General features: G+C 39.1%; 2 protein-coding genes and 1 long non-coding RNA gene across 3 annotated transcripts; all 3 read right to left on the reverse strand.

Moving 5' to 3' along the window:
- Nucleotides 1-1,547: 1,547 nt before the first annotated feature.
- Nucleotides 1,548-2,273, reverse strand: LOC117049595. Its single transcript, XR_004427009.1, has 2 exons — nucleotides 2,152-2,273; nucleotides 1,548-2,019 (listed from the first exon to the last, which is right to left on the reverse strand). It is a non-coding gene; the product is annotated as an uncharacterized LOC117049595 (long non-coding RNA).
- A 17,430-nt stretch (nucleotides 2,274-19,703) lies between these two features.
- On the reverse strand, nucleotides 19,704-26,425 carry ROPN1L (rhophilin associated tail protein 1 like). The gene is made up of 6 exons (XM_033154390.1): nucleotides 26,302-26,425; nucleotides 23,967-24,133; nucleotides 23,400-23,523; nucleotides 23,039-23,200; nucleotides 21,476-21,651; nucleotides 19,704-19,835 (listed from the first exon to the last, which is right to left on the reverse strand). The coding sequence occupies exons 2-6, from the start codon at nucleotides 24,095-24,097 to the stop codon at nucleotides 19,790-19,792; spliced, it is 639 nt and encodes a 212-aa protein (XP_033010281.1). The 5' UTR covers nucleotides 24,098-24,133; nucleotides 26,302-26,425; the 3' UTR covers nucleotides 19,704-19,789.
- Nucleotides 26,426-28,083: 1,658 nt separating this feature from the next.
- MARCHF6 (membrane associated ring-CH-type finger 6) lies at nucleotides 28,084-60,218 on the reverse strand. The gene is made up of 25 exons (XM_033154392.1): nucleotides 60,094-60,218; nucleotides 58,966-59,039; nucleotides 58,209-58,352; nucleotides 56,644-56,716; nucleotides 55,232-55,400; nucleotides 53,424-53,616; nucleotides 52,962-53,023; nucleotides 51,672-51,704; nucleotides 51,184-51,235; nucleotides 50,428-50,486; nucleotides 49,461-49,541; nucleotides 48,590-48,658; nucleotides 48,423-48,497; nucleotides 47,366-47,500; nucleotides 46,387-46,506; nucleotides 44,418-44,518; nucleotides 43,135-43,272; nucleotides 40,085-40,286; nucleotides 38,913-38,982; nucleotides 36,878-37,059; nucleotides 36,002-36,136; nucleotides 35,374-35,463; nucleotides 32,851-32,983; nucleotides 30,943-31,078; nucleotides 28,084-30,391 (listed from the first exon to the last, which is right to left on the reverse strand). Exons 3-25 carry the CDS (start codon nucleotides 58,336-58,338, stop codon nucleotides 30,301-30,303), a joined length of 2,529 nt encoding a protein of 842 aa, XP_033010283.1. The 5' UTR covers nucleotides 58,339-58,352; nucleotides 58,966-59,039; nucleotides 60,094-60,218; the 3' UTR covers nucleotides 28,084-30,300.
- Nucleotides 60,219-61,053: the final 835 nt, after the last annotated feature.

Genomic DNA, 61,053 nt, shown 5'->3' on the forward strand with positions numbered 1-61,053 from the left:
ACAGATCAGCATCCTAATTCAAGATCAAGCCCTTGTTGGCCAAGGTCCATTTATTGACCAGGCATTCAACAGCAGGCTAGGAGGGAAGTCACCATAGGTTGAGAGAAGAATTGGAAAGGGAAATTCTCTTACATTCTTAACTTTTGCTCCCCTGGAATAGCCTAACCTTTTACTGCCATCTCCTTCAGACCACTACACTCATAATTGCGAGGCCTAGTCCCTCTTACCCACTAAGCATATCCTCCCTCTACCATCTAAAAATAGTATAAAATATCCAGAAAATGCAAAACAGGCAGGAACAAATAATACAGAAAAAAGGCTTTAAGGCTATAAACCATATTTCAAAGTGGAGCAGTGAGTAGATGAACCAGAATCACAGGTGGCAACTGAGAAAGCCCCTCTCTTCCAATGTACCGTAATCTAAAATCTAAGGTGCTGGGCAGTGTTAATAATGCAACCCTTTCATATAGATTGGTTCTGGTGTTTTTGCCATTTCTTTTGAGATCCTTCCAACTCTACAATTTATGATTATTATTATTATTATTATTATTATTATTATTATTATTATTATTCCGCCCATCTGGCTGGGTTTACCCGGCCACTCTGGGCAGCTCCCAACAGAATATTAATAATAAAAAACGACATCAAATATTAAAAACTTCCCTAAACAGGGCTGCCTTCAGATGTCTTCTAAAAGTGAGATAGTTGTTGATTTCCTTGACATCTGATGGGAGGGCATTCCACAGGGCAGACACCACTACCAAGAAGGCCCTCTGCCTAGTTCTCTGTAGCTTCACTTCTCACAGTGAGGGAACCTCCAGAAGGTCCTCAGAGCTGGACCTCAGTGTCTGGGCTGTATGATGGGGGTTGAGACGCTCCCTCAGGTATAGACTCAATATAGATCCTATATTGTAATCAGCATCCCAAGAACCTTTATTGGTATGGTATGGTATGGTATGGTATGGTATGGTATGGTATGGTATATGTCCTCCAAGTACTCCAAGCCCACAACAATGGGTATCTGAAGAAGTGTGCATGCACACGAAAGCTCATACCAAGAACAAACTCAGTTGGTCTCTAAGGTGCTACTGGAAAGAATTTTTGATTTTGTTCCCACAACAATGGAAAGAGCAGAAGCAGGACCAGCAGTAAGAACATAAGAAAGTGGAGCATTTATTGAAGGAAATATTCTCCTTTCTCCCTTAGCCACCTAGGACCCAGACCTAGAATGGAGACAGCGTGAATTATTGAGAATCTCTGCCTCTGGGATGTTGCACCAGTTATGCTCTTGCCCAATTTTATAATGAGACAGAATTTTACTGATAATATATCCAATGCAGATGGAGCTGTCTGAGTTCATTATTTCTGCAGGCAGGAGAGTGTTTTAAAAATAAACCCTAGAGCATAAGAAAACCTTTGTCTCATTCCAAGACAATATGGTGAGACTGTGCCCTAGAGATGCAGTCTTGGATGCACTCCACCACAGAACTTCAAGGGGTGTCGGATAACACCAAAAGACTCAGTAGTAAGACAAAGTTTAACATTAATTAAAATAATTACTGCAAAATATGTTTATTTCATGAATATCCAGCTGCTTCTACAAACTGTTTTTGCTTTGAAAAATTGGCCTGAATAGTTAATGGCCGGACAAGGGGATACTGTCAACAACAGGTGTAGCAAAGGCAATTTTCAAAAACCCAACCTTATTTCCATCAAAGTTAGAATGCAAACTACTGGGCATCAATACTGATTTGATAACTGCACACTTACATGGCTTTGTCTTTAAAATGTTATTTTAAAAATATGATTGGAGAGGTAAAATGTGCTTTGCAAATATTGAATTAATTAAATTAGGGTACAGTACCCCACACATTGTTATATCCATGATACAGGCAGCCAACCCAGGCAAACCTCAACCATACCTGAACAGAATCCCTGAAGTTCCAGAGGTTGTGAAACCCATTTTGTTCCTGGAACAGATTTTGTTGTTGTACTGCCAATTCACAGTCACAAAAACCCCTAAACCAGAAATATTTTGTTTGTTTGTTTTAGAGTATACAAAATATGTATACTTTGTATAGTTTTCATATTTTCTAGACAGGACAAGTAAAATATCTGAACAATAACATAAAAGCCAAATCACATAGTTACCTGGAAGTAAGATACACTGATCTTGAAGTGAGCCTTTGATTTTTGCAGCTGATGGGTCTCAAACCCTCAGTGTGTTAGGGACTTCCCCTGCATACAAAGACAGGCTCCGGTGGATTGAGCAAATGAGACCAATAGTGAATGAATCCAACGGTCAAGAAGATGGTTTCTGCATGGGCTGTAGAGGGAAGTGAGGCGCAGATGGGACTCACCCACCTGGGAAGGTAGCCCATCTAGGAGAAGGAAAACTTATCCTAAACCTCTACTATCTTGTGGCATATCTTCAGGAGAAAAAAAGGCTAAGGAATAAACCCTACTCAAATCCAGAGTGGAGTTCCTATGCTGGTTGGATAGTGCCTTGTACGCCTCCTTCTGGTAACTCCTGCAGCCAAGCTGGCACCAAACGTATTCCGGGAAGAGGGTCTTATTGTCTGGGCAGCCCATGACCTCCATACAAACTGCTCAGGTTTGCCGCGGAGCTGCTCTCGGACGCGCGTTTTGCCTGCTCTGCAAACGCGCACTCACTAACGGGGTGAAGCGGGGTCTGTAGGGCTTCACGGACCCCAAGAAGGTACAGGAGGGTGTTCTGGACCTGTAAGGAGTCGCCGCGGCGCAGAAGGGAGTCTCCGAAACCGAGTCAAGGACTGGGAAAGAGGAGCTCCCGGGCGCCATTAAACGGCGATCCCTCCCCCAGGTGAGAAAGCCCGATTCCGAGACGCTAAAGCGGCTAAATCTCCGTTGTTTCGATGGGACGTGGCAAGACTGTAAGCCCAGACTAAGCTCAGAAAGAAAGGAAAAGAAAAGTTACTGAAAGGGCTTTCGAAAAAAGCTTATAACTTTAAGCATTCTCTAAAAACATTCTGGTCTTGGCCAAGGTCCGGTGTGAAGATACGCTGGAGAGGGGGTCTCTCCTGACAAGCCTTGAAATTTAACAGCTAAGACGAAAACAGGGTCTGGAGAATCTCTTATATTATTTCTGGACTGGTTCGCGCACGAACAAAATACTTAAAAACTTAAGGACTTCAAAACTAATTGCCTTGCCAGGGTGAGACTATAAGCTGCCTTTCAGGCTCTCCTTGCGTTTTTTCTATCTTCAGCGAAAGGAGGATTTAAGCCTGGGAAAAGAAGGTCTACGCTACCCAATTTGGAACAATTTGAGAGAAAAGGGTAACTTTTAAAGGCTTAAAGGCTTAAAAGAGTAAACTGTGGGTTCTTCGTGTATTCTTCGTCGTCAGTACTTTCCTCTTCCCCCATTGTTATTATTATTATTATTTTTTATTACTATATAAAACGGGGAGAATGATGGTAAGGGGGTAAAAAAAAAAAGACATTCTGTTTCACCGCTCCCAAGCCATGGAAACAATTTGTTTAAGACGTTGGTACTGAGCCTTCTTTCAAACTGTGTGAAGATACTGGAGTAAAAAGGGAAGATTCACTGGGTTGTTAACATTGTTAATATCTGTATCAGTAGTTGTAACATTTGTATTCCTGGTGACAAACTGGTTCAAAGCAGCAAGGGTATTTTAGGACTGAAGAACATTGCTCTCACTTTAAGGAAAGTTGCTGACTCATCTAATTAAGCGCTGGGGGATAAAGGAAGTGAATCAGCTGCATCAAGAAGAGACAGGAAGATCACGATAACAACATAGGGACACCCAGTGGACTCCCTTGGAACTGCAACCAACTGGGAATTTGTATTGTCATTCCTTGTATTGTCATTCCTTCCTCACTGTAACGTTTAACAGCTATTCAAGTTTAGGAAAAGATTATATCTCAAGATAAGACTATATCTCAAGATAATTTGATTTTTGTGTTTACTTTCGACGGTGTTTACTTTCCAAGAACTGGTGTTAAAAAATTGATCTTAACAAGGGACCTGAGCGGGTCAATTAATGGGAGGATGTACAGAGTGATTTGTTAGTATAATATTTGGATATGCTGTGGTAAATAATTGTAATTGGAAAAAGAAGGGGTTAGCAGAAAAATTTGATTTTGTGTATCAGCTCCCATTCAACAATTTAATTCAAAATTTAATCAATATTGTTATTTTGATACATATTCCTTTTCTTTAATCTTTACTCCCCGCCTCCCCTTTCTTTTCTTTTCTTTTTCTTTTTTTCTTTCTTTTTTTTTCTCTTTCTTTTTCTCTTCTTTTTTCTCTTTGTAAATTATCTAATTAATTTATTATCCCCTCCTCTTTCTTTTCTCTTTCTCTTTTTCCTTCTTTCTTTTTCTCCCCCCCCCTTTTTTTTTTTTTTTTTTTTTTTTGCTTATCTGTGGGCTTGTTTGTTTCTCTTTCCCTCCCCCTCCTTGACTTGAGTTTGGTTAAACTAAAGGAAACTAAAGGAAGTCCCAAGTGTGAATTTAAGGGGGCAATAGAATGTCAAGTGTGAACAAAAAATCTGCTAATACAACTGGAACGACAAACCCAACTCAGAGTAGAAGAAACTCAGTACTGGAAAGTGAAGTAAATATGGAAATGAAAGAGTTAATCTTGGGACTAAAAAAGGATATATCTGATATGAAAAAAGAAATGAATGATATTGCGAAAGCCAATGATCAAAAGTTAGACAGGATGGGAACAAAAATAGATGATAATGTAAAGAGTGTGATGGAATTGACAGGAAAGGTGAACGAAATAATGGTCAAAAATATGGAACTGACAAAGACTGTGCAAGATTTAAAGGGTAAATCAATAAATTTAGAAGAAGCATTGAGGAAATCTCAAATAGATAATAGAGAACAAAAAAAGGAAACGGAAAAGATGAAAAAAGAGATCGCAGATATGAAGGCTACGCATGAAGCGGTGCTTGATGCTATAGCCATGATCGAAATGCACAGGAGAGAGAAGAGCTTGAGATTCAGAGCTATACCCGAAGAGGCAGGGGAGCGAGTGGATGAGAAAATAAAACTTGCTTTGGCAAAATGGCTGCAGATTGACGAGCAAGAAATGGCACAGAGTATAGAGGGAGCCTTTAGGGTAAGATCAAGAATAGCAAGACAAAACAAATGGCCAGGAGATTGCCTTGTAACATTTACATCAATGGAGATAAGAGATAGAATACTGCAAGCTAGTAGTAAAAGCAAGCTTAAAATAGATGACAGTGACATCATCATCCATAAAATAATCCCAACTAGGTTACTTAGAAAAAGAGACAGTTATAAACCATTGGTGGAAGCTTTGAAAGAGAAATCAATCTCACATCGATGGGAATTTCCTGAAGGCATCTCATTCTTTTTCAAAGGAAAGAGAAGGAGGTTTATAACGTGGCCAGATGCGGACAGGTTCCGGAGGACCTATAGGAAGGAATTAGGAGGCTCGAAATATTTGGGTGAAGGAGCGGATGAGACAGAAGCTCCACAGGAGACTGAAGAGACATAATAGTTAAATCGAGATATTATATGCAAATAACTTCTTTGTTAAGTACTTGTCTGTGATAAGGCATTGTTTCTGCTAGAATTTTGTTTGAATTGACATTGGATTTATTTTAAGTGAATTTATTTAAATCGGTAAGCTGAGTGTTTAATTAATAAAGTTTACGATGAATCTAAAAATCTTAACATGGAATGTGAATGGGCTTAACGACAAGGTAAAAAGAAATAGAGTGGAACACATTCTAACAAAACAGAAGCTGGATCTAATATGCTTGCAGGAAATGCATGTTACGCAAAACCACGCAAGGATTCTGGTAAATAAGAAACTGGGGGTGGAATTCATATCTTCAGATAAAGTTAAAAAAAGAGGAATTGTAGTATATGCAAGATCGAATTTGGAACCAAAGTTGATTGATAAAGATTCGGAAGGAAGAATAGTGATAATAGAAATATGCGTGCAGGGAGAAAAAATTAAGGTGGTGGGAATTTATGCCCCAAATACGAATAGGAGGAAATTCTACGATTCATTAGAAAAGAAATTAATTGACTTAGTGGGAGAGAAGATCATAATGCTGGGAGATTTTAATGGGGTGACCACCCCGGAACTCGATAGAACCAAAAAGAGCATAGGAAATAAGCAATCTAAGTTGCCATCACCTTTTTTCAGAATTTGCGATATTCATAACCTAAACGATGCATGGAGAGTTAGACACCCTCTGGAGAGAGAATATACTCATTTCTCAGATCCTAATTGCTCCGCAGGGAGAATAGATGGGATTTGGATACCCAAAGATCTCACATTAAAAACAAATAAGGTTGAAATCCAACCCAAAACAATATCAGATCACAACGCAGTCTTTCTTTGGCTACAAGAAAAAGGCAAGGGAAACAGAAGGTGGAAATTAAATGAGACCTTACTATATGATGAAAATATATTAAATAGAGCTAAAAAAACATTGGAGGAATTTTGGGAGTTAAACCTAAACAAAGGTACTGATATTAAAATGGTCTGGGACGCAGGCAAGGCGGTCCTTAGGGGTTTTTTTTATAAAAGAGAATATAATACGAAATAAACAAAAGGAAAAAAGAAAACAAGAAATTTTAAATGAGATTCTTAAAAACGAAAAGGAACTTTATAAAAAACCAGAGGACCAGGACATTAAGAGAAATATTAAACTCTTACAATCGCAGTTTGCAATGATAATGAACGGAGAGATTGAATGGAAAATTAAATTGCTAAAGCAGAAGAATTTTGAATTTGCGAATAAACCAGGAAGACTGTTGGCGTGGAAATTAAAAAAACAACAGAGTGACAGAATAATAAACAGAATTAAAATAGAGGATAAGATAATAACGGATCCGAAAGAAATCGGAAAGAGTTTTGTTAACTTTTTTAGAAATCTTTACAGAGAGGGAGATGAAACTCCAGAGGATATAAAGGAATACTTGGATCAAAACAACCTTTCAGAAATCACACCAGATCAAAATAAGATGTTAAACGAGCCAATTACAATATTTGAGATACAGCAGGCAATTAAGAACGCTAAGGTAGGGAAAACGCCGGGACCAGATGGGTTCCCAGCAAGTTATTATAAAAAACTGGAGGACACCCTGTCGGAACCTTTGAAAAGAGTTATGAACAATACTATGCAGACAGGTAATTTGCCCGAATCCTGGAAAGAAAGTTTCATTACACTGATTCCGAAACCTGGAGCGGACATGTTGGCAATAACTAATTTTAGACCCATTTCGTTACTTAATAATGATTACAAACTCTACGCTTATATATTGGCAAAAAGAATGGAAAAAGCTCTACAAAAAATTATACATAAAGACCAAGCGGGGTTTCTTCCCGGCCGCCTTATGCAGAACAATATTAGGAGCATAATTAACATCTTGGAATATTTGGACTTGCATATTGATAAACCATCCACAATAATGGCGGTCGATGCCGAAAAGGCATTCGACAACGTTTCGTGGAGATTTATGACAGCTTTATTAAGAAGGATGAAATTTGGGGAAGAAATTAGTAAAGGTATTCAAGCTATTTATACCAAGCAGAGGGCAAAAATTATAATTAATGGCAATATTACAGAAGACTGTGAAATAAATAAGGGAACCAGACAGGGTTGCCCTCTCTCGCCTCTTATCTTTATTTTGGTCATGGAGGTGTTAAATAAGAAATTAAGAGATGAAAAGACCATCAAGGGAGTAACCTTAGGAAAAAATACTTACAAACTACGGGCATTTGCCGATGATCTGATTATAACAACTGAGGATCCTAAAGAAAGTTTAATAAAAGTGTTGGAAATAATAAAATTATTTGGAAAAGTTGCGGGATTTAAATTGAATTTAAGTAAGACCAAGTTGTTGGCTAAGAACATGTCACCTGGAGAAAAAGAAGAAATTGAAAAACTAACAAAAATTAAAGTATGTCAAAAGATAAAATACTTGGGAATTTGGATATCCACAAAAAACATAAATTTATATGAGGATAATTATGTGAAAGTATGGACTGACATCAAAAAGAACATGGAAACATGGAGCAAGCTGAAATTATCCTTTTGGGGACGCATCTCAGTGGTTAAAATGAATATTCTACCCAAGCTACTGTTCCTTTTTCAATCTATCCCTATTATAGGGAATATAAGTTGCATTGAGGCCTGGCAAAAGGAAGTTTCCAAATTTATCTGGGCTGGAAACAGACCAAGAATTAAACATACTCTTTTAATAGATCACAAAAATAGAGGAGGATTTGGGCTCCCAGATTTCAGATTATATTATGAGGCTGCGTGCCTCTCTTGGATCAAAGACTGGTGCCAATTGGAAAATACGGAACTCTTAGACTTAGAAGGGCATGACAACCGCTATGGTTGGCATGCCTATTTACAGTACGATAAAGTAAGAGTACATAAAGGCTTTAGGGGGCACATAATAAGAAATGCATTATTTAAAGTCTGGGAAAGATACAAAGGACTTTTAGAACCCAAAACTCCCAAATGGATTTCCCCTGAAGAGGCTATTGTATTAAAGAAGAAGAACATGAAAGGGAATTGGCTAAAGTATAACGAGCTACTAAAAGAAAAGGACAACCAAATAGCCCTAAGAGATTATGAGGAAATAAAAGAACACCTAACGAGCTGGCTTGACTATTATCAGTTATACGAAATTTTTAAAAAAGATAAAAAAATTGGATTCGCCGAAAAATCGTCAAAATTTGAAACGGAAATATTGAATTCTAAAACTAAGATAATATCTAAGATGTATCAAATCCTCTTAGAATGGAAGGTTCAAGAAGAAGAAGTAAAAGAAGTCATGGTCAGATGGGCTCAAGATATTGGCCACCCCATAATGTTACACCAGTGGGAAAAACTGTGGAAAAAGACAATGAAGTTCACTGCATGTTACAGCATTAAAGAAAACATGTTAAAAATGCAGTATAGGTGGTACCTGACTCCGTCACGGCTCTCCAAAATGTATAAAGATCTAGCTAACAATTGTTGGCGTTGTGGAGAAGTCAACGGAGACATGTACCACATGTGGTGGACCTGCAAAAAGATCAAGGAGTTCTGGAACCTAATATATGAAGAACTTAAAAAAATATTAGGAGTATCTTTCCTTAAAAAACCAGAGGCATTCCTCCTAAGTATCATTGAGAATGACATCCCAGAGAGCTCAAAAGAAATTTTTCTGTATGGAGCGGCAGCTGCAAGAACGCTGATAGCATTAAACTGGAAAGGGGAGTGCGTACCAAAAGTAAAAGAATGGCAATATAAATTTCAAGAGTATGTCGAGATGGCCCAGCTAACCAGTAGCTTGAGAGGAAATAACAGACAGGCATTTGTGAAAAAATGGGAGAGATATACAAAATACCTGCAAGGCATCCAAAATGGTATAAAGTCCGTGGTGGCCTTTGAATGATCCTGGAGGAAAATACACTAAGTCAGAAAAAGAAGCTGTGTTTGGTTTTGTAGAAGGTTTTGGAATTGAATAAAGGATAAATGAAAATGTTATGTACTTTCAAGAGCAGAAAAGGAATGCTTATCAGGAAAGACAGGAAGTCTGTATGTGTGCATATGTGTGTTTTTTATGTATGAAATTAATGTTTAGTTAAGGTTAATAATTTATGTTTAAGTTAAGAATTAAAGAAGAATTGTAATGTTGGTGGGTGTGGGTGTGGGTGTGGTGGTGGGGGTGGGTGTGTGTATAAAATAATAGAATAGTCGTTTTATATAATTCTTTATATGTTGTTATGTGTTAACGCTGTTATTGGTGCTATTCATGGCTGGTATCTTATGTTATATCATTATTGTTGTGTCGTTTGTGTTTTTGTTTTTTCTGCTTTTTGATTTTGTATCTATATTTTTTATACCCAGTATGATGAGTGTATGCTTAGGTATTGTAAAAATAAATAAATATAAATTTAAAAAAAAAAAAAAAAAAAAAAAAAAAAAAAAAAACTGCTCAGGCTTGCATCCTCGGGAGGTCATTTTGGTGCTGCAAATGCAGCGGTTTCACTTCAATCGTGGAGGTGCACTCCACTGTCTTGAGACAGACGGATGCCAACAAAATGTACAATATTCTCATGGAGTTCCTATTGATTTAACTGGGAATTGTGCAGAATGTCCTGCTGAACTGTGTCATTTTTACAGCAGGTTCTCCACCTCTTCAGCATTTGGAACCTTATCTACACCTGGATGGCTGCCAGCAGCAGATCACTGCTTTGAGGAAACAAATTCCCTGTCAGGTGTGGGTGTACCATTTCCAGACGTGGTCGAGTCTGTCCATCCGCCAACCGCCTTCACCTACATCTGCTACTTCCCCATCTGGGAAATTAAAGACTGAAAACATTATGTTGAAATAGCGAGACGTCCTTCATATGTTTCATATTGGCTACTGTAATAAAATTAAACAAGAACAGAAACAGCCTCATGAGGAATTAATCCTGAAACAAGTATAATACTTAATTACTTTTCCGGCAGAAGGGTCAACACTATGCATACATATACATCACACACACACACACACACACGTATATATAAACAACAGTTTATTCTCAAGAAGTGTGCATGCACACGAAAACTCATACCAAGAACAAACTTAGTTGGTCTCTAAGGTGCTACTGGAAGGGAAAAAAAATATTTTTTATTTTGTTCAGATTATTCTCACTTATAGATGAGACTAAAAAACAGTTAAACATTGGGAATTCAACATGATTGAGCAAATTATCCTTAACAGATTAATCTGACAAGTACAAATACATTTGTCGGGTACACTTTAACTCAACATAGTGTGTTGTTGCTTAATTTAGGAGCTAGAGTGGATTATCTTTACCAGCTTGCTAGTTAGATCATTCTGTAATTAGTTACTGCTTTTCTATCAATTAAAACCAGACCTGGTTCACTAACTCCACCCCCCCCCCACAGTCTTAATGCTATAGCCAAGAAGACCCTGGCCCATATACCTACCAACCATGTCTCTGCTGGCAGAGGGATGTGAAGCTAGGCCACTGTCAAATATCTAAATGGGTAGGCAGAATCATGTGGGAGAATTAGGTCTTTTGAAAATCCTGCTTGCAACCTATTTAGGGGTTCAAAGGTTAGGGACACAGGAAGCTGCCTTACACTGACTCAGAACAATGGCCCATGTAAATCTGTATTCTCCACACTAAATGACCATGACTTTCCAGAGTTTCAGATAGGACACTCCCAGCTGGGAATGTGCTCCACCTGTAGATGCTGGGAAATTGAACTTGGGACCTTCTGTATGCAACGCAGATGCTCTACCACTGAGTTACCATCCTTCCTTTATGCTGGTTGTGACCATCATTTTGAATTAAGCCCAAAAATGGACCAGAAGCCAATCTTGGGAGTACAATATTGAAATATTGTACTCTGAAAAACCAGCCCTCATTGCCACTCTAATTGGAGTATTTCAAAGTACTTGAAGTTTATGAATACTTTTCAAAGGTACTGTATGGTACTAATCCAGTCTGCCCGGTAGTAGCCAGATCTGTCATCTCCAGCAAAAGTCTGCAGCTGGTGCATTAGTGGAAGCTGAGCAAATATACTCCTGGCTACAGTGGTCAATGGATCATCCATAAACAAGACTAGACCTAGGCCCATTCCCAAGATGTGAACTGGATCCTTCAAAAGGAGAGCAACCCTGTCCAGAACAGATTGTACACCTAATCCCAGATCAGTTTTCCTACTGACCTAAAGCACTTCTGTCTTATCTGGATTATGTTTTATCTTGTTAGTTCACATCTAGTCAATCACTGACATACAACAGTTCAGGACCTCCATTGCCTCCCTAAAATCTAATTGACAAGAAAGGCAGAGTTTGATATCATTAGCATTCTGATGACACCAGAACCACTGCAACATTGTGCTCCCTAGCCCCATCCTGGCAAGGCAGTCCAGAAGAAAAACACAGTCAATCCCTGATATGGACTTGCAGATTCAGTATATATTTTATGTCCAATCTGATTTCACTCATTTATGTGATGCAGATCAAATAAATTGTAATTATTCTACAAATCATTATTTGTTGTTGCTTACTCTTTCATTATTTTCATTATTGTGGTGAGTGTTTAAGTTTTTTTCTGGATAAAACATAACAATGGATGAGAATACCTCTGCTTAAGAAGCAGCAACCAGACTAAGCAATATCCAGACTATGTTCTCATGAGCACTTATTTCCTTATAAAGACCCTTTGTGCTTACTCCACCCATGTTCATGAAGAGCAAAGTTACTTCTAGGGAGGAATATGTACCACCTGCTTCTTGTTTGTTCAATATGCATTTTAGGAGAGTAGGATCTACTCCAGGCTCTTCATAAAACAAAGGCAGTTACCCTCACCATATGGAAAGAATGATTTTGAGGGGTGTGCTTGGAAAGATACTAATATAGCAATGTCCTTGTTATGTATCTCATCCTGAGGTGAAAGAAAGCAGTGAGGCATAGCATGTGCTATATATTCAGCTGGGAACTCTGGAATTCCCCCTGTAACTTCATTGGGGTATATGATCCTCATTGTAGGGGGATGGTATTTATTTCATAGGTCTGTTTTGGAGATGTTTTCATTAGTAATACTAATTCAAAAAGTGCTTTCAGCTTCAGTACCTGTTTTTTTACACAAGTCTGTGAACAATCCTGTGTCCTTTCATTGTAATATGACAAGCAGACAACAAACTGCTAATTTTTCATCTGGAAAGTAAATGTTAATTCTGCTTCAGTTAATATGGTATAAAAGCAAGCTAACGATCTGTGGGCAAACCCCTAGATTGCATCGGGGCTTGAAATCTTGGCTGGAACTCCACAAAAGAGGGTTGGCTGTGTGATTCTAGTCTGTTAATCCATGTTTACTCAGAAGGCTCACTATTGTTACATATCAGTGGTAACAGTTTAGGGGTGCAGGGACACCCATAACTTCTAGGGTTGGTGAATGTTAGAAATTATTAAAATGGTAGAATTTACATAATATTTGGAGTATTAAAGGGAAGATCCCAGGCCAGTGGGAAAAATATAGGTTAAGCTTCCTTTCCAGGCCAGAGCCTCACCTGGGATGAGGTGTGGATGGTCCATCACAGATAAATCATTGGGTCTTTGCCAATAGAGGTTGCCAAAGTTACGTTGAGCAATGATATAGGCTACAGGAAAAATTGTCACCTTTTAAAAGTAGGCTTGGAATAGTGGGAATGGGGGGGGGAGCAGACAAGGGGAGGAGTTGCTTGGCAAAGGGTTTTCTGGAAAGGAGGAGGAAGTAGGCAGAAGATCAAATGCGGGAGCTGAAGATCAAATCCATCTTGTCAGGCTGGGACAAAGACACAAAGATGGCATTTGAGATGCCTTGGGTATCCAGTGCTGTACTACTGGGTGAACAAGCCAAGCCCCTATTGAGATGTGAATGCTATAAATGCTGTGTTAAAGCTTCTGGAGTAAATATGTGAAAGATAAACTATATCATAAAGTCACAACAGTCTCCGCCACATCTACAGAAATGTGACCCTGGGTAAGACACCTCGAATCTCAGCAGAGATTGGACATGGCATGCAACCTTTGTAACACTATGTACAATCGGACTTACTTCCAGGTAAGGTATGTATAGGATAGCAGGCTTCAAGTGTGAGCAGCACTGCTTTTAATAGTCACCTAAACATTAACATTGAGAGTGAAAACTAGGAAACTATGTAAGGTATTCTGAGCATTGTCTTTCTTTTTTCACCTCCTGGTTCCCTGGCCTTGACAAACACTTATTTATCCCTACAGGCATGTGTGAATGCTGGTAGCTAAGTGCAGTTTAACTAAAGAAATGTAAATCAAATAGCAGTGTTTATTATCTTTTTAAAAATGCACTTTCTGACTCTCACTTGTTTTGCTTTTTTTAGTTGAATGTAATATAACAAAATGCATTTTCCCCATAAAATTATGCATGCAATAAAATTATGCATGCATACTTGCTTAGTGAAGATAATGTTATCTGCCTCAGAAGTCTGGAAGAAAACATTAATATTTGACTTTTCAGGATATCTTTTTATGATTTTGATTCTTAATGTCTAAAGAAAATGAGAATCAGGGAGTGGGCAAACCTGCATTGGTGTACCTTAGCTATTTGGCTACTCTGTATTACACTTTTCCTATGAAGGGGAATTTTCAAATCCCAGAAGCCACACAGAAAATGCCACTGACCTAGCACCATAGCTTCTTACATTTTTGACAAGCTGATAATTTGTTGTCCTGGCTGTGCTGGAAAATTGTAGTGATGTGAAGTTGCAAATATTCTGGAGTCACCTGCAGTACCTCATCCTGCCAGCAGAATGTCTAGCTTTTTTTGTCTTGCAGGTCTACAGGGGAAGCCACAGGTGTCTCAAGACTTTGCTACCTGCTAAAAAAAAAAAAAAAAGCAACTACCTTGACTGAGTTATGGTGGCTGCTGATTTAATTTATTTGAAACCTTTTGAGATTATATGAACTAGTTTTCACTCTGTTATTGCATGAAACTCAGGAATGGATTAAACTAGGACGTTGTTTTGCCAGGAGCAAAAAATGGTATCACTTCACAAAATTATCCATCCAGAGCAAATAGAAGTGAGGCTGTACCTACTAAGCATTGCTGCTGGTACAGGGACCCCCGAGAGGAAAATGCCCATTTCCTTTGCTGTGTGACTTGGAAATCCAGGTTTCCTACCAAGAGGTTTATTATCATTGGGGGTGTCCATTCACCTTCACTTTTTTATATAGCAGGGAAGGGGAACCTATGGTCCTTCAGATGCTAATGAGCTCCAACTCCAGCAGCCTGTCAACATGGCCAGCAGTCAGGCATGATGGGAATTGGAGTCTAACATCAAAAGTGCTACAAGTTCCCCATCCTCCTTAGGCATTAGAGATGCAGCTGGGCAAAATTTGATTCAGTTTGCATTAAAGGTGAACTTACGTAATGCACATAGCTGTCAACCTTTTTTCTTTTTTTAAGGGAAATTCTCTTATTCCAAATAGGATTCCTCGCAAGAAAAGGGAAAAGTTGACAGCTATGGACTAATGCATATGTTAATTGGAACACGATCATCCTTTGAAATTCTCACTTCTCCAAATTTTGCAGTGTAGTTCTCTAGCCAAGTAATATTTTCAAAAATGCATATACTAAGGTAAACTGTGCATATATGCATAAAAATAGCATTCAAACATAGTTATGTTAGGGGAAATTGCATACAGAAATGTGTATATTAGGAGAAATTCAAAATATTTTACTGGTAATACAGAGAGAGAGAGAGAAGAGAGACTATAGATATAATCACAAGCAGATGAAGAAATGTGGAGAACTGAAGACTGGAAAAATGAGGTAAGGATAAACCCAAGCTGGCATATCTGACCATTCCTACCTCTGACCCGCAGGCCAAGTCTGCCATCATGATGTCATATATGATGCCAGGTGTGAGACATGTAGAGATGCAGATGAATCAATGGGGAAGTCTATCACACTGATGATTCCTGCAGAAACTGGCTTTGCCAGCTCTATGCTAGACGCTTTGCCAAGAACCTGACCTCCAGCTAATTTGTGACCGACAGGTGGGCCCACCTATCAAGAGTTGGCCCACAGGGGTGGGGATAAACAATAATCTGGCCCACCTGGCTTTCAAGGTTCACTACCCCTGCATTAAGGTATACAAAGGAGGGTTTGTCTCCTCTACTGCTGTTGTGTAGGAATTTCAGCACAGTAGGTGCAGCTTTTATGAAGCCCTAAATTATATGTTGTGCACCTACCAAAACCGTGAACATGCACCAATTTCAGATGTTGTAAACCCCCACACAACCTGTCAAACTTCACATGGTGGGGGGGGTGGGTGATTAAGTTTTGATCATTTGCATGCTTCATGTGCTTATTCCTCCCTACCAGTTGAATGTCCACAAAACCATGTTACATCTGTGACCTAACACAAACATTGCAATTTATGATTGCATCCTTGCAGAAACAAAGAAACAGAGGTCAAGATCCCAGCTGACAGAAAATGAGTGATCACTTTGTAGATTTGGCAGCAAAAGTCAACTAAAGTCTGGAGGAAATTGTTATAGCTGTACTGTTTTGAAAATCACAAAACATATGAAATGATTTGGTACTCTTGCTGAGGCATCCTCATCCCCTCCCTCTTATCTTGAATTACTCCACCCTTTCCCCCAGTCCACATATTGCTTTGTGCATGATGACACCCTTTGATTAAAGACTATGTAAAGCTAGCAAAAAGGTGGAAGCCTATATTTGCATGTTTTAAGTCACATTACAATTATTGGGACTTGGCTGCTCTAGGCTGAATTACAGCCAGTGGACATTGCAATTATGCAGTTATCTAGTCACCTATGATGAGAAGAAATTGCTTTCAGGCTTGGTTCCATTGTTAAGAAGTTGTAGCATTGTGCTACAAGTCCCACCCTTGAACACTTACTCTGATGCAATGGGAGTATAAACTGTGGCCCTATGCTGATCTTAGCCAATGCTATTTTTCACCCAGTACATATATAGTACATATATAGAATAAAATAACTTCTTTGGTTTTTTTGTTTTTAGATGATGGTCAGAAAGGTCCAAAGTCCTATCTGAAAGAAGAGAAGAAGAAGAGTTTGGATTTGATAACCCGCTTTATCACTACCCTAAGGAGTCTCAAAGTGGCTAACATTCTCCTTTCCCTTCCTCCCCCACAACAAACACTCTGTGAGGTGAGTGGGGCTGAGAGACTTCAAAGAAGTGTGACTAGCCCAAGGTCACCCAGCAGCTGCGTGTGGAGGAGTGGAGACACGAACCCGGTTCCCCAGATTACGAGTCTACTGCTCTTCAACCACACCACTACTCCACACTGGAAATTATTTTACAGATGCAGGATTATTAAAAGATGGTGGGAGCCCTGCAGAGTTAAGCATGTTCATATTATCAAACAACAACAAAACAACTACATTCAGGTGAGTTCTGAGTAGCTTGGAAGACTGTAAATTCTTGCAGGACTCAAAACCTAAAACTTGCATGTATTAAATAAAGTACATTTGCAGGAACATTTGAGAGCCACTTCTTCCTTCCAAGACAGATGGTAGTTTCTTAAATTTGATGAAGCAGTCTGTCAGATTGCCCTGTGGCAGCAGAGGGAGAGGGTAGCTGGATGGGCAACCACAGGAGGGGTTGAACAGAAATGTGAAGAACTGATTAAGATTTGAAAAATGAAAAATGAAAAACCAAAACTGACATATTCACACACTTCTACCTGTAGCAAACCAGTTTGCAGTTTGAGAAAACCAGCAAACTGGCTTGCACTTGCACACAAATCCCATAATGATCCTGGAAGTTGTGAAGAAGGGTGGGAGACTAGAGTACACGAGGCCAGAGGTCCTTAGGGGCTTGTTCACAGAGCATCCACCCTAAAATAGCAGTTTGGGGGGAATCAGCTCTGCTACTGCTGTTCCACCATTCTATGAATGTCTTTTTATGTCTCTCTTTGGATGCTAATGTTTCCAGGGGTGCCACATATGATCTTACTACATGTTTCGTCTTTCATAAGGAGCAGGAGACACAAACATGTCCCTCTTTTTGTAAAACAAATACTCTCCTCTTCCCACCGTAGACCTGCTTCAGTATAACATGAAGGGCACCATGCTAATGATACTGGTTAGCACGTTGAAATACTTAGGAAGAAAACAAGGCTTAAGTATTTTGCAGATGTGATCATTAACCAAGTCAGCATCTTTCCAAGATTATTAATTACTAACTTGCTGATCCTACAAAAACAGGAACATGTCATCTTATTTCCCCTAAATTAAATCACCTGCACTTTAAAGCAATTAATCCATTTCTTTATTAGAGTGAAGGTCTGCATCAGCTGACTCAAGACAGCCTTGTGGAAGTTCAAAGTTGGATACGTACTGAGTTGGTGATGTCAAAGGAATAGACAACTATTTGACATTTAGAAGACATCTGAAGGCAGCCCTGTTTAGGGAAGTTTTTATGACTGATGTTTTAATGTATTTTTAATCTCCTGTTGGAGAGGCTGGGGAAACCCAGCCAGATGGGTGGGGTATAAGTAATAAATTATTATTATTATTATTATTATTATTATTATTATTATTATTATTATTTTATTATTATTATGGCTTGCTGCAGGGTGGGTCATCACTTAAGGCTTATAATGGCTTGGTTTGCTTGATAATGGGAGCCATCAGCGAGACAGAAGTCATGCCAGCATGGAGGGGAAGCTTGTCAGGGTAACGGGGTGTGAAGTCACCACAGGAAGAAAGGTGTCCTTTTAAACAGGAGGGTTTTTTTCCTTGCAAATGTTGCTGAAGAGGGGAAGGAGGAAGTGGGAAGGACTCCATGTGGGAAGTGAAAGGCAGCAGCCATGCTGGCTGGAACAGGCTGGAACAGAGAGACAGTGGGGTGGTGCTTTGGATGCTTCTGAATCCAATGTTGCGCTGCTGGGAAGGACAAGCCCCTCAAGATGTAAATGCTGTGACTTCTCTCCATCAACACCCAGATTGTAAATGTGTAAAATAAACCATATTTCATAAAGACACCAAGTCTGTTGTGCATCATTTTCCCCAAGAAAACAAACCCTGGTTAAGTGCCAAAATTCCTGGAATCTCTTCCTACCACTTGGCAGAGATTTGGAGGGGGGGCATTATGATATTTTAGACATAAGAGAATTTCTAGCAGAAGTCCAGGCAAACAAACAAAAAAAGAAACACGAACAAATTCCTGTCGGGAAAAAGGATATGCCGCATGTGGAGAGGCACAGATGCCCCATCCCTGCTCTAGTGCTATGCTGGTCTTCATCTTGTTATGGCCTGGTAGACATCCCATATAACGTATTCTGAAATCCCTCAATGGAAAGCAGGCAAAAGTATAAAAGCAGCCTGTACTTCCAAAAAGCTGGCACAACACTCTTGACACAGGATGGTGGGTATGCACAAAAAACGTTTGCTGCATTATAAGGAACTGAACATTTTGTCAGATGAAACACATGATGTTCAGAATGTCTAGTGTTTTCAAAGAAAACCATGTGAATACTTAAGTCTCTTGTACACCACTCTAGAGATCCACATATACAAGAAGCTCTGTGCCTATCCACAAGCTTCCTAGCAAAATCAGTTCTGACCACACCAATTTCAGAAGTGGGGCTGAATCCAGTCTGTTCCTGCTGCTCGTGTTGCTAATCTGTTTGGTGCTGTGCCCATGACCACAGTGTAGTAGCTTCGTACTTTGACTCAGTCATGTATGCAAAAAACATTTTTGCATGTGCTTCCCATTCAAGGAAGGGACCCTGAGCAGTTTCGAGATCAGACTGTTGAAATATTTAACTCGTAAGATCCTGTGGCTGTAGATTGCAAAAAATTCTGCAGTAGTTGCAGTGATTTCTGTTGTGAACTGTCCTGGGATCTTGGGATGAAGGACAGTATACAAATTTTAACAACAACAACATCACTGAGTGGTTAAAATTCACTATGGCACTTGAACAGTTAGAAGTCCCCACCAATTATTTATTATGTTTATTACCATCATATCCATCTGTTCTGGATACCCCTCTGAGAAACCAGTGATCAACTCCTCACAAAGCATTGCTATGACTTTTATGTAATCAAATGATAGGATATTACTTAATAATTTCCTAAAACAATTCCATGAACATAAAGGACACTACTACAGGTAGCATATTATTAACTTTAAAAATCTGTACTTTATGTCAGATAATGTAATGTTATTCCACGTTCTGTTAAGTCCTGATTTAAGGTTTCATTTGCGGAAATCTGCAACTCCAACCATATATTCCTTGCGTGACCTAAATTACAAGAAAATATATTACTTTTCATTATTAATGCCCAAAGAAACTTAATTTCAGTTTACATTCATTCTGTGGTACTTCCTCTCATCCCATTTGGATGCAATTCTAGCATGAAAACATTTGCATAAAATAAGAGGAACTCACGGTAATATTTTCAGAGATACGTATAGGGATATTTGTATTCCACAAGCTAGATCACCAAATCTCTATATGTTTGAACCTTCTTGTTTAAATCGTGTACATCTTCCATAGGCTAGGATACCAGCATTATAATATAACAGCCAAAATAATATATTAATATTACCCTATTAATAAGGTGGGTTATAATGTAGTGAACTGTTAAGGTTGTATCATATCCAGCCTTTACTAAAAGAAAGTGTGTATTTGGAGGTGAAAAGCAGTTTGAATATATTTCTATAAGCATGGCCATCCTCATAATTATATGCTAGATACTACAGTACTGCATAGATGTAATAGTCTAACATCTTGACCCATTGCAAATATACCGTAATGGCCTGCCCCTGGGCTCACACATGGACTCAATTTTCTCTAGCATGAGTTTAGAAACTTTCACTATTTTAGATTAACTGTGTACAGCTTGCCATGTCATCCAAATCCAGACATACTGGTTACTCTGAATTACAGTCAGGGGAAATGAGCCAACTTCAAGCCATAGTTTGTGAAGCTGGCTTGTTTTCACTAACCATAGTTAAAATTAACCACACAAGAGTTTGGACCACATAGATATGGTTAATCTAAAAGGGAAGCAGAAGGGCTGGGGAAGGGCAGCAACTCAAGCTTCTGCTTTGTGTTAGAAGGCCCTAGGTCCAATCCCTGGCATCCCCAAGTAGGGAAAGACTCCCTGCCTGAAGTGTTTGAGAGCCAATGCCAATCAGAATCAGAATAGACAATACTAGATGGACCAGTAGGACCCAGCTTTCTATGAACCTAAGCTTCCAGTGTCCTAATTATCGCCATGCTGGAGGAGTAGATGGGGTGCAGGGAACATGCACAAGCATGGGGGAGGCTAGACACATTTTCATTACACTGAACCACTGTTTACTGTTAGATCTGACTGCAGCCAGTTTCCCAATCCCTTAACCGTGATTAAAGATCAGGACAAAGGCACGTTTTCTCCTCTCAACTGCCACATTAATCTCCTTATCTCTTCATTTTTCAGCATAAAGTATTGAGTAGTATTATGTTTACAGCAACCCTAACCACAGCTGACTTTAAACAGAGTTTGAAACTGGTTTGCAAGCTAGGATTAAAGGCAACCATTGTTAGCATAAGCCTCAGTGCAGATTAATATTTTCCATTCTAAATTAATTCTCAATTTAAAACAGGCAAATATTATTAATATTTTTAAAAACTTTTTACTCATGTTTTATTTTTTTCTTTTGGTAACCAAATTCTCAACTCAACTGTACAACCTACATTGTAAGAAGCTGCAAGAAGCAGCTATAGGGGAAACTTCAAAGAGCAATACTCCATCAAAACTGGTGAAAAATAATATGTTAATCGGCTCGTGAAAATCATCGCTTCAGAAGAACAAATAAAAAGAGCCTGCTTGACTAAAATGCAGTTCCAAGCCAAATCTGGATTGTATTACATTCAGACATCCAATTAATACTTACACTTGTTCTTTAAGACCCTTCAGGAATTTCTCAGTGGATTCCTCTGTTATCTCCTCATCTAAGCTAGCCAAGTAGCTATAGATAAATGCGAAAGTGTCATATGGAATGCGGGCTGCTCCACCTTCTGGATCATTTGTAAGAATTTCACAGGCATGTTTCATAGAACTGAGTAAGGACTGAAAAAGTTAAAAGGAAAGCATACATTAGCAGTCATGTGCTACAATAAAGTGAAGTGATGAAAGTACAGAGTGCTGAAAGTACAGAGTGATCTGTGCATAACCACTGCAAGGGTCACATCAAACACCAATGATATATGAGCAAAAAGTATGGAAATTGTGTAGAAATTATCTTGTGTGATGATGCTGCATGTTTCTAATTTATTGCATCTGCCAGGAAGTCATGGCTAACTGCACAGAGATGTGCTGGGAAACTGCACAGAAGCATGTGCCATCACCAGGCTGTAACAATCTTGTAAGGGATTTGCCTTCTCCTCGCGAGGAGGGCCGGGGGGGGGGGGAGGTCCTACTCATGAGGAGAGCCCAGGCGGAAGTACTCCTTGTGGGGAGAGTGGGGAAGGTGATCCTGCTAGTGGGGAGGATCAGGGTAGTGAACCTCCCCCAGAGGAGGTCTTGCTCAGGTACAGAGAGCCCCAGCCACTGCTGTCATCTGACTCCTTTCAAAGCCCATCGCCAGAGCTCTCCTGCGGAAGAGGAGGAGGAGCCGAGGGTTAGGGATGCTGGGCAGAGACCCAGCAATGCCAGCCAGAGGTGATCAGAGGGGGAGTTGCAGTTTCTGGCGCCAGCACAGCATCGGGGGGTCAGGGGACACAGAAAACTTCGTTTCAGGGTGCTGAGGCTTTGGTGTTGGGCGGGAGAGGGGCACTTCCAGATTCTGCAAGAGACTGAGCGGTCATGTTTTTAGCTAGCTCTGCACTGTAAATAGTTATGCACAATAAAGTAGTCTTTAGTGTAAGATGACTCTGTTGTTACTCATGAGCAACACCGTGGTGTACCCTGACAAATCTACTAGGATTCACATGCTTTTCTCTACATGTTTTCTGATTAATGCATTCATAAAATCTGAAGCACTCCTCAGTTTACTAGTGTAATCCTGAAAGGTGATAGGTAATCTTTATAATCCAAAAAGAAACTCAGTATAACATTAAAAAAGGACATGCAGTGCAACTAAACAGGCATAATTGAATGGCACCATGGAATGAATCTGCAGTTCAGGTACATGTTGTTACTCCTAATTTCTACTATGACATGGTCTCTTAACTTCTACTCAAACTGAAAATTTCAGATAATTTGCTCTTGGTGAATATTAGGAACCAAATAAATGATAACTGTTAAGGAAGAAATATGTCACCTCTGTAATGAATGATGAATGTGAAACTATTTCCAAATTTTTAAAAGCAGATTTCCAATAGAAAATTTAAAAGTTGAAAAACTGTGAGCTAACGCATGTCTCAAAATCCAGAGAGAGAACATATATATATATTGATTTTTTCAAAATTCTAAACACTGCAAACAAGTACACATTATGTTTGACAGGCCTACATACCCCACCAAGAGCACTACATGCAAGGGCAAAGAACTTCATCCATTCCACTCCTTCTAAAAAATTGCCCAGTCGAAGAAGGTTGCGGAGCTGTTCCATTGGCAAGCACAAGTTTTTCCACTTTCTCTGAAGGTCTGATACTTCCACAGTTTCCTTTTCAGAGAGCTTTAAAAACACATGTACATCATAAATTAACCATAAGAAAACAGCATGAAAAGTTAAGTTACCTATTAAAAGAACATTCATTTTAGATGTTTAAATCATTTTAAAATCTATGCAGTGTTCTCCCTAGTTTGACAGCTTTTTTTTAAATCTAAAGATGTTTCATAAGAACAATGAGGACACATTCTGCAAAACCTTTTACCTGTTTATGCAAAATTTTAAGGAGTCCTGGAGTCAGACCAGTGTCATTTTTCTGTGTGGCTACTGGCCTTTCAAGGCGGTCCTTCACAGGAAGAGGCTCTCCATTTGACAAAGCATAGAAATACCTATGATAGCACAAATGCAAAAATATGGTTCAGGTCAAATAAATAAATATTCAAAATAAGTACATTAAAGGTCAAATATGTATAATGGTGGCCCAAGAGGCCCTTTCAGTGAGAAAAAGCCACTTCCTGTTAGGGAGTAGGGAGAAGGGAGACTTTTCCTCCCATAATGCAGGAAAACGCGGATTTAAAATTCCATAGGATGAGGCCTTGCGGGTGGAAAACTACTAATGGTAAAATAATTAGGCATCTCTCTCTGCCACAATTCTGGTACCCATTGAGAAACATTTATTTCTCATTCTTAGAGGTTGTTCAGATGCCAGTGCACACCAATGCATTAATGTTGTTGTGCTGCCAGTTGGCCACTCCCACAGATATGCTATCCAGTAGTGACTGTTATGTGAAGACTTCTGTATCAGGGCCATTAGTTTCAGTTTTCTACTCACGCATAAGACCACTGAAGTACATCACGCGGTTGGGTCCTGATAGCAGCCTTGGTAAATTGTTTCATAATATTTGGCAATTCAGGAGGAACATGGATCTGCTGCGCACAGAACATAACATCTGGAACAGGCATGGTTGTACTAGGTCCAAAACCAGAAAGCTAAGAGAACTAAAAAGAACATTATTCCTAAACAGATGACGCTCAGGACCCCTTCCAACTACAATTCTATGAAGCTATTTCAAGCTGTCTTACATTGGATAATGAAGATTTACCTGGCTAACTCAAAACACATGTACTGGCCTTGCCACACCACCTGATTTTCTTGTACATGGTAGCATCATCATCACTGTTTGTGGATTCTCCCTCCCCGGTCAAATTTCCCCACACGTATGTAACAATTTCTCTTTCTAGAACATTTCCTTCAGATTTGTTCTCAGCGCAAAATTTGTATACTAAAGCATCAATACTATCACAAAAAGAGACCAAAGGTCACCAAAGGTCAAGAAGCATAGCCAATCACCCTTCAAGTACCGGTAGATGCTTGTCTTAGGCTGCAATCTTCCCACATATAAAACTCAATCATGTGCTTACCTACTTGGAAGTAAATCCCACTGAGTTCAATGAGGTGTTAGGCTTCTTGCCATTATCTCTTAGGAATAAATACTATTGAATTCACTGGGAATTGCTTTCAAGCAAAGATACTGGAAGTCAGAATTGGAAGTGTGGGTGTGAGTGAATGAGAGAGAGAGAGAGAGAGAGAGAGAGAGAGAGAGAGAAGCATTGTGGCTATGGGGTACCAGTGAGTGTCAACTACAGGAGCCTAAAACAGGTGGCTAATCCTGAAAATGTCCCTGCTTGTGCATGGGGGGGGGATCTGCTCACACATCCAGCATGCTTTTTAAAATGAGTATGTACCGGTATGTATGTAGGTTACGAACTGTTCTCTGTATCTAACTAATTATTATTATTATTATTATTATTATTATTATTATTATTATTATTTATACCCCGCCCATCTGGCTGGGTTTCCCCAGCCACTCTGGGCAGCTTCCAACAGAATATTAAAATGCAATAGTCTATTAAACATTAAAAGCTTCCGTAAACAGGGCTGCCTTCAGATGTCTACTGCTTTCAACAACAAAAAAGTGGTATCTGAAGAAGTGTGCATGCACACGAAAGCTCATACCAAGAACAAACTTAGTTGGTCTCTAAGGTGCTACTGAAAGGAATTTTTTTCTTTTTTCTTTTGTTTTGACTATGGCAGACCAACACGGCTACCTACCTGTAACTGGAACAAAAAAGTGGTAAAAGAAGCTCACCCATGTACAACTGTGCACTGTACGCGATTGGGGGGGGGGCACTGTGATCGCACAGGATTAATCCTGGCTGTGCAAGAGATTCTGCACACATACATACACACGGGTGTAGCCAGGATGTATGTTGCGGGCGGGCAGAACCTCAGTTACTTAAGTATTTCTATTGATTTGTTTGATTTGGAGGGGGGTCGCTGTCCCCCTTGGCTACCTCCGTGCTTTTGTGTGTGTTACCTTTAAAGCCCTATGTAGCTTAGGACCCTCGTACTTACGGGACCGCCTCTCCTGGTATGCCCCACAGAGGACCTCAAGGTCCACAAATAACAATAGTCTAAGGGTCCTGGGCCCAAAAGAAGCCAGATTATCCTCCACAAGGGCCAAGGCTTTCTCAGTGTTGGCTCCAACCTGGTGGAATACTCTGTCCAAGACTAGGGCCCTGCGGGACCTGACCTCCTTCTGCAGGGCCTGTAAAACAGAGTTATTCTGCCTGGCCTTTAATCTAGCCTGATCCCCTATTCCTATTCCTTTCCCCCCTCCCATTTTTCTGAAGAAACCCTTCTGAGTCCCCACATTAAAATTCCTCCCTGGTCTCCCTACTGCCTAGCATGACTAACCTGGCCAGTTAGCCCTGGTGATCTCATTGATGTTTGTTTTTTATGCTGGTTTTTTAGCTTTTTTAAAGCTGTTTTAATCATTGTCTTACATTTGTTGTTAGCCGCCCCGAGCACGGTTTCTGGATCGGGAAGGGTGGGGTAGAAATAAAAAAATTATTATTATTATTATTACCCACCCACCCACAAACATATATATAATACACACACACACACACCAACAAACTGTCCCCTCAAAGTTTGGGAAAGAGACGGCAGGATTAATACCACAATGACTTATCACAAATATGTGTGTGTGTGTGTGTTTGTGTGTGTGTGTATGCAGTTTTTTGCCTCGCGAATGTCCCCCCCCCATAGGTTGAAACGGCCCCCGGCGACTCGGGGAGAAGCGGCAGAAGCGGAGGTCATTTACCTCGCCGGGGCTTTTAAACCCCTCGCCCTCCCTCGCGCTCTTTCTCGAAAGGGACGAGGCGGCCCGCCGCCGTTGAGTTGCTATGGCAGCGCGCTCGCGCCTCGCCGTCTCGTAGCAACCGCGAGAACCATAGAGAAGCGCAGGGTGGGGGGAACGCTAGAGCGGCACTTTAAAAGCCGCGTTCCGCGAGGACGCGAAAGGGGCGGGGCAGGAAAAAAAAAACCTCTATGGTGGAAGCCCCTCATGTGCTTCGCTGTGGGATATAGGATAGAGAAGGCCTTCGAGCTTCGGGCCGGAATTGCAGTCTCTGCGTCGAACGCCGGCGATTCGACGTCCTGTGGGCGGGGACGTCGGGGACGCAGGCGCAATAGGAAGGGAAGGGAAGCTGCGTTTAGGTTGCCCAAGTACCAAGGTGGATCCTGTTTTAGGGAACAAACTCAGTTGGTCTCTAAGGTGCTACTAGAAAGAATTTTCGATCCTGTTTTAGGGGTGGGGAGTGGGGTTGTGCATAGAATCCGCCTCGAGTCTTGTCAGAGAAAAAAAGCGGGGTATAAATTAACATATAATATAAATACATATAAATTAAATATAGCCTGTTTTATATATCTATAAATAATGTACTATATTATATATTCTCATATACAGTATTTCGCTTTTTTCAAAAAATGGGGTGCATTGGGGCCATTTCAAAAGCATCAATCAGCGCTCTCCCCAGTCTTTGGAAGTAAGCAATTGTTCACATTTTCAGTACTGCTTTGATCTTTAAGAAGGGCCAGTTTTTTTTTTTTTTTAAAGTAAATAAAGCATATTATAAAACCATAGAACTGTTGAGTTGGAAGGGACCCTGAGGATCATCTATTCTAGTCCAACCTCCTGCAATGCAGAATAATCATTATTCCAATTATTATTGGAACTGAACGTTGTACTTCACATTAATGGTGTTCACAGCAGAGACTTGTAACAAGCGATGCACACTTTTAAGATTCCCAAAACGGTGCCAGAGTTGAGTGGCTAAGGAGAGATTACTGGAGCAAGCCTATGACAGGGCACATCAGTTTTTGCACCTCGTAAATCCTGATTTGCCTTTCAGCTGTCGCTTGCAGGTATGGAATTCTAATGGGGGCGGCTATTTGCACAGAAGAAACCTGCATTCAGTCAGAATGCACTGTGTCTCAAAACTATGCAGTGTCTCAAAACTAATCTCTACAGCCTTGAGGACTAGAAACTTGCTCAGACACTCCATGCACCAGTTACTGGATAATGTTCTCACGGCACCACAGAAAGTTATCATCCTACTAGCACTTGGAATATATATATAGCTGAACACCTTAATCTGAACACTGTTTTGTTCCTACTGTATTACCTTATATTTTGATTTACTGATAATATGTCAATCCCATGCCATTTTTTATGGTTATATAAAAAAACCTACAAATATCACCTTCCTTTGGCAAGTATTCTTGGGCTTGCAAACTTGGGCTTTTCTTCATTTTCATTTTAAAGTATGTTTCTAGTCCTTGGAGGCAACAGCGAAACATACAGGAAATGGGTGGTGAGATATGGATAGCAAGTATGAAGCACCCCACATACTTAATTTACCATTCCATTAATAGAAGCACAATACATAAACTTAGAGTAAGTGCACTTAATTTGTGTAATTGATACAAGTAAAAAGAATCCAGTTTCATGTTGGCCGCTTTTGGTTCCACCCGCTCCACTCCCTTTAGAACAGAATACACACAGCCCTGCTTTGTGCTGCAATAAGATAGCAAGTGTCAAGGCTTTTTCTTAATAAACTTTAATAATCTTTGCAGATCAGGTTGTCCGGGATAAAAACAAAAATTACAAGATACTGCATTTCTGCAAAATGCTACAGGAAAAAGCACAGTATCGCTGGCAATATCCCAGTGGTAAGACTGCTTGGATATTAAAAACAAAGACCATCAATGACAGATAATTGTGCAACCAAACACATGTATTACCAGAAACTGCAGTATTTGGGGGTAAAATATGCTCCTGTACAGAAAAGTACACCATTATAAATATTGAAATGTGTAATATTTGCATGTCCCAGAGGATCAGGCACAAAAGACTCAAACTTAAGATCTTTGTACAGTGAATTAGAAGTGTTTTTGGCCATCTCTCATTACTATGCTCTTTTTATTTGGAATTTTGTGAAATATTTATTTAGAAATAAACCTCAAGAGTATCAACACATTTTATAGCCCAGAATGTCTAAAAATGAGGTAATGCTGCAAAATACCAAAGATGGACCTCTTGTTTGATAGTCCAGTTAGATAGTCCAGTTCCACTTCTATTACACAATTCTACTATTCTACTGGGCATGAGCGTAGATTGTCAGAAATCTTGACTCCAACCACCACCTCTGCCCCCCAAACATGGAACCAGAACAGCTCTCGACATATTTCTGCTTTTTCTTTCAAGCACAAAGACATATCCTGAAGACAGTAGACAAATTCCTTGGTAATCTATTCAATACACATAATTAAATATACATGATGTTCAAGGACACAGTCCTGAGTGGCCACACAACTGCATAGCATTAATGTTTCTCAATACAATTAAACCTAAATCAATTTCTCACTGTATTTGAATAGGATGTTGTGTGTTTTAAGCACACAACTGAACCGTACTTAAAGCTTCGGCATAGTTCCATTTGTCTGTCTCAGAACTATTTACATTAAAAAAGCATTGCAGAAAATAAGTACACATATAAAAATATGAGAATTGGTGAACTTGATTGGGGGGGGGGGCTCTTCCTTAGCGCTATCACTGTAAAGATCAGCTCTTTATTTTATTTTTGGTTCTCTTTCTGCTGTTGTTAATACTATAAAGGTTTTCACCCACAGAATCTACTAATTTCTCCCCAAAACCTCTAGCATAACTGCCATGCAAAATTAATGCTAACCATTTCTAGAATTACAGGTGTTCATTTTTAATATGATATGGTATAAAGTCCATAGTACAAATTGCAACTTTGGTCATAAGAAGGTTTCAGGCCACTCAAGAAAAAAGGAGGGTCTTTCATAGCATGTTCCAGCCTTTATGTTCTCTGTGCTCTTGAATAAACATGTCAGATAACCTTCTGCACTATTCTCTAGTGTAAATAAATCCTTGTAAGCATTTAAACTGTATAGCTTCAAAGATGTAAAAAGGAAATATTGGCTTATGCATTGGAAATGCAGTCTTCCACAAACCTCTCAATTAGCAGATTTAAGAATTTCTGCCACTTAGCTCTAATGAACTTTGATTTAAGTGCTTAGAAATTCATTAAAATTCTGTCTTTCAGTGCCAAGGAATTAATGCCTTCCAGCCAAACAAGCAATGCCAAAACTGCTTGAAGGAGAAAAAATCATCTTGATTTACCAGTTACTGTACAATATTATAAACTTACACATGGAAAAAGATAATCAGGCAATAGAAAATTTACATCAGCTTTGATGTTATATAAAATGATAAAAAATGAAGCTTATGTGTTCTTGCCACAGCCACTTCACTGCTGACTGTAATGGTCATTTTGTTTTTATATTGATGAGCCCCCAGCTTTGCAAAAATTATATTTGGGAAATGGCCAGAGCCACCATAAAAATGCAACTTTTTTTTAAAGTGTCTTGCCTCTTGCAGTATTGCTTTGTGGCACATATGTCAACAGAACAGCAGTCCAAAATAAAGTGGCAACTAGATTTAATAAATTAATATTCTTTTAAAGATGTACAATGAACATTCATTTTTAATTCAGGGTATTAGGGTATTGCTATTTACACATTTACAGATCTCAGCACTGATAACTTCAGAAGTTGCAGATAAAAGGTGCATAGCCTTGACTGCTTTCTGAACGCCATGAAAAAAGTAAGCCAAAATTAAAAGATAAAAACCCAGCTGAGAGGATTGTTGGGAAAGACACCCAAAGAATGAAGACCAGTCAATGAAAAAGGACACAAAGGCAAGGGAGGATCAAGTAATTCCATTTGAGCATTTCTATTCTTGTGAAGACTGAGGGGGTGGGGCTGGTGTTCCTTGTTTTCCAGTTTTCCTTTCGTAATTCACAAGTCGTTGCCCAACAAGGTACCTATGATTTAAAACAAAACAAAACACCATTATGTTTGGTCTTCACATGCCGTTCAAAAATAATAATAATAGTGGGCACTGTAAGTGGGGAAGTAAATTTGCAGTCATTAAGATCCCAATAGCAAGTATATAGAATACATTTTTTAAGGTTCTTAAATAAAAGAAAGGGACATTCAAAGTACAGACAGTTACAAATATTTTTATTTTGAACACCTGGTTGATCCCCTTTGCAAATTCCAAATGGGCAGGCAATGGGAGGGGGCAGGCAATGGCATACCAACATGAATCGCTTCACAAAATTTCTGGTTTTGAAGAAAAGCTTTCAGTGTTTCCAGCGGCAGTGACATTATCATCTCTATTTAGTCTCAAAGCACTGTAAATTTGATCCAGTATTCTGTCACCTCACTGTTCATCCCAGATGCTTCAGAAAAGGTTTAAAATACCATTTTCACAATGCTCCAAAATCTAACCATCACTTCCAGCTTCCTAAAACTTTAGGAGACTAGTATTACTGCCCCAGAACTGATGAACTTTACAAATGTAGATACTCACTTGTCATTTTTAATGTGTTCATAAAGGCGCTTGAACTGACGGACCTGGAAAGATAAGATCCCCATCAAAACCACCACCATGAGCAGAAAAGGATAAATTCGACGTTGCACTAGGTTTTGCATTTCAGGAGTGACACCTGCAAAAAAGTTAACAAGAGCAAATGAGCTAAAGGTTAAAATCAAGGCTTTACATTTCAAATATCGGAACTGGAGCAACCAACAAGCAAAACTCTACCAGTATCGACCTCTTGATTCTTGCCTTTCATCCCAGCAAGTGATACTGCCTTATGCTGCAGGGCTTGTCTCTTTGCTGTGGGTGCTCAGTGGCTGCTGGTTTATGTGAACACAGAAGAATTATTCCTGAAACCTCTTCTGCTTACTGGTATTCAGTTTTTTATCAGCAAATATGCTGCCAGAGTATCAGAACATTCCTGTCTTTGCAAAGCCAAATTCATAGAAGCTGGAGGTAATAAAGTTATGGCCTGTTTAATATCCAGTTTCATGTTTAGTTTATTACCGTGTCACCCCCCCCCCCACACACACATATTCTCCCTTTGTAGGGACAACCATATTTTATAATGGAAGCTCAGAACATGAACACATTTGTTGTTGCTCAATAAGCCATTCTCCACTACCCCCTAGCAAGTTACTGCCACATACAGAACAAAGTAAGTAATGCAGTGTTTTCTGGGGAAGGACACATTGCTTATCTACAAGGAGAAACCATTTACTACAGCCACACTGCAAATGCTGTAAAGTCATCCAACTAGTATTTGTAATTTAGTTATATGATTCACCTGAACAGCTCTGAAATGGGGAATTCCAAATACAAATAATTATGAATCAATAATTCAATCTTGAATGCTGCAGCCATGTTTTTATTTGAGTTTTTTATTTAAGCTCATTATGTCCTACATATACCGTATTTTTCCATGTATAAGACTATGTCCCCCCCCCCATTTTTTAAAGTTTAAAACTGGAGGTCGTCTTATACATGGAATGTTTAAAATATTTATTTAATTTTGGGCTCAAAAAATAGAGGTCATCTTATACATGGGGGTGTATTATAGATGGAAAAATACGGTACTTCCAAGGTGACAAATGACAATGGGTGGAATTCAACATCACACTCTTCCAATTCTTCCATCTGCACAAGCATTCCAGCTTGCCAGATGGAACAATCTCCCCTCTCCTCCTCCCATGTGTGGTTCAGGGGTTCTCCTGACACCACCACCCCAAGCCAATTTCAGAAATGCACAGGGTGAGGGGAAAGGAGCCCAGTTGCACAAGCGGAAGCCCTTGTGCAGAGCTTCCACCAACGATGCTGGTTTGGTGAATACCACTCATTAGGTATTTCTTCTGAGTAGGGCTGCCCAATATTGCATTGTCACTGAACTCTAAAATACTAGCTATTTTGTGGTAGTAGCCCTACTCCCCATCTGATTGTTGTTTATGTATTTTGTACAATTTCTTCTATATAAATATTCACATGTTTAATAGGCTATTTTTGTTTACCTGAAATAATTCTTTTTAGGGTAATATTTTAGCCGCCACCTTCAAATTTAGCACATATTTCTATTTCATTTTTAATGACCTAGAAGTACATTTCTTTGAAAACAAAAGCTGGGAATCTCTAAATTTCAGATAAAGCCTACCAGCTGCTAAACAGCTTTGTGGGCCAAAACTATGTAACTCTCCAAATGAAGTAACAAGATGTTTTCACTGAAGCTAGCAAATGAAATACTTTTTGAACCTTTGGGCAAGATACAAAATGTGGTAAATGAAGTACAGCTACCTAATGGACATGCTTGACAGAACACTCATTTGACATTTTAACAAAAGATTTTTCACGATTCGTATCTTAATCTGGGACCCACACAATGAAATCTGTATGCCCATCTGCACTTACCTAGTAAAGGTACAATACCAGAAGCTATGATGTAAGGTACACAAAGAGAAAGCAACAGAACTGAGATAACAGGCGCTGCAAGCTTCCGTATTATAAAGTGTAAGTCAATATTCCTAATTCCATTTGCATAAACCTGAAAAAAATAAGACCACATTCAAGATGCATGAAGGACGGCTGCCCGGCACCTGACATTAAATGTATTACATACAAAAATCTCCATATTTATGATTAAGAAGGAATGACAGTATTATAGCATTAAAATATTAGCATTAAATGTGGCAGTTAATATTTTAATATCAGCATTAGCATGTCAACGATGGTTTAGTGCTATCTAGATGAGCTGCAGGCTGAAGCAAGCCCAAACAAATTACTGAGCCTGCATATCTCCCCCTCCATGCACAGCCAAGAGCAGTTCTGCAGAAAGTAGTTTCACTTACAAATTAAGGTGGGCTTGCTGCCTCCCACAAACCAGGAATCCTGGCTTACAACAAACTCTATTAGTTTATGAAGCCAGTTTCATAACCCATGAGTTGAAGTTAACTTGTTTTGAAACTTAATACAGTTTGCTGCTGCAAGCCAGGATTCCTGGTTCATAGGACTCGCCATTCTTCATTCTTTAAAAGCAAAGCTATTGTTTGCAGACACTTTGCTTGGGCACACTGTATCTCATCCACAAAGAGCTAAACTACAGTTGAGTTTCCACGTATCACTAAACAGGTGTTTTAGTGTATAAATCAACTAAAGCAGATTTGGGAAGGCGAGGGAGAGGTTTTGTTGCACAGGCAGAAACCTTTGTGTGAATGGGACAACTTGGTTGGACACAACCCATTATTTATGTCCTAATAATCAAGATCGTTTTTTCTCCCAATATATAGAAATAAAAATATACAGTAATTAAATAAAAAAGCTCAACACAGATAGAAACCCAAAATTGGGGGAGGGGGGACACCTGGGAACAGAGTATGTGTTAACTGCTAAAAAATGTACAAGGAAACAGGCATGTGTCTCCAAGGAGCTGTGCATTCTGTATTATGGGCCCAATTCTGTGGCACTCCCTTCCAGGTGAAGTCAGACAGCTCCTCTTCGTATTGATCATCCAACACCAACTGAAACTTCTTTTTTTTATTCCAGCAGGCATTTTAATTGAAGTCTTATTTTATAGTTTTAACTGACTTTTACCCTTCTGCATTGCACACCATTTAGAGATGATTATAGTTAAGTAGTATATAAATTGTTTAAATAAAATAAATACACCTTAATAATTTCAAGTTATTTTTAAGTCTATAATACATGCTTCTTGCTACTGTAGATGCCTCCATTATAGTGCATATGTAAAAAAAGGAAAGTATGTTTTGTACTGTGTGTGCAAGGTTTGGTTATGGCTTACAACATGTGACCATTAGAAAACCATTGGAAAATTATATTACAGTTGGATTTAACCCACATTGGCATTTCAGTTTTTAAAATGATACAACCAAGGGTACCATATGTTGAAGATGCTATAATAAGAGTGATCTTTTTCACATTTGCCATGTTCAGATGATAATGGCTTAACAGAGGTGTGAAGAAACCTTTCCATAACTAAACCAGGAAATCTTCAGTTAATATCTGTAGTTTTCTGTTATATCAGAAGAAGGAAACTGTGGCTAATGATTCTGTAGCAAGGCAGAATATGAATATGAAGTCATGGTTTCAAGTGGGCTTCTAGCTTATTCAAAAATTGTTTGTCAAAGTTTCCCAGTTCAGACAAAACGGAAGTTATAGGTAATTTAAGACTTCCTCCATTGTTTGCTAGGTTATACTGAGGAACAAAGCATCTTAATGAGTCAGGATATGATCATCTGAACAAGGTAACAGTAAAAGCAGAAATAAAACTTAGAAAGTATAGAGACAAGACATGTTCAACTCATAGAATCAATAAGAAACACATCCTTTGGGCGGGAAATATTTGATAAAAGTGTGCCTTATATAATAAGAAAGGTTTCTATAGTGTTATTTGTTGCAATTTGTTTAACACTTAATTTGTTTGTTATATTTGCTTTGAAAAATCCAACCAAAAGTAGCCCTGTAAAATTTAATTATATTTTCTCCCTGCTTTTCCCCTTAACACTAGTAACATCCTCCTCTGAGTGGTAACCCATTGTAATATTATGCTTTTGGGGAGTGGGGAGAGATGAGAGTTATTTTGTAGTTTCTTGGTCAGGAAAACACAGTTCCAAACTGAAAATTCAGTAATACTTTATGGGTATCAAGGCAAAGTCTCCCAAGCGAGAGGAAAGATGCTAAGTTTTAGAGGTAGCTAAGCAAGAAGTAAACAGAATAAACCAGGGATAAGGGAACTAGAGTCCTCCAGATGCTATTAGACTCCAACTCCCATCAGCCGCAGCCAACATAGCCAAAATGTCAGGGACGGTGCAAGCTGCAGACCAACAAGCTCTGAAAGGCCACAGGTTCCCTAGTATGGGCAATTTAATGGTCTATATGTTTCGTTCACCTCCCTTGTACCAAAGAAGCAGTTCTTACCTGTTCAATAACAGTTTTCAGCCACCACTGAGGGCCCATCAGAGTTATGGCAGCAATTATTTTGGCATGCAGAACACCAAGAGCCCAGTCCTAAGTCAAAACGAAAACAATTATTATTTCTATACCACCGTCAATATGCACAGTGATTGTAGAGTAGCCTAAAAGTGGGCAGGCTCTTACATACACACCCAAAATTGTTGCCTATAATTTGCAAATGTAGGGAATTTGCTAATACAAAGGAAGGGGAGGAAAATAGATGCAGGGAGATATATGAAATGAATGTGTGTTATTTTCGTCACACATACTTAGAGTTAAGTTATAAATGTGAGTGTCGCTTGATTTTTTAATCTTATTTGTATTGTACTGATTTTATGTAAATCACCTTGAATACTTTTTTGTGAAAAGGCAGGGAATATATAAAAATAGCCCTATGTTAGCCTTCAGTTTGCTTTCAGTTACAATGAAGCTCACAATTCTAAGGTCACATTCATTAGTTTGATTTCCTGCAAAAGACAACAGTTGGAACTCTTGAAGTTTCATTCATTCATTCATTCCCCGCATTTTCCCTGGCGGAGCTCAGAAGCCTAACTTCTACAACAGCACTCAAAACGAAAAATACAGAGCTGACCTGCCATGGGTAGAATAGCGGTGTCTGGTCCAGGGGAACTCTCAAAGGAGCAACAATAACCAGCTCAAACAAAAGTCCAAGCAAAAGTGGAACTACACCTGCCAGCAATATAGCAACTATTAATGTCTTCATTATCTAAAAAGTAAAAAAGAGAGAAAACTTAATTTAGTGACACTTCAAAACCTTGTGTCTGTACTTACACAACATCATAATAAAACGGCGTGCAAAGAGAAACAAATATGCAGAACCAGATTTAGAAGGGATTTAGTGGGTCCTCTAGAGCAGTCATTTTTAATGCAGCTGCCTCTGACAAAATATATCAGAGAAAGTAATGAAAGAAAGGAAGTCTACTTTCCTTCAGCTGGCACATTCTGGTTATGGCTGCATATGAACCAGAGCTCACCAGGGTTCATACCCGGAGTCAGTCGTCAATGCTACAACTCTTCCCCAAAATATGTGAAGGCAAAGTAAGGAAGTTTGTGCTACCATGTGCTGAGCAAGGTTCAGCACTAAATAGTCTTTGCCAAATTATCCACTCCAGCTTATGCTCAGAGGACAAGAGTTCAAAGGCAGGTTTGAGAGACTTAGTCTCTCTCCTTCAAGAAATTAAAGAGTGGCTCTGGTCTTTCATTACCCTACAGCCTTTGTTGCCCAGATCTGGTGAATAACTGAAGTCCATGAAACCTATGGTGGTTTGGGGTGGGGGGGAATGCTACAACTAATTATTTCTTTGATTTCCTCTTTCTAGAAGAGGCCCATAGTGGAGGAAACTTATTTCTCACAGTTGCTTTCTTGAATAGTTAGACAAACACTCCCACCACATCAATTAAGTGCTTCCCGAAACTGAAAAGAAATGCAATTTTTCAAATGACTTACCATGAGGGACCATTCCTTAACTTTCTGAAAAATCACTTGGCGGCCCTGTGGCATCCAAGCAACAAGCACCGTCACCGCCCGAATGGTAAGCCAGCAAACATAGAGCCCACAAGCAGCTGTGTACAGTTCATGGATTTTGGCGGTCCCTGTCCAAAAGGACATCAGCCAACGGCCAGCAAATACTAAAACCAGAAACATTAATGAATATTTAAAAGAAACACACACTGCCAGAGAGCCATAAAATGGTATGGGCCCAGAGAATTCATAACCAAAGTAGCTTCAGAGTTTTCTCTCACTCAATTGCAGCCCCCAGTGGTGCATGACAACCGATTTTGAACAGAGGGTTTAAAACAGATTTTGAACAGAGTTTAAAAAGCAATTTGTAATATTGAATGGGAACTACCTGTTCAAAGAAAGTAAAGTATAAAGTTATATTACGTTTTCACAAGCTGATTACATCCCAGCCACTAATTTGAATAGATCCAATTTTGTTTTAACCCCAATATTACATTTATTAACCACTTTGCACCAAGAAAAACCAAGTATTTGCCCCATTTTTCAGGAGCTAACAGAAGTCAGGTCAAAAACACTCCCTGCTGTAAGATCACACAAAGGCAATGATAACTGTTAAAATGATGTGTACTGAACGTATAGTGCCTGAATTCATTTTTCTTTAGAAAAGACATGTGGACAGTGGTTATTTGATGCTTACATCAGGAGATCTGTGTTCAAATTTCTGACCAGCCACAAAGCTTACAGTGTGCCTAGGGCTAGTCACGGTGTCTCAGCCTACAGCCTCTCTCTCAGAGTTGTTGTGAAAACAGTTGGGAGTGGGGGGCAGAGAGGAGTACCATGTATGCCACCACAAACTCTTTATAATAATGGCAGGATAAAATTGTTAGATTTTCAGACAAAGTAACTACACAAGTTTAGCCCCCTTAAGGTATTATTAGCCCGTGAAGCTGAATATAGGAGTAAATAGCAGGGCCATGCTGAATAGCCCCATCCCTACCCCCAGTATCTGCATGTACAGATATTTTGATTAAGCCATCTATGGTTAGAGCAGAGGTTGGGGGCCAATCTTGGGCCACAAGGCCATTTCACCCAAACTACACCCACCTGTCAATCAGCTAATGTCACTCTGAAGGGTGGTGAGGTCAACAGATGGGCAGAGTTCCATTATGCATTGGCTGAGCCCCCCCCCCCAAGTTTCCCATGGGGAACTGTCACATGCAGCCAAAGCAGCAGGATTTAACCCCTATTCATCAGCTGTTTGGAGGGGGGGAAATCATGCTCATTTCAATCCTGCTTGGTGCTGCTTCACCACCGCATTCCCTGTGGGGAGCATGCTGGTGAAGCAGATCTCTCTCTCACCAGTCAACTTTGATAGGTGGGCAGGTCCAGCAAACTGTCTAAGTTTTACTATGTGGTGGGGTGGGAGCTAAAAATTTGGCCTGGTTGTCCAAAAATGTTCCCCACCCCTGGGCTATAGGCTCATGGCAAGTAAAGGAGTTTTATCTTCTAATAAGCTATTTAATTTTTCAGCTGTGCTACAAGATTTAAGGCACTGGGTGGTCAGGAAGCCCAATCTTGCATATATTTACTTGGATGTTAAATCTGCCCATGTTAAATGGGACTTACTTCCAAGTAAATATGACTGTAACTTTAAATTAACTAGCTGGCCCAATAAAATTTCATATCCACATTATATGAAGTCAGCAAGTTGAAGCAATTTCTAAAAGCTTTAAGGCGTCAACATGGTATTTTAGTAAGCACACACCGTAACAGCCAAATATAAATATGAAAGATGCCAAAATGACCATTTACTTTCATTTTTACTGAAATAACACTGGTCTAGATATTGATTTATGAAAAAAGATCAGCATATTCAAAGTCCACACAACAGAAGATACGCTGTTTTCTGCATTATGTTTTCCTATTTTATTTTTCCATTCAAGCAATTCAAAATTAAATAAACAAGGACATGTTAATAATAATAATAATCAGCAGCAGCTTGCTACTGTGAAATACGTACCTGGTAACGTTAGGCAGATAAGACTTGCTATCAGTAATGTTATACACATGAAAATGATTAACAAAAATATCTGAAAAACACAAAAACGAAGTGGAAAAATTGTAAAATCTATTTACAAAGAAAAAAGCAATAAAAAGGGTATTTGGAAAACACCTTAAAATTTAGCAATTTTATTCTAATTGTATGAGAGCCTGCAGTCAAAAGTAGAAAATATATTCATTAAATATCCTGTGTGCCTAGAAGTCACTGAAAGCATTTTGACAAAGCAACAGGCTCTGTGTCTGAATATAAGTAATTAACATTTCTGGTCCTCCTAATGACTAGATCTTAAGCATTTACTTTTTTTACTCGAAAACTTCTGTATGTAGTCTTCAGAGAATCATGTTAGCTTTCTCTCCATGAAAGATACAGAATTTTAGACCTCCACATATACATTCAACCTGGAGAGGCGGACCTCAAGGCTAACTGAGCATAAAGTGGCTTCCTTTGCAACTGGGTCTGACAGCCACACAGTGAAGGATCACAACCAGTACCTACAATTACACATTTTGTTCTCAGACTGCTTCCATAATATACTTCTTAAAATAAAAGTCACACATCCCTTTTATCGTTGTTCCTTTATGTTATGCCAATAAGCCCCAGAGTGGTGGGAAGCCATTCCTTTCTGTAAGAACAGAATGGGCAAACGAAGGGAACAAGGTAATGAACACTCACAAAAATACTGCCTTTAGAATTACTTGTTCCAGATATGAAAAGAAATGGAGAACTAATTAACTAGATGCCAGTGAACTAAATTATGTATTAAAGCAGGGTTGGCTAACCTGTGCCCCCATCAGGTGTTGCTAGACTACAACTCCCATCATGCCTAACTACCGACCATGTGAGCTGGGACTGATGGCTGTTCAGTGCAACATCTAGAGCAGACCTTTCCAAATGTTTCATGCTGGTGACACACTTTTGAGACATGCATCATTTCGTGACACAGTAATTCAGTTTTTCTTGCAAACCGGAGGTTAAACTAACCCCTTTCCAGCCTCGGAAGCATTTGCAAGATACACCTACACACTGCAGCCGACACACTAACATGTCATGACGCACAGTTTGGAAAGCTCTGATCTAGAGGGCCACAGGTTAGCCATCCCTGCTATAAATGGACAGTTAGAACAACTCACCCTGAGTGGAAATTTTAAAGGCCGACGGTAAGGTTGAAAGCCAACAGGTCCTCCTTGTTGTAGTATGGCTTGGTGGGCTGCATGAAGACCTTCTCCGACAACTGGAATGGCATTATTATTGCGAGCAGGTTGGTTATTAGGCTGTTGGTTTGCATTGTTTTCATTCTCTTCCTGGTCTCCAAGTAAGTAAGAATGCAGATCCCTGGAAAAACATTTTTTGTTTAATTGTGAACCATCTTGGCTACCATAAATGTTCCTATTAGTATTTAATGAATGTATAGGTATGATGATTAAAAGCACGATAATAGAGTGGTACCTCTTCTTACATGCCCCTCTTGTTACGTATCCTTCGGGATACGCACGCAGCAAACCTGAAAGTATATTTCCAGGTTTCGCCCCACGCACATGCGCAGTAGCACTCTATCGTGCCGTGCGTGTGCGCAGAACAGGCACCTCCAGTTGCGCAAACCTCAGGATCCCGTCCGCAACCGGAGGTACCAATGTAATGACACAGAATAGCTATCAAAGGCCACTGAAATCTGTTGTGCTTTCACAACTGTTTTTAACATGCTACATGGTTCTGAAACCAAACGTCTCATTATTAAATGATTGGAACATCAAAAGAAAAACAACAGCCCTAAATGCAGCCCCACAGATCTGGAATGAAGATGACCACACATCCTACATGGAGTAGGATTCAAATAAGCGATGTGAGTGACATCTCTAATTCCAAGCATTACATGACAGGATAACTACTGTATTGTCCTATCTAATTATTGGTATTTTAAGCATTTTTAAATTCTTCTCCAACCAAAAAGGGGCCTAGAGGAGCTAGCAGATCAGTAAGAAACAAAGGAGTTCCCACCCTTAGGCTTACAATATAAAAAGTAAAAAATACAGAAACAAAAGGTAAAAGTGATGGGGAGGTAAGAAGGAAAACAAACAAGCACCAGTTCTTTAAGGTACAGTGGACCCTCTGGATATGAACTTAATTCGTTCTGGGGGTCCATGCGCACCCAAAAAAATCCGCAGCCAGAGACGTATCACTGCGCACGTGTGAGCGGCAATACCCAGAAAAATACTTTCGGGTTTGCCGCTTCCGCAACCCGAAGTTTACATTACTCGAGGGTAACATAACCCGAGGGTCTACTGCAGTGTTTTTCAACCTTTTTTGGGCAAAGGCACACTTGTTTCATGAAAAAAATCACGAGGCACACCACCATTAGAAAATGTTAAAAATTTTAACTCTGTGCCTATATTGACTATATATAAAGTAATTCTCTTGAATTTTTCAATTTTTCCCACGGCACACCAGGCAACATCTCGCGGCACACTAGTGTGCCGCGGAACAGTGGTTGAAAAACACTGGTCTACTGTACAGTTTTATTAAAAAAAAAAAACAGCAGGGAGGGAAACTCTTCTTGTAGCCTGATGCAATAGCTATTGATAGATGGTGAAAGAAGGAGTAAAAGAGCCAAAGATGGGTCTCTTGACGGAGCTAATGAAACAGTCCTGTTCTTCCACTGCTTAAGTCTGATGGAATGAAGTCTTAAAATGAGATTTTTCAACTGTTCTTATATGTTCTTCCAATGCTGATTTCAAATCTGAAGTTGGTTTTGTTCTGTAAGCTCTAGTTTTTTTTGCAATTCATGTTTTTCACTTTTCACCATAATCTTCGTTTTTCACAATGCAAGAATTCAATATTTTATTGAACACATAGCCAAAGTAGTACAATATCCCAAGGGAATACTGGTACATTTTTTTGTATACCTCCAACTGTGCATAGATATACATGTCATTTTCAATGCTATACATGTCATGTACAAGGCTATATAAGTCACTTACATTTATACTCATATTGTACTACCCGTGTTTCTCCTAAAATAAGACACCGTCTTATATTTTTTCCCCCTCAACAAAATACAGTATGGCTTATTTTCAGGGGATGTCTTATTTTAACCACGTCACATCGGTACGCTGCATAGCCATGCCTCTCCAGGCTGTTTTAATGGGAGGTGCCGCGTCACTATGGCTTATTTTCGGGGTATGGCTTATTTTCGGGGAACGGCTTATATTTCGCAAATGTATAAAAATCCTGCTACGGCTTATTTTATGGCTATGTCTTATTTTAGGAGAAACACGGTACTTTGGCTATGTGTTTTATAAAATATTGAATTCTTGCATTGTGAAAAACGAAGATTATGGTGAAAAGTGAAAAACATGAATTGCAAAAAAAACACTAGAGCTTACAGAACAAAACCGACTTCAGATATGAAATCAGCACGTCAAAATTAGGTTAGAACAACTGCAGGTGTCAATGCAACAAAAATTTTGTTCCCCAGTGTTATCATTTTCCCTCTCATCTGTCTGTGTGTATGCTAAGTTTCTTCAGCAGTTGGTTAGCTTTCACACCAAGCTCTGACATCAAGCATCCTATGAACATAAATTACTAGTCATTCCTGCCCTCAGAGATTGCAGAAACCAGCTAAAAGCCTCATTTTATTATATATCAGAATATATATATATATATATATATATATATATATATATATATATATATTGCTTCCCCCTTCCCTGTCTGAGAAAAATAGGTCCCTCAAGGAGTCATGAAGTTCCATGGAAGTGAGATTTATAATTTACACTACTGAGCACCTACAAAAATGGACTTCCGAAGAGCATGACACCTAGAGGAGCTTAGCCTCTTATACCTGGGGTGATCACATCGGAAGCTGCACCCAGGCTAATTGAGGCATTATAGGTAAGAGTAGAGAACGCAAAAACAAAATAATTATTGTTTTTAATTAACAAAACTATTTCCCCTCTTGCATAACCATCAAACAGATAAATATTAGTAAAGCTGCACAACAATTTCCATTGGTACACTTATTCAGACTAGCTTTTTAAAATATAGGTCATCATTACAAACTTCTGAATTTTTGCTATAAACACTTACTCTGCAGTATCTAAACATTCCATTTATGTTATCTAGTCAACAAAAAAACATTAAAGACATGTGGGTTATTTGTGCTTTACGGGTTCTTTACACTTACAGTAAGTACCCGGCAGTAACAGTCCATGCTCGTACAAGACCCTTCAACCATTGCCTTGTGTGTCCTTGTTCAAGCAAAGCTGGAAGCACCACCTGAAGCAAAAGTAGTTCTAGGGAAAGTTCACTTACAGGAGCATCACTGGGAAATAAATAAAGCAGGGATGTCATGAACAAATACCCATTACATACATATAAAACTGGTATTTTGTAAGGCATTAAACAACCTGCAGCCTAGGGCCACTGTTTGTTTATATCCTACCTTTCCCTCAAGTTGGTCCCCAACCCCATTTTGTGTTGCCCCAGCAACTTCTGAAGTTGCCCCTTTCTTCCATCCCATCAGAGTTCCTTTCTTCCTGTTTGTTTCCTCATTCCCCCCCGTCTTTTCCCTTTACTAGTTTCAGGAAAATGGTAAAGGACAGTATTTTATTTGATTAAAAATAAATTGACTGTTTCCCCTGGTTTTATTACTTGGAGGGAAAGGTGGTGGGGTAGCACACTAATGGCAGAAGGGCATTACTTGCTTTCCAAAACAGTAGCTATTGTATTTTTAAAATCATTGCATACTTATTGAGAGTAACCCTATCAAACCAAGTAGGGTTTACTTCTGAGTAGGACTAGAAATTCTAATTTGACGTGGCCATAGTGAAAACTGAAACAAGGTGGTTTTTATTCCATATTGGTTAATCCAAAGCACTTTGGTGGCTCCACCATCATCTGAATGCATGCCCTCAACAGAAAAAAGGTTGTCCACCTGTTTTATAGCTAGGATTCTTGCCTGGTTTGAAAGCAATACTGAACTATGGTTTAATGTTACGTGCAGAAGCTTTGTGCTCTCCATATTCTCTTCTGCCGCCACTGATCTGGCCACTAGGAGATCAGAAGCTATCATCTGTTTTCATCTGATTCATCATTATGTCCAAATTCAAAACTATGGTTAATCCTAATGGTAATTTAGAAAACAAGCTAGGATTGTAAACTACGGTCTGTTTAGTTAAAGTACAGTTAAGACTAATAACAATTTGTCCTGATTCAGACATAACAAACAGTGGTTAGCTATGTCCATGCCGGAGGAGTGGAAAGAAAGCTCACAAACCTAAGAACCATTCGTTTAATGAAAAACCAAGGTTTAGCATTATGTCTGAACAAGATCATTGTATAGTTGGTATACTGGAACAAAGTTTACAGCTACACAGTCAACTGTTTGTTTAAAATATGCACATATGCATTTGCAGTAAGAGAACACACTATGGAAGACAGAAAACATAAACATAAAAAATAAATTACCTGTAGAGCATTACATTATATGGAAGAAAATGAGGCAGCAGATATTTAATAATTCGTATAGGAAGCCAAAGCATGAGCAAGACGATCGACCCGAAGACAATCTGCAACAAGGAAGATACTCTGTGTGACAGCCTTAATTTAAAGTCTATTTATACACTAGCAAAATTCATAGACTGGACAATCATGAACAAGTTATGAGGTTGTGCACTTCCTCCTCTGCTCTGTGCATTTTCTATTCCTATCTGCTGCTAATCATAGTTTCCCATGACACTGAAATCAGAACAATCTGGTCAGCACTGAACTTAACAGTAAGATTCAGCAACCATTTTCAAGCCATGATTTCCAATTCTTGTTGTGAACAAGTGCTAGCTAGCTATAGGCCACATTTGCACACGCTAGGCCAAACCATAGCAGAGTGAATGTGCTGGTTCCTGAGGAGCAGATCAAAACTGCTTTGTTCCTCCATGATGTTTTTAGGTAACAGCTAAGCAAAGGTTTGGCTTAGTGTGTTGTCCAAACCTGGCATGATGGTTAAGGACTTTCCTATTATCCAAAACCTGTAACCACAGAACAAATCTTGGCCACAGATGGTGCTTAGGAAGGAGAGACCTTAAGCACAATCCCAGGTCTGAACAACATGCTAAGCCAAACTTTGGCTTAACTGTTGCGCCAAGATAACCTAAAAAGCCTAAGGAGGAGCAAAGCAGGTATGAGCTCCTGTCTGAGAGCCAGCACAGTAACACATTCACAGTAAGCCATATTTCTGAATTTCTGAATGCCATGGTAAACCATAGTTAGCACAACACATGGAAGCAAGGAGAAGAGGGAGCATACTAGCTAACTGTTTGTTTCTAGTCTTGCAAACTATGGTTTTGATAACTCTCTGCATCAAAAAACTATTTTGTTTCTTCTTCTTTTCGTTTCAGTTTGCACAAGTTGTTCACACACCTAAGCAACATAATCTATGAATCAATAAATCAGAGCTCCATTGCAACGACCTGAAAGTACATTTTAGAATTTTCTGGCTCACAAGTTACATTATAGGCATGCTACTAATATGAGATGCCAAGGAGAAAAAGAACCAGCTAAATATAATGTCTGCATTGGCACTTGGATAATTTACCTGTAGATGTGGGTTATCAAAGGGAATAACGTATTTATGTCAAAATCTGGATACACAATTATTGGAAAATGAATCAGGAATGTTTATTATTTAGGCTGGGTTGTCACTTCTGCCTGGGATATGTACGCACTAAATTTTAGACAATCTACAAACTGAAGCCATCAGATTTATTTCTGACTCTTCTCCCAGCATCAAATTTTGGGACAGCAAGCTGAAAAGGATTGGATATTTTGCCCCAAGAACCAAAATGTCTTGTGCCATGTCTGCTTAGAATATAACATTGTGTTGTAACAAAACATTATTCTGTGCAATTGTATGCTTGCTAGTAACCTAAGTGACCTGAAGATTAGACATTTTCCACACAAGAAGCCCCATGTACTTGCTCTTAAGTAACATTTACATTATTTTCCTGTAATATGATCTACTTTTCCTAGGCACTGCTGAACAGTCTAAGCTGGTTCTTGCTGAATCATCTTACTCCTGTATTTTATCAAAACAAGTGAAACTTATTTCAGCAGTAAGTTACATAGAAGAAAACTATGATACCAGCAAATATTTATAGAAAGGAAAAGAGACTTCTGGCCCCCCCATGGGTTGTATTCAACTAACTTTTACTCAGAATAGATTAACTGAAATTAGTTACCAAGATTTAGGCCTATTTCAATGTGTCCACTCTATGTAATCATGAACTGAATACAACCCAATATCTTAACATGCAGTTAGTTATTTTGTTTGCTAATAAATAGAGAAACAAACATTTAAATTCTAAGTAGAAACTGAATAGAAAAACATTAGTTGCTATAAAAGTATCAACTTTTTGAAGAGAAACTGGAAACATGTCTTTACCACTGATAAAATAAACCTCCTGAGATGTCTATAAATAGGCAGGTGAATCATTTCTTGAACTGGATTAAAGTCTGGATCATTTAAGTTCCTCAAAAACCAGAGGACGCCAGGTCTCAGTACCTGAAAAGAGAAAATTAACATTTGAAAGAAAAGTAAGTATAAGTAGGTTGATATTTGAAGGATTACAAGTTTTGACATTATTTTTTTCCCAATAAATTAACTTTATAGAGACCCTAAAGACTCCTCATTTATGTTCAATATGGCCTGCAGGTTAACCAAAACACTACCTACCTCCTCTCAAACTGGTTTAAAACAATTGAGCCAGTTGTTACCTGTGGAGGTAACAGCTGAGTTGTGTCCAAGAGAATTACATGGCTGAATTGTATCGAACATGGCTCTCATGCTCCCTCTGTCATGTCAATTCGCCCCTCTCTTCCGCGGCTTACTAGGCCCATTCCTGTCCTTCAGGCAATGGCACATGGAGCACAAGGTGCAGAGGTTCTATGCATGGGGGGGGGAAACCTTGAGGGTTCCGAGTTCTCACATTCAGTTCCCAGAAGCAGTGCCTGCATGGAATACCCCCTACTTCTTCAGCTATACAATGCATGTTCTTACACAGCAGGCCATGGCTCAGCAAGAGATAGTTCCCTGCAGTTCCCCATCCAGCAGTCAACTCTGTTGCCTGCCCTTACAAACAATTTGTGCAATTTTCGCTTACACATAGAATCTGGAAGCAGCAGCCGTTGGACTGCTCCTGTTCCACTGCAGAATAGCAAGCATATACAAGACTGACACTCTTTATTAAGCCAGTACAAGTTGCAGGGCAACACCTTGTCCCACCCTATCAATTATTTCCTGTCAGCAAAGGCTGGTGAACAGAGGTGAACAGAAAAATAGAAATGCAGATGACATTAGCCATTTCAGAGCCACATTCTTTCAACATATGGTTTTAGAAAATCACACTTCAGTCAAACCATACCTCTCTCAGCAAGAGAATGAAGGAAGCAAAGTAGAAGACATACACCATTCCCACTAGCCAGTGTAGGAACATTGTAGTGCCAGGGGCTGACTGAAAGCTCAATTCTCTATCCTTCAAAGTAGCATCAAACATTTCCTATGAAAAAGTTAAAACAGAGAAGTAATTCTTTTTAACTCTCATCAACTAGTAAAATTGTGTCATCTTTTATTTGTACGTAACAGTGAAGTTCTAAATATAGAGCTGTAAACAGCATTTAGCAATGGTGAAAAAATAATGCAGCCCTCGCGCAATAAATCTTAACAGACACCAGTATATTCTATAAGGAGATTTTGCATAGCTTATATATGTCAGTTTTCAGCACAGAAATGTAGCCTTTTAAAATGAATCACCTTTAGTATAAAATCACCAAGAAAGCCATTGGAGATGGAGGATTCGTAGTCTTTGGAGATGGTCAACCACATTCGCAGCAAAACTAGCTAACGATTAAGGTGCAGCAACCTTATGGAGATGGTAGGGGGAGATGGAGAATCTCTGATGGGGCTACTGCCACTTCCTATGTCTTGCAGGCTCAATGAGGCCAGGCCAGGAGATGGGGATGGATTCCCCGCTGTCATATTTCATTTTCTTCCATCCCTCCTCCTCTGCCAAACTGAATGCAATGAGAGGGGACTAACTACCTCGATTCCAGCGTCCTTCCTGGGAAGCACTGGATTGTTCCTTTAATCTCATAATAGTCATAATAACCTGTTTGAACTATGCCTGGAGAACAAGGAGGCTTAGGATCCTGTGGACCCATCAACTCCCTTTACACAGCTGTTTTTTGCCTCCATCACTAGCAGGACAGCAGTGGACCCTTTAACCCCTGCATTAAGTGTCATTCTGTGGATGCCCTCTCTTCTCCACCAGCAGATGGGTCCGATAATTTCTTAATAGTCATAACTTATTTTTGCATTACTGCTCCTATTTAACAGACACAACCTATATAAGCAACCCTCCTCCTGACTGCCCCTTAGAATGCAGTGATAAATGTCTGTCTCCTAATAAATGCTAATCTTACCAGAGAGCATATGTCCAGCCACCAGCCACAGATGAGGGGGAAAACGCCAATTTCTACCACCACTAACAATGACACCTGTAGAGGGGGAAAGACAGGTTTTTTATTTGGACCAACTACTGAATATTGATTTGTTATATTAAATAGATCTGTTTTTAAGGCTAGAGTACCTTGACAACTATATAGCACACTCCAAGCAAGCGACGTGATCTCTGAAATTTTACAAGTGCTGCCAAGCCCTGTATAAATATGGTCAAGGAAAGTGAAATACTGGTTTGTGAAGCAGAGGACAGAAGAAGTTCATAGGAATGAGTACTGAGCAACTAGAAGCCTGGAAATAGGAAACAGGTTGAAGGGGAAAGTATTCACTTAGATATAGATTTAAGCAATGTTTAAAAACATAAGATATTCCTCACAAACACATATGGTCACTGTGGACCCAACACTTGGTACCCCTTAACTACAGTTGGGAGATCTGAAATGGACCACAGGAACACACACTTCCTTTGCCCAGACCTTCCTCTCTCTGCAGCAAATGAACCCTGGTAAGCTTGACAGTGGTTAACATTGCTACTGATGTAAGAAATCAGGGCAAGAGTAGAAGGAATTTGTGCCTCAACAGGAATGAGGTTGCTCCAATCCTACAGCATGATCCTAGTATCTTACTTGCAACTACGAGTTTCCCAATGGTGCACCCACTCTGCTCCCATAAAGAGATAAAGACCATAAAATCATTGTTTCTTAGGCAAAGGTCAGGATTCACCTACACAGCCCCATCAGCAGAAGCCCTGAATGAGGACTTCCACTTATGTAACGGGGCTTTCTCCCCTCTCCTCCACACACATCTGAGACTGTTTCTGGGGGGTTGGGGGAACCCAAAGAATAGCACATAGGGGACTGCACCATCAAGCAAGCTGAAATGCTTGTGGAGACAAAATGTTCATCATAGTGCAACACTGAATTCCACCCTGTGTACTTAACAATGACCATCCATAGATCAAACACTGAAAACATGTGCAGTCAGTACTTATGAAAGGATACATGACAAACTATTAGTGATACTGCCAGCAGTACATAGCCAACTATTGTCGTGATTAGGCCTTCAAAGTGAGATGCTTGAACCTAAAGAAAACAAAAACATGTTTAGACTGTGAACTCAACTCCTTGGAATAAAAATCTGTCATTTTTGCTTTTGAAGGTTTGTAAAGCACCAAGAACACTGATAGGGTAGAATAAAATATTTCAATACCACTTGTGACTACCAAAATGTGTTGATATTTGCAAGTTATCATCATTATTTTATATTTCCAACCTCATCATCCCCAGCCAGCTACCATGGATCAATCACAAATTTTAACTGTTATCTATGAAGGAGTCACATATTACCAATATAACAAGATCACTGTTAATGGGGGTTGGGGAATATTACTGAGAACGAGATGGAATCAGAAGTCTCAGAAATAAAGCTTGGTTTAAAATACAGGTTCAAGCATGAAGAAGGATTTAATATTCCATATACAGTTCCACAAATTTTGGCCGGGTTTACTGGCTATGCAATACTTTGTGGTTGCCACAAATTCTTCCTCTTTCCCAAGTCCTATAGTATATGTAGAGAACTTGAGTAAGGGAGGCTTTGGGTTGGGCTTTTGCAAAAGGTGGAAGCACCTTGCTGTGGCTGCCTTCCATATAAGTCTCATTGGGAGGGAGATAAACTGCTCCTTTCAACAAGGGGTGATTTCTATCCCTTCCCGATGAGCTTTTGTGGGCAATGACAGCAGCAGCAAAACCCTGCTGGTGTTTTCTGCAAAAGCCATGTTGTGGGACAAACTGTGTAGTCTGTCTCCCGCATGTTGAGTTTTTATAGAAAGGGAAAAAATTGTGTCCAGGGCACAGGAAAGAAACCAAAACTCTCTTATGACACAAAAAATCAGCGGGGAGGAAGAAGTGAATTTATGGAGCCTTTGTTCCATGATGCTTAAATAAATGAATAAATAAATAATATACTTACATATTCTTCAAAGCCTAGCCCAACAATTGAGAAGTGACCAATATGATAGGGACAAAACGCTAGGAGGGAGAAAGGGGAAAAAAACTAATGGAGTTTACTCTTTTTAACAATTCTCTAATGTGCGGCTTTAAATTATTTTTAGTGAGCTAGCAAAAGGATAGAAATCTTTATGTGTTATCCGTTCAGCCAGCTACACAAAAAGTTTTCAATCATTCTACCCTAGGGCCCACAAGACGGCTGAAATTACTGAGGTCCCCAACAGTCACAAAATGATGGCAGACTGACATAATCAGCAGGCCATTACTGAAATCATCTTCTACCGTTATCTAATCCATCTATAAAACACTACAAAAGCACTCCATGCTTCACTTGTAAAGCTAAGGGATAGGGGAGGGAGCAGAAATAAACCTCTGGTAAATAAATAAAAAACAATTCTAATGTTAGGGCTGTGGTGTCAAATTGATACCATTGTGTACAGTCATTTACACAGATTTACACATGTTAAAACAAAAGAAATTTGAAATATTTCAAGTGCTTTTTTAATGTACAGATTCTTTCACGGGCAACCAAACTTTTAGTTTGATTACTGGAAACATTGCACGTTGGGAAACATTGGGAAACGCATGCAAAGAATATCAGAATTTCGTCTCTTGAGAATTTTACAGAACTGTTGCTTAAAACTAATCTAGCTCTACTCTAATTTGGGCCCATATGCACAGCAATTATCCTGAAAGAACTGTAAATGCAGTCACTTACCAAAGACAAGTATGAACAGTGTGTTTAATGACACCACCCAGAATACATGTTCCTAAGAGAGAAAGAGTGGGACACTTCAGAAATAGCAATATCAAAGTATTTGAGAAGTAACTTAAATTTCTTAGCTTGTGTTCTCATCAATCACCCCATTTTGCCACTAATTTGTAGGTAATGAAATGTTAAGATTTTCTCAAATAAAAATTAATATTTTTTGGCCCATTTGTATCAGTTTTCCTCCTAACAGGACAAAGGACATTGCAGGTTCAAATTTTCACAGACACAATATAAAGCACTTTTTTTTTTCAAAAATGCCTAGCATAATCACACAGGAATAAAGGTGCTATTACTTCTTCTGATTCAGTAATAAATGAACTGAAAGTATCTCATTTAGTAAGAAAATATACTGAAGATTATAGATCAAGAAGACAAACAGATGATGCGAGACACAATCCAACTACAGAGTTTTAGTGCAACAAAGCTTCACTTACTAAAAAAACTAGGGATCCATCAAGTCCAAGCATCTAGAAGAAAGAGATGATTTTGCTGTCAGTAACCAGAATAATTTACATTCACGTAAGATTAATCAGTCTCTGAAGCGTCAAGGACCTGTTATTCCCCATCATTTTTTACAATACGTGGGAGAGGTTTCAGAGAACCACAAAATCCCCTAGGCTCTCTTTCACTTTTTCACATTTTTGGAAAGAGGATTTAGTGAAGAGCAGGTTGGCATGGTCTGTTTAGCCTTGCCCTTATTCCTTTCCTCACTACATCTAGCCAGTTCATCCAACTGGAACAATTAGGCAACAGCTTTTCAAACTTGACAGTGTCAGGCTGGATCTGTTGCCAGGCAATACTGTGGCAAAGAACAGATAAGAATGAGTCAAACTCATACAAGAATAAGCTTTAAGATCCGCCAGTCAGATGTTACATGAACCTGCACACACCTGCCAAACAGCTGGTGCTTAGGGAATTCCCTAAATATATAACTAGCTTAAAACTGTGGAGCAAGTTCAAAGAATTTAGCACATATAGAAATTTTGCTACTTTTATGTTCTTTGCAGTGCAACAGAATAAAATGTTAAGTGGTAGGTATAATGAATCACACAAATGAGGTGTGTTTCAAAGCTCACATGAGTTTTTAGATGTCCAACAGAAATCATTCATGATTGCCGGCTTAGAAATCTCTGTCACAATAACCTTGACAATATTTTTTCTATATTCTCCAAGGACTGCCATGTGCCTTAAGAAACTGTATTAAGCAGTGATACACAGGAACTAGGAACACAGTTGCCTAGTTACGCAAGACAAATGAATTTTACTCTGACAAAGCATGTCATGCCACCTCTGAAACCTCTTTTTCTTCTTCTTTTGTAATTTCAAGAGGTAACTGGGATCAGAGAAGCAGCATGGGGGAAGGGGACACCCAATTTTGTCATTGTTCACCATTTCCCAATTCCCAATTTGTATTCACAAGCAGCTTTTACACACTATATATTTCTCCTCTCAAACATCCCCTTTTCACCCATTTCAATCACATCCACCCCAGAGAACACTTTCCTTGTAAAAAAAGGAGCCATCATCCTACCATTCAACAACCATGGTTTCCTGCTATGAGGAAAGACCACGGTGGAGGGTGCTGGTTCAGATATATCTGTCCAAGGTCAAAGTATGGAAAAGCATCCTGAACTGGTTCCAAGATTATGGGCATTATTAAAGCCATATCATGTCTGAATGACTCAAAGCAAACAGCATTTCCAAAATATATAGTCCTTACTCACTCTCTCCCATGTAAGCTCTTCTGCTGCTCGATCCCATTCCAAAGCATTCCAGTTCATATCATCTAAATAGATAATTAAATTTTAAAATAGCTAGAAGTAAAGTTCAACTAGGATAGTAACACTGAATAACTGGGAAGGCCTCGTATGGCCAACTTAAGGTGCACAAGTGTTCTAACAATAAAATAACATAAAGTATGTTCTGCATGTTCAAATAAAATGGTTGCCAAGTTTGTTGCTTGTAGTAGGTTAAGTGAAAACCTGATGCATCGTTCCCACAAAGTTCACCAAATTACAAGGGATTGGTTTTTTAAGGCTCACATAAAAGGCCAAGTTTGTGTTTTACTGATGTGTGACAGGTTTTACAAATTCTTATGAAAATTTCCAGGAAGCAAGTCATGAAATCAAATAGCCAAAATACAACCCTATTATCGTGGAACAGGTACAAATATGGAAGTAATATACCTTGTGCTCCATTGTTGGCATCTGCAGCATCTTCTACTACAACATCTTCTTCATCTTCATTGTCTTCCTCTTCTTCATCTGGTTGTTCTTCCTGGATTTCTGGATTTTCACCTACAACTGCATTCTCAGCTGGCTGGTCTGCAGGCTGGTCAAGTGCAGCATTTTCAGCACCACCATTTCCTACACCCTGAACCTGGCACAGAAAAAAAAGATAACACAACTTCTGAGTTCTGCTATACTATGATGAGTTCCTGCATCATCAGAAATGTCAGGCAACACATTTGAGTGTTAAGAAAATTCATCTGAATTGTTTTTTAACATAGATTTGCAAAAATAATAATAATAGAAGGCCAGAATGATACAACTCTTCAGAATTTAAAGAAATGTTGTAATAAGCATGTTAAGTGTCAGCTTCATATGCATGAAAATTGTTGAAAATGTTAGATAAAACAAAGATGGCTGAGTGTGTGGCAGGCCTCTATTGCCATGGAGTGAAAACTAATGTCCATTAAAAGTTATGATTTCCTTCTTGTCCAACTTTATCCTATCTAGAAATATGGCTGCAAGGAATCTAGTAAAGACTGTAAGATGCCTTGCCCCAGAGCAAGATGCTTATTAAAATATCAACACACTGTGATATCTTCTGCTTGTCAGAAACATCTGCAGTTTGGTCTCCCTGATAAGACACAAATCCATACCAGTATGAGACATTAGCTACAGCAAATAAAGTCCATTTCTCAGGATGTACCTGAGTGACTTTCCTGGGGAACAGTATCTTAAACTGAGAGATGAAGAGGAGCAACTGGAATAAATCTACTCTCAAAAATTCAGAGGATGCCAGTCTCTTCAATCTGATGAAGACTGGGCAGGTACAACCCCAAATAGGAAAATTATTCTGGATGTTTTAAGAAAGATGATGCAGGCTGAAGGGGGAGGGACCCCATTTCACTGTGATAATTGAGAAGAACCATGTTTTAGATTAGTTTTCAGATGCTACTTTAGATGCTGCTATCCATAGTGATCTCAGATTTTGAAGCTATAACAAGGAGTTTAACATGTTCCCTCTTTGTTCTCATATCCTTACTGTGAAAATAGGACAGGGAATAGAACTTGTAACATATGCACATTTAGAAGTAAAACCATGGAGACTACGCTACACAACTTTCTACTGACACCTCTGTAATATCAGCCTCCTAAGCTAGGATCTTTCTTGTAGAAGAAGACACATTATCTCCTGTTGCAAGTGTCCCGCTAAATATTTCTGGTATTACAGCTGCTATGTCAGTTTCACAAACAGTGTTGCATTGCTTAATGATCTATCTGAATGCAGCCACTCAAAGACCCTTAAGATATCTGATAAAGGTACCGAACAAACACTATACAGTGGTACCTTGGTTACAAACACTTTGGGTTACAAACTCCGCTCACCCGGAAGTAGTTGCCTCGGGTTGCGAACTTTGCCCCAGGATGAGAACTGAAATCGCGCGGCGGGTGGCACAGCGGGAGGCCCCATTAGTGAAAGCACACCTCAGGTTAAGAACGGTTTCAGGTTAAGAATGGACCTCTGGAACGAATTAAGTTCGTAATCTGAGGTACCACTGCAGTAGGAATGTTGCTGGTACTAAGTACAATCCACAAGTCAATGAAGCTTCTGCCAGAAGAATGCATTATGCAACAGGATATGTGCATCTATCTACCTAGTGGTAGACAATTCTATATTGGGGGGGGGGGAGGTAGAGAAAAAGCTAAGTGCATTAGAGAGGAATTCAAGCTGAAAGTTACAACTGAAAAACTGAAGGACATATTACCTCATTCTGTTGCCCAACACCATTGATGGCTTGCTGCTGATTTTGTTCCAGCCACTGTGGTGCTCCTCCGTGGACAATTTGTTCACGTAACCATACAAGGCTGATAAATGCACAGAGTGTGCACGTCACCACAAAACAACCTTGCAAACAGTCTGCCAGTAAATTCTCTCTATTGAAGAGACAACCAACACATTCTTTACACCCATTATCACAACTGTTAGGTTAATGCAAAATCACTGTCAACTCACTTTGCAATCAGTCACCTGCACTTAGGTTAAGATCTCTTTAATGGTACCAAATTTATGTGATTTTGAACAAAACAACAAGTCAAGATCTCCAGTAGAAAATCTTGCTGTGGAAGCCTTTAGTTATTTCAATTTAAATCTATCCAATCTGTCATGTTTATCTCAAGCTGCTTGCTATCTGCACAAATTACTTAGAGGTTTCTCCAGCATCTTCATTCATCTGAGGATACTAACCTGATCCTTTATTTTGTTGATGAAGCATTTAAAATAAGGCAGTGTAAGACATTTACTTTCTTTTACTTTATTATTTATTACCTCCTGGAGGTTTTGAGCTGAACAGAAAAGTACACTGAGTAAGATATCAGAGGTTGGTGAGATGTTGTAGGAATTAACACCAGGGATCACTACAGGCCATAACTTCCCTGTATATTTTTGCATTAAGCTCAACTATTTAATACACTGATAAATAAATACATCTCATTTATTTCTACATTATAAATTAACTGTGGTCTGCATGAATTTTCTATTTCATTCCAATCTACTATTTATTTCTAATTAAAGGTTGCCTTTCTACTACAGGCTCTCAAACAATTAAAATAAACAATACTTTTAAAATGTACATAATAATGTAGTGCGTTTTACAAGCATAAGATGAATAACTATTGTACTGGCCAGGCAGAAAGCAGACAGTCTCATCTTAAGACAAATTAGGTTGGGATCCTACATGTAAATACTTACATTTTCACAAAACAAAAGTGGTATCTTTTCACACAGATAGATTTAATAATAATAATAATAATAATAATAATAATAATAAATTTTTATTTATACCCCGTCCTTCCCGCCAAACCGGGCTCAGGGTGGCTAAAGCAGAGGCTATATACAAAAATATTTTATTCATACTAAAACTGAAAAATATTTATTTTGTAGAGTAATCACTTTCTCTGTTACTGAATTACCCAAAAGCACTATTCCCAGGCTAGCTTATTCAATTGTGTTCACTTACAGTATATTAAAACACACAGACTGGACCATAAAGAGGGATAAATAATAATAATCCTACATTATTTAATTTCCTATCCCCTATCTCTTTCATTGTAAGAGAAAAACAGCAAGCTGTTTAGAACACAATGTGTAGAAATATCTATAGTATTAGCCGATACTTACGTTGACAGCATATCTAATGGCAGTGTCAGTAGTGAGCTCACAGAGCCAGTAAACAAGCACTTGTAGATACGGCCTAAAGGAATAAAAATTGACAATAAAATGCAATTTCCGCCAATTAAACCTGGGTTCTTTAGGAGAGTTAGGAGCATCCTAAAGTTCATTTTAACAGGTTAACAATGCTTCAGTAACAAGCCTATTAAGATGAGGGAATTCAAATCAGGTTTGGGGTGGAGAGGAGTGTGTTCTTGCAGACCAAACCCTCATCCCTTAAGTCTGGGAAAAGTTCCATTTGATTCAGACCTTGATTTCAAATAGCACATTAAGATAATTTTTACGGGAAAGGCATCAGAAGCTCCAAACTTCCTTGTACCAGGTTCTTAATCAGTGAATATTTTAGAATCTGTGAGCATTTGCATCTATGTGTGATTTCAAAGGAACAGAATCATATTTGATCAAATTACCTAAACTATTATTAACTACCGGTATATATAACAAAGTTGTTACTGATGTTTCTTGTATAACATGGGAACATATGCAAATACCACACCTAGAGTACTGTGTCCAGTTCTGGGCAACACATTTTAATAAGGATATTGACAAGCTGGAACGTGGTCAGAGGGGGGGTGACCAAGATGATAAAGGATTTGGAAACCAAGGCTTATGAGGAACAGTTGAGGGAGTTGGGTATGTCTGAGAACAGATATGATGCCCATCTAAACATAACTAAGGGCTGTCGCATGGGAAATGGAGCAAGCTTGTTTTTCCTACTCTGGAGGGTAGAACTTGAACCAATGGATTCAAGCTACAAGAAAGGCGATTCTGACCAAACATCAGGAAAAACTTTCCAGGAGTAAGAGCTGTTTGACAGTGGAATGGATTCCCTTGGGAGGTTTTTAAGCAAAGGTTGGGTGGCCATCTGTCATGTATGGCTTAGTTGAGATTCCTGCATCACAGAGTGTTGGACTGGATGACCATTGGGTCCCTTCCAACTCTATGATTCTAAGAGATGCAGGCAAACAGACCACAGTAGAAGAAACTGTTAAAGCTGTGAGGATTAAAAGGCACATGCAAGCCAGAGAATAACCTTCACCATCTTTTTGCCAATTAAAATATAAGACTGCAGTCAACAAGAATTTTAACACAGGCAAGAGGAAATCCAGCTCTTGCTATTCAGTGAGCATCGCTCTCACCTCTCTGTCGGCATCTAGAATACCAACATGGCTAAACTAGAAGAAAAGCAAACTTACTGTGAACTTCTACATAAAGCACCTCAGAAGGCAGCTTAAAAGGTCCAGGTGTAGCATTGTTCTCTGTGCAAGCACTAGTGATGTTTGTGTTTCCAATCACCTTTGAAGAATTATGCACACAGCATTCATAGCTGCTTTTTCTGAAATTCAGTGATTAGGAACCGGATATGATGAAGGTTGGAACTTCTAATACTTTCCCCCTTAACTAGCTTACTGTTAACCATGGTTCTGAGAGCCCTCTGACAATAAAATGTTTCCCCTCCCTCTTGTACTGCTCAGCCATATGCATATTATACGTCCACAGAATAAGATACTTACATGCTGTAAGAGGTACAACTCCTAACCATGCAAAGGCCACAAGTGTATAGTGAAACCAGTATCGTATTGCTGTGCCAATACTTGTAACCAGTCCAGCACATATGTCTTGGATTGGAAGCCGAGAAGGCATATCTGGGGAATAAACTAAGAAAAGAAAGAACGGAAAGGATTGCAATTTTACTTCTACCACTTTGAATTGTTTTTATGAGAAACATCATAGTATTCCTGCAAAATTTCCCATGACACTGAACTGAAAATACTACATGGTCATCTATCATTATAGTTTTAAAGCCAACCTTTTCAAGTGAAGGATAAAAACTTCTTAAAGCAAATAATGACAGAGACCAATTTAGATAAAGCCAATTTGCAATGTGCCTTGCTTATGAAAGTGTTACTGTGTTAGGTGGCACATCCTTTTCTATTACATAAACTCCAAAATACTCACTAGCAGCATGGGTGTTATTTTAAAATGAAAACAATGTGGTATCATATGGGGTGCTATTACATGAAGGATTTTCTAGTGCTTGTTGGATTTCAACCAAGCCAGTCAAACCATTGTTTCAGAAGGGGTTACAATGACTTGGCCATATCTCAGATACACAGCTTAGAGACAGTGCAGTGCCTATAATATTTAGTTTACTGGAGGCTAGCACACTGCTGGTGAACCTGCAAATTCACATGAAGACTCTCTGTAGCCTAAAACCACCATAAAGAAGTCTTTGTTTAAACACATCACAAACTCTCACCATATACTTACTTGGTGTGAAAGCAAATCTATGTTTACATAATTCACAGTATTCTTTTCTGCTGTGTTTGAGCCACTGAACTAAGCTGCAATTAAAAGAAACATGAGTACAGTGTATCTACAGTTTAAATCTGCAAGTTATTTTTTGAAATTAAGAAAATGCAGCAAAATAATCAGTAAAATATACTTTTAAGAAAAATATTAATAATTCAAATTCAGAGGGATAGAAAAATAGAGATAATGCCTTCTTTAAATACTCTTGTTTTGTTGATAGTGAACATGTTTGAAGAGCATAGGCATAGAATTTAAGAGCACTGCTCTCCAGAAACCGCAAATACAGCTACTCGGCTACAGTTATGAAAGGCATTCTTAAATGCCAACTAGAGCAGAAAGGTAGCATGGAAGTTTTCAAATCAAAAAAGACTAATGCAAAGGGCAAAGGATCATGTGCAAGGCTTTCTTCAGCAACCCCTTTCTAGAAGCAGGCTTGTGCTCCACATTTATCTGTTCTCAAATGTGAAGGGACCCTCCATAGAGGCTTCCTATATCATTTAAGGGACTATGCCATTAAGGGAGAAACTGGACTGCATACAAAGTAAACTTACAGGGCAGAAGCTAACACCACATTACTATTGCAGTTGGCCCTTCACCTTCCTCATCCCTGTAGCACCTTGAAGCCCCCCTAAATCTGCACCAGAGAGGCCCACAACACTTCAGAACAGATTTTAAGGGCACATGGGAAGCAATGAGGAAAGTTAAAGTCTCACACAAACAGCTATGGATACAACCACATCAATGACAAAAGGTGCAAGCATTTAAAACAATAAACACTATTAATACATACATCTAACTCTTCTAATAAAAAACAATACACCCTTAATATTTAGGAATTCCTATAAAGGCATTTCAGCTACTTCTTGTGTAATTCCATTAATTACACGGGGATTAAAAATAATATATGCAGTTTTTCTTCTCCACACCTGATACTTAATATGTAAACCTATGCTTATGGGTTCGTGATCCACCAATTGGAAACCACAGAGCATTATTTATCTGCCAGATTCCCAAAATGTTCATAGCGATTTCATGCCGTAAGCATATATGAATAGGCATTGACATATTTTGGAGGAAAAAACTTACCATTCTGATGAATAAATTTAATACTGCCAGTGCATACACACGGATGATAGAGAGGTTTCTCAGGAGTTCCTTCAGATCGACATACCCTGCATATGTCTGTTAAACACAAATAGAATTAATACAGAATAAAACTAATAGAAATGCTTTCCATTATAATAAGATACTTCTTTAAGTTTCCTGGTGTATCAACTTTTCCTAAATAGTAAAAAAAAAAGTACCAAAGGATGATCAATTAAGTGTCAGATTTTATCCCTTGAATCTGACATTGGTGCATTGTTATTACTGTATTTTAAGATAACAAAAATAGGTGAAATACTATATTTAAAGCAAGAGCATTAAAAATAATTTTTGGCAGATGTTCTTAAACCAGCCGTTTTGCAAGTGTATTCTTCAAATGCAGGATGTTCTAACAAGCCACAAAGGAAATAACAATAGCAAGTTCTACTCCTGGCTCTTATATTGACCAGTCCAATGTTGAAACCTAGAAGCTTCACTGGGGATTCTCCTGTAATCTGAAAAACACTGCAGCAATTCACATTGCATGGGGCTTCAGTCAAGAACATAGGAAGCTGCCTTCTACTGAGTCAGACCACTGGTCCACCTTGTTTAGCATTCTATGCTGACTAGCAGCTGCTCACTAGCACTTTCCAGCAGGGCTCATTCCCAGCACTACCTGGAAATGCCAGGGACTGAACCTAGAATCTTTTGCATGTAAAGAAAGTGTTCTACTATTCAGCCATGCCCTGATCAATCTAACACTAACACAGGAAGAATATTAAAATACTCCCAAATACAGCAGTCTCCTCAATGTTGGCGAAGACTGGTATAGATCCAAGTTTCTCTAATAACAGGGTTTAATTTGTAACAGGCGTCAATGGAACACAGTCCCAATATCCATTTTCAAGGCTGCATTCATATGTAATGATAACTTAAGCTGCGGTTTAGCATTAGAGTAGACAA

Source organism: Lacerta agilis, chromosome 7 (genome assembly GCF_009819535.1).
Source record: "Lacerta agilis isolate rLacAgi1 chromosome 7, rLacAgi1.pri, whole genome shotgun sequence".
NCBI classification, from domain to species: domain Eukaryota; kingdom Metazoa; phylum Chordata; class Lepidosauria; order Squamata; family Lacertidae; genus Lacerta; species Lacerta agilis.

Bases quoted from the DNA above. Each gene is read 5' to 3' on its own strand.
- MARCHF6 (XM_033154392.1), bottom strand. From the start codon at position 58,338: ATGCCTTCTCGGCTTCCAATCCAAGACATATGTGCTGGACTGGTTACA. The intron at 53,617-55,231 runs GTAATATGTCCT...TTTCTGTGCCAG, and splicing joins GTGTTGGGCAACAGAATGAG to GTTCAGGGTGTAGGAAATGG. The intron at 35,464-36,001 runs GTCAGCTCTGTA...GTTTTGACTTAG, and splicing joins CGCTATTCTACCCATGGCAG to GACTGGGCTCTTGGTGTTCT.
- ROPN1L (XM_033154390.1), bottom strand. From the start codon at position 24,097: ATGCCTGTTCCAGATGTTATGTTCTGTGCGCAGCAGATCCATGTTCCT. The intron at 23,524-23,966 runs GTGAGTAGAAAA...GTGCTATCATAG, and splicing joins GTACTTCAGTGGTCTTATGC to GTATTTCTATGCTTTGTCAA. The intron at 23,201-23,399 runs GTAAAAGGTTTT...GTGTTTTTAAAG, and splicing joins TTAAAATTTTGCATAAACAG to CTCTCTGAAAAGGAAACTGT.